Genomic DNA, 72,089 nt, shown 5'->3' with positions numbered 1-72,089 from the left:
TTTTGTTGATTTTTCTTTATTGATTTTATGTTTTTGATTTTGTTGGGTTATATTTTTACATTTGGCATTTCGTCTTTTCTGCTTACATTGTTGTTTTCTATCTTAATTTCTCAGGATGAAAGTTAGCATGTGAACTTTCTTTTTTTTTCTGTTTTCTTTTTTTTTTTTTTTGTACTTTATGCTTGTGTTCTTTTGGTGAGTATTGCATTGTGGACATGTACCATGTTTTCATTAAGCATTTATTTGCATGCATGTTGGTTAATCCTGTCTCCGAGTCATTGTGAACATCGGAGCAATGATCAAGGATGAGCAAGTATCTCTGTAGTAGGACATGGAATCCTTTGAATGTGCAGACAGGAGTAGTACAGATGGGTTATATGGTAAATCTATTTCTAGCTTTTTGAAGAACTTCCACACTGATTTCCATAGTGACTGTGACAGTTTAAAAGATTGCAGTTTAAAAAATATTTTGACAACATTTCAAATAAATGGGATCTTACCATATAAAAAACATAACTCTAGTTTTGGTGGGTTAGGATATTTAAAACTGGGTTTATATAGGAATACCTAGGAACATTACTTCAGACGGCTGGTCTGAAACAGTCTTATCTTTCTGGAAATTTCTCCAAAATGATAAAATTCATTGTCACATGTCATTTTTTTCTCTAATAGACAAATAATAATCCCTTTCATTATAAAAATGTTATTTAATTCAATGCTACATGTATTAATTATGTTTCTAGTCAATAAAGAAAATATGTACCACTAACAACTTAAAAGAGGAAGGATTTATTCTGACTCATGGCTTCGGGTCTAGGGTTCATCGTGGCAGGAAGGCATGGCAGTGGGAGCGACCAGCAGCTATTCGAGAAGAAACTTGCCACTCAACTTGCTTACACATCTACAAAATAGGAAGCAGGGTGATCCTTTCTGGAACTGGAGGAAGTTATTTTGCTCAAGGCTTGCATCCTAGTTTCCAATTTCTCCCATAAAGGGTCTATAATTTCCCCAAGCAGAGCCAGTAGCTGGGGACCTGGTGTGCAAACATATGATCCCGTGGGGTCAGTTTCATATTCAAACTGTACCGTTAATAAGAGTTTAGTATGTGCTAATTGATTTAGCCATCAAACCTGTAATGAGCAAACTAGGAACCACATAGCTTGGCCTAGTAGGAAATGTGTACCCTTTCTCTATATGATAACATGGGTATATAATTGGTTAACTGCAGCCATAGCTGATCTCACGTTTTCTTTGTGACTGTAACGTTCTTTTTTTTTTTTTAATATTTTTATTAGGTATTTTCCTCATTTACATTTCCAGTGCTATCCCAAAAGTCCCCCATACCCTCCCTCCCCCCACTCCCCTACCCACCCATTCCCACTTTTTGGCCCTGGCGTTCCCCTGTACTGGGGCATATAAAGTTTGCAAGTCCAATGGGCCTCTCTTTCCAGTGATGGCCGACTAGGCCATCTTTTGATACATATGCAGTTAGAGTCAAGAGCTCCAGGGTACTGGTTAGTTCATAATGTTGTTCCACCTATAGGGTTGCAGATCCCTTTAGCTCCTTGGGTACTTTCTCTAGCTCCTCCATTGGGGGCCCTGTGATCCATCCAATAGCTGACTGTGAGCATCCACTTCTGTGTTTGCTAGGCCCCAGCATAGTCTCACAAGAGACAGCTATATCAGGGTCCTTTCAGCAAAATCTTGCTAGTGTATGCAATGGTGTCAGCGTTTGGAGGCTGATTATGGGATGGATCCCTGGATATGGCAGTCTCTAGATAGTCCATCCTTTTATCTCAGCTCCAAACTTTGTCTCTGTAACTCCTTCCATGGGTGTTTTGTTCCCGATTCTAAGAAGGGGCAAAGTGTCCACACTTTGGTCTTTGTTCTTCTTGAGTTTCATGTATTTTGCAAATTGTAACTTATATCTTGGGTATTCTAAGTTTCTGGGCTAATATCCACTTATCAGTGAGTACATATTGTGTGAGTTCTTTTGTGACTGGGTTACCTCACTCAGGATGATGCCCTCCAGGTCCAACCATTTGCCTAGGAATTTCATAAATTCATTCTTTTTAATAGCTGAGTAGTACTCCATTGTGTAAATGTACCACATTTTTTGTATCTATTCCTCTGTTGAGGGGCATCTGGGTTCTTTCCAGCTTCTGGCTATTATAAATAAGGCTGCTATGAACATAGCGGAGCATGTTTCTTTCTTACTAGTTGGAACACCTTCTGGATATAAGCCCAGGAGAGGACTCCAGAAAATCAAATAACCCCATTAAAAATGGGCCTCAGAGCTAAACAAAGAATTCTCACCTGAGGAAAACCGAATGGTTGAGAAACACCTGAAAAAATGTTCAGCATCCTGAACCATCAAGGAAATGCAAATCAAAACAACCCTGAGATTCCATCTCACACCAGTCAGAATGGCTAAGATCCAAAATTCAGGCGAGGATGTGGAGAAAGAGGAACACTCCTCCATTGTTGGTGGGATTGCAAGCTTGTACAACCACTCTGGAAATCAGTCTGGTGGTTCATCAGAAAATTGGACATGGTACTACCGACTGTAATGTTCTTATCCACAAAATTAGGGGCAATAACAGCCTAGTGTGTCTTATTACTGCTGTGGAGCTGAAATGGAACAATGAAAACCACCAAATCCCTGGGCCACTCACAGGGGGATCCCCTTTCAGAGATGAAGAATCATGGATGCATTCTGCAAAGGAACGGACTTCATGTTCAGTCCTGACACACCATTAAAGTTATAAGTTGGGTCTGGATAAGCTTAACCTTTACATTTTAAAAATTATCTACAAGCATCCACTTTCCTATTTTAGTAGTTCTCCTCAGCCAATTCTATTAGGTACTTGAGGAGAATCTGCCTTGACTGAAAAGATAGCCTTGGAAGACAAATCATTCAGAAAGAACTTAAGGTTTTAATCCTCAATTATTTAAAGATTAAGCAAAGGCTTTGACATCAGAAAAGCAAAGAACAAGTATATAGACTTTTAAAGTATAATCGGGAGACAGCATTATAGTCTCTCTCTCTCTCTCTCTCTCTCTCTCTCTCTCTCTCTCTCCCTCTCTCTCTCTCTCTCTCTCCTGATCAATATAAGGGCCAAGTAGCTGCTGTTTTTTTTTTAATCGCTGATAAATTAAGCTTCCAAAATTGCATCTCTCCTCATAATTCAATAACATGAGCTTGTGTTCTTTTTATTTTTCTCCCAAGAATATGATTGGTCCTTTCAGCGAAGGGGTGGGAAGAAGAGCAACGTCTAGAAAATGAGTCCCTTTTATTCAATAATGTTTAACATCAGCGGAGGTGCAAAGCAACTGGAGCGTCGCTTTGGAAAGAACCAATAAAAAGAAGAAGTGACAGATCTGAGCAGACCCGGCTAGAAGCTCAGGAAGCAAACTTCTGGTTTTGGCAGGTCCTTCAACTCACGGTGAGTTTAACAAAGGGTTGAAATAATTTAGAAAGGACACATTCTTAATCTCTACAGCCTCAAATCGGACTTGGAGTTCAATGGTCCATGAGGGGCTTCTGAGGACACCTAGGCATGATTCACAGGCAGAGACCATGACCTGGATCCGATGGGGTGTGTGTGGGAGTCCTTCCTCTTTTTCTTTGAGGTTGTAAGGGCAAGGACGGAGGTACTAACTGATTAGAGCCCTTATTCTGAATACTAATGTGTAATTGAAGAAGTTATTTTTTTTCCTGTTGAGTTTCAGCGTGTATCTATCAAGTAATGTTTACAAATGGTATCTGAAAATAACATTTCAGTTTTTTTTTCTGAAGTCCTCAGCTGTTTCATTGACAAAGTAAATATCTTTAGCCTGTATGTCCTCTCTGTATTGTTTTAAACCTTGCATGATACTCATTTTTTGAGAAGGCATGAACAAATTCTATTGTTGAAAATTTCACACGTGTTTCACACTGGCCATTATTATCAACTCCGATGCTGTTTTATGTTGACTGTTACTATTAGCAACCATTATTTGGAGTTCTTCCCTGGCTGTAAATCATATCTCATGCGCTACACAGATCTGTGAGTTCCGGGCTGAAGTATTTGAATTTGCGGAGTAAGTTAGGGGATTCTTGCCTCCATTTTCAAAGTTTTTAATCTCCCTTCACATTTCTTTTCCAATGATTTGAGGGCTGAGGAGAAAATGAGAGGACTGCCATGTAGCTGCAGTCAAAGATGCTTCGTAGGTGAGGGCTCTCAGGTCCTATGTTTATTGATGATGCTGGTGGGGATTCAGAGGTTCCAGCTCCACATCTGGGCTTCCTGTGTGCTCTGGATGTAGTCTTAGGCCAAGAGCTGTCATGATTGACTGCAGAGGGTTGGGATATTTACCTGCTTTCTCAGGAAGGGCTCTTGAATGTATGCAAAGTTCTCCAGGGGAGAGATGGGCAATGTGTACTGTGCTGGAGATGGTTCACACCATCTGGCCGTGTAGAAGGATGTCTTTCCCATCCTGCAAATAGAAGCTACTGAAGACAATTACAGTAATAATTGTTACATAAGATGTGTACCTAGTGGGATTTGTCTAGGAGAAGTGGGCTGGAGAAATAACATGGGTTTACATCAATCTGAAACTTGCTGCTTAGAATTTCAGAGGGAAGGTGGATGAGATGAACACTGGATGCTCAAGAGATGCGGTTTAAGACAATAGTGACTCTCAAAGTATTCAAGTGGATCCTTCTATCCCTTATGACTTTCTTTCTGCTCGGAGCTGAAATTGTTGAAAATAAATTGGCATAAAGGCTGTTATTCTCCACAGACGATGCTGCTCTATTTTTTCACATGGCTTAGAAAATATTGAATTTATTGATTATTCTGTTGCTTGCTTGGTTATGTAAACATGTTTTTCTGTCTTCTCTTCTTCCCTTGTTACCTTTCTCATTTATGTGCCAAATGCCCTCCCATATTTTCACTTAAGTGGGTTGAAAACAAATGCTACTCTTTTATTTTATTGCCTAATATCATATTGGACTATACTGATAGAAGTTAGAGTGTGTGTGTGTGACAATCTGTGTGACCAGCACCTCAGGCAATTTCTAGTTTTTTTTGTTTTTTGTTTTCATGGCTGTGAACATTTTGCTTGTAGAGAAGGCAAAGATCTCATTAACACTCTGTGACAGATAAAGAATATGCTGGCTTTGGGGATTTGTGCTCCCAAACTGTTTTTTTTTCTCCCCCTCTTGATTTCTACTTAATATGTGCCTGTGATTTCTGGTTGTTCTCATTGTATAGGAGGATCATACTACACTTTTATGGTTGTCAGAATAATCCCAACTTTTTAAGGGAATCAGATTTGACCCACAGTAAATTAGAACAGTATTGACATTATCAATGCTGAAGGTACTTCAGAAGCATCAGTAGTTGCTCACACAGAAGTAAAGAGGCATTACTGAAGCTTGCTGAGTTTATAGGATACCCAGTGAGCAAGAAAACACACTATTTATTACTAGGGAGGAAATCCTTTCAATGTCACATGGGATCTGAATTTCTGACTGATATCCATCCAGGGCAGTATTGGCTTCAGAGAAAACAGAGAAAGAGAACAGCTGCCTGGTGGTGAAATTCCATGGCTCTCAGAAGGTTCCATGTAGAAAAGCCAAACAGAACCACCACCAACCAAAACATCAAATTCTGCAAAGCACCATATTAATGTACCACAAAGCCCCAAGGAAAGTAATTCACAGACTCAGTAGGGGCCTGTGCAAAATATTTATGAATATTTATATGAATGAACAAATTGATGGTTTGAATATTTTACTAATATAACCACTAACAAATCTTTTAAAAATATTTAGATGACTAATATTTCAAAAGTGACATACCATGAGCAGTTAGCTGAGAATTTTGGGTCTCATTAATAAGAACCTCCCTCAGCAGATGAAGTGCAAAGAACTACCATTAAGCTCCATATAATGACTTCGTTATATACTCATGTATATATGTTTATATGTGTACAAAATATATGCGTACATATACAAAACAAGAATCAATTTTACCCCTCGAAGCATGTATTTATATTTTCTGTTTCCCTGCTGAGGTCTAGCCTCAGCACGGGGCAGGTCCTGAGAAAGGTGGGAATGGGAACAGCACTGATTCAATAATGACTTGGAGTCAGTAGGAGATACTAGCTGCTAGTTCAGGTACACTCTCTGTTCCCTGATGATTTTCAGTATTCCTTATTCGTCAGTTTAATGACGAGAGAGAGCCTGAACCCAGTCTTTTATTTACTAGAGCTATACCATCAAGGCTTTGATCACTGCTAATAATCATCAAAAATTTTTAATTTACATAGATTCTATGACTCCCGGATCAACAGTCCTAAAACCCGTTTCCTTAGGGAAGAAACTAAACACAAAGCAAAAGCACATTTCTTAATAGTTTTACACATGGGTAGCTGGGCACAGCTCTTGCACTTTCCTGGAACAGCAGACAGCAGTCTTTAGTAACTATTTTCATGTAAGAACAGAAAAGTGACAGACTAAGAAAGTTGAAATGATTGCTTACAAAGTATCAAATTTTATGTAAATAAAGCAGTTATCTCTCTCTAATATCTTTCCAGGTGTTATCATCTCCAATTCTTCAAATAGGAGAACAAAACTCTAACCGTTTAAATGCATCCACACCATCTTTTAATTATCTAGTCTTCATTTCCTCACCCTGGCAATTCCATCGCCGTAAATACTCTCCTTCTAATACAATTTATTTCCAAGCCATACATAAATTCCCATTTTTCTATCCATATCTATTTTTCTTTAGACCACTTTAACTCTTTGTCTTTGATGTCCCCCAAGTTCATCCTGGCTAATTAATGCAGCAGTTATGGGACTGGAGGGTATAGCTTAATGACGAGAGAGAGCCTGAACCCAGTCTTTTACTTACTAGAGCTATACCATCAAGGCTTTGATCACTGCTAATAATCATCAAAAATTTTTAATTTACATAGTTTCTATGACTCCCGGATCAACAGTCCTAAAACCCGTTTCCTTAGGGAAGAAACTAAACACAAAGCAAAAGCACATTTCTTAATAGTTTTACACATGGGTAGCTGGGCACAGCTCTTGTATCTCCTCATGATTCCAGACTCAAGGCCAAGTCTGGCAATGAACTATGTTTACAATGGACCATGTAGGCTTTTATGACCCTTATGGTTATGTTGTCTAGATCCTTTCCCATGGCCTTAAAGGCCATCCAGAGGACCCGTTCCCCATCCTCCATAGCCTCATTGCCACCTCCATTCCCTATTCCTGAAAACTGCATCTGTCATTGATTATGGCAAGGTTAGCTCCGAGTAATGGGGGGAAGTCTATTCCCCAGAAAGAAAGATTGAAAGTAGAGCAGTAAAGAGAGCAGATTGGCTTCTGGGCAACAGCAGTCATCAGCAGACACGAGGATCATGGGGATCAATGAGCTGCCGATGCTCCAGGGGCAGGAACTGTGTCACACCTCCCCTTAGGAAGCCATGCTGGACCCGGCATTTCCCTATGGTTTTCTTCTACTTAAAATATTTATTGGTACTTAGTCTTCTCTGCCCCTAAGTAGCAGTAATAGTGTTACCATACCATCACAACAAATTTCCTCAGCTCAGTTTTTTATAGGGAAGGTATAGATACCACCGGGCTGGTGCAGTGGGAGAAAACATAGCTTGAAGCTGGAGTGGAGAGGAGACAGATTAGAGTAAAGGGGTCAGGGCTGACCTGCACATCTCTCTCTGGTCTTTAATAAGCTGATTCCTGTGCAATTATGACCCACTGATTGATTCTCTTGGGTTGGGGGAAGGGAAAGGCATTTGTTTCTTGACCTGCTAGGCTGGGCTCGAATCTTTGGAGTTTATGTAATGATGAACTTCATTTTTTTTTTAAAGTGCTCCTTTAAGATAATAAAAAAGGTAGGCCTCATTTGGTAAAGACTTGTGCAAACCAGCAATGTGACTCCTGAATTCTACCCCACACTTGACGTTTTCAGGTTTTGCTGTTTGTCTTTCTTTGTCATACTCTCTCTCATTCCCAGGCTTCTTTATTTAGATGTCCATCTTCTTTCATAGCATTACTTACAGTTCCCTTACCCATGCATGCAGTGACGGATGTAAGCTCTGCCTTGGCTATTTTCCCATTGGGAGATTTCTGTCATTAGTTACACAGAGTCCTTACACGAATTTTCTAAGGTACTGATGTATTGAATCTCATGTTCTCAGGTCTCTCTCTCTCGCTCACACACACACACACACACACACACACACACACACACACACATTCTCTATCTGTTTCTCTCTTTCACACTCACTCATTCTTTCTGTCATACACATTCTTTCTCTCTCCATCATTTCTCTCTCACACATTCATTCTTTCTCTCTCTGTCACACACATACATTCTCTTTCTCTCTCTCACATACACACACAGCCAAAAGTTCATGGGGGTGAGAGCAGACAAGGCCAAAGGCATCTGGGCAGGAAGTTTGCTGCCCACACTACCTAGATTTTTGTTATTTCCTATTTTAAACTACAAGAAATTTAGGGAGCCAGAAGAAAAAAATCTTGTGTAATATTTTTATATTTTTGAAGATAATTTGTGTATTAGTAAAACCGGCAAATTAGACTCTTCCCCTATGTACTAACTTGTGCGTGTATGTTTTCTCTTGGGAGTGTGACCTTATAAAATACACTTGCCCATATCTGCCACCAAACCATTTTATAAGACCCCTGTGTTTAGACATGAGAGAACTTGTCTAGTTATGCCTCAAGTTATCCCTTGATTTCAAATAAAGATCCATAGAGGCTAGAAGATATATTTATATTGCCATATTATTTGTAGGAATCTAAGAGTTATTTAAAACTTCTAGGCATCATTAGGGATAGGAGATGATTTTGGCTTTTTTAAAATAGTGAAGTGTTATGAAAAAGCCGTAGGTTGTTTTATTTATTGTCAAAGAATCAGTAACTAAATGGTGGGAGCAATGGGGTATATTTCATTGCTTAAAGGCATATGCTAATATGAAAAATCAAAGGAATTGCAAGTTTTAGAAAATAAGTATTCCTGTGTGTAAAAATTAGACAGGGCTTCTTGCCTCAATGTCTACAATTTGCAAATTTACTGTGTTGAGGATGAGATGTCTCAAAACTTAAGTAACTACTACTACTACTACTACTACTACTACTACTACTACTACTATTTATAAAAGAAAGCATTTAATTGGGTTTACAGTTTCAGAGGGTTACAGTCCAGGAGGGTGAGTCAAGGGCATGGCATCAGAAGCAGATGAGATTTCACATTACTGATCTGTCCAAAGTCTGGGGGAGGAAATGGTCTTTTCCCTCAATTGTATTTGCCCAAGCTGAAGAACTACTGCATGTAAATTACAAAGACCAAGCAGCACATACGAATGTGTAGGGGGTCTAGGTCCAGCCCCTCCATGCTCTTTCGTTGCTGGTTCAGTCTCTGTGAGCCCCCATGGGTCCAGGTTAGTCGACTCTGTAGGTCTTCTTGTGGTGTCAGTGACCTCTCTGGTTCACTCAATTCTATCCCCAATTCTTCCACAAGATGCCCCCAGCACCACATAAATTACCGTGCAAGTGTGAGGAGACAGGAACACCAGTGGGAGCTGGCTGTCAAGACTTGTGATCTATGAAAGCTTGGGTATTGATCAGAAGTCATTACCTGGAGAAAAACACTGAGGACGATCACCAACATCAACCTCTGGCCTCCATATGTACACCCCACACATGTGTCCCCATGCTGCAAACATGCCAGTCACACATACGGTAAAACCGAAAAAAAGGAAAAGAAATTCACTATCTCGTTGCTAATGAACACGGGGGACCTGTAAGATGTGACTTTTCAGAAATTGCCGTAGATCAGAATTTTTAAGATCTGATGCGGGAGTGCCAAACCTGCCTCAGCTTCATCTCATGTTTCTGCATCTAAGAGGCCAGACAGCCAGAGTGCTTGGGGACCTTGTGATGACAGACTTGACCAGAATAAGGGGGAATCAGGAGCTTGACCGTTAAAAGAAATCCTCTGGATGGGCAGGGCTTGAGATGGAGTGGGCTTGGCAGCCAGGTTCCTATACAGCTAGCTTTCTGTAACTAATTGGGAAGAATGGGAATGGATATTCATTGCAGAGTGTCCTCAAACTGTAAGTAACTTCTGCCAAATGCCATTTCTCACTGAAAAGCCTTGCGCGGGCTGTAAACTGTCTGCCAGAAAGGGGTTAAATCTGTCCTTTTATAGAAACTGAAAGCACCTCTGTGACACCTACTGATTGCCTGTCTCCTTGTGTGAGGCTAACACAACTCTGGAGAGTTGATTCCTTTTACTTCCAATGTCTCAGAGGGCTGAACAGTGCCATCTACTGGTTCAGTTTGAAATGAGCTGGTTCAAAGTATTTCTCCTTTAATACCAAGAAGTAGCTACTGCCTCACTGGATGTCATGTTCTCAGCAATGTGTGTCACTTCCCAGAAGCACAGGCTCCTCCCTTACTAGGGAGAGGCAGCACGGGACTTGGGTTTCTGCAGAGTGTCACTTAAAGGTTTTGTTGTTGTTGTGGTTCGTTTTGTAAACCTTTCAAAATCAAAACTCAAAAGAAATAGCACAGAATTCTGCGTGCTTTAAGAGTTTCTCATTGCTTAGGATTTTATCCTGGCGTTGAAGGAATGTGGCTGAAATAAGCTGTTCTCTGCTTTAAGAAACTCTAAACCTTCCCATGGCTAGCCTTGTATACTTTAATCAAGGCCCAATTATTTTCTAAATAGCCCATTTTTTTCCCTAAGATTTATTTTACTTTTAAGTGTATGAGTATGTGTATTGAGTGTGTGTGAGCATGTGTGTATGTAAGTATGTATGTATGTATGTATGTGTCTTTCTGTGTATGTATGAGTGTGTCTCTGTGTGTATCTGTGTATATCTATGTGTGAGTATGTCTCTGTGAGTGTGTGAGTATATGTATTCGTACATGGGTGTACCTATGTATGTGTGTATATCCTGTGTGTACATGTGTGACTGTGTCTCTGTATGCATGTGTGTCTGCATATTTATCTGTGCATGCATGTGTGTGAGTGTCTCTCTGTGGTGTGTGTGTATGTGTGTGTGTGTGTGGTAAGTGCCAATGCCTAAAGTCAGAGGTGCCAGACCCTCCTGGAGCTGTAGATACAGGTGGCTGTGAGCCACCCAGTCTGGGTTCTGGGGCAAACTCAGCTCCTCTGTAAGCATGTTGTGTTCTCTTAGTCACTGATACAGCTCTCCAGTCCTTAATTATTTTTTAAAAAAGATTTGTTTATTTATTTTATGCACGCGAGTACGCTGTTGTTCTCTTCAAACACACCAGACAAAGGCATTGGATCCCACGACGGATTGATTGGTTATGTAGTTGTTGGGAATTGAACTCAGGACCTATGGAAGAGCAGCCAGTGTTCTTATCCACTGAGCCATCTTCCCAGCCCCCAGCCCTTAGTTATATACATACATACACACAGACACAGACACAAACACACACACACACACAAACATTTATTCTTTGAGAATTTTTTCATTTTTTTTAAACACACTAAGTCTAATTTGTGTTGCCCATTGTGTTGAGTTTAAGTTGCAGGACCACTTACTGGACCATAATTAACCTACCAGAGGCCACATCCCCAAAGAAAACTGACTCTCCTTCCTATCGAAGCAGATAACTGCTCCTTAGCTATGGATGGAAGCTGGTGTGCCCCTCCCCTTCCCCACTCATCAACAGCCTTAAATCTTAGGTTAACCCTGTCAATCTCTGACCTCTTAGCTTCATTTCATGAAGTGTCCATGTCCGTGTGCCCTGAACACTCTTTCTTTCCTTAGCTCACCATGCCTGTTAAGAATGGAGAAAGCTTGGGCTATCTTGGGATGCTGTGTTCTGGCAAGTCAGTGTGCAGTGTCCACATTTCTCACTGTGGGTTTTCTTACGTCAGAGCTCTACAAAGTTTGCTAGGGAGCAATAGGACAAACTAGTTTTCAACCTTTTATTCACTGGGGGAGGTGTGAAAAGCCGCAGAGGCAGCCTGAGGAGAAGATGCAGGCTTGTCTAGACTGCAAATTGAACAACTGCGTGTTGGTGTATTTACGTCATTTAAGAAAAAAACAAAACAAAACAAAACAACGGTGAACATCTCTCCACTAGGTACCAATCACCTGTGGGACCCTGGAGTTTGCCTTTTGTTTTATGGAAAGAGATGCATTTGTGAGCGGATTCACGGACTTGTTATTCCGTCTGTTGAGATCTCTGCTGATTTGCTTCACAGACTCCTGGGGGGTGTGAGACCAGCATGGCCTTGAACCACACTGCCCTACCTCAGGATGAGCGCCTGCCCCACTATCTTCGAGACGAGGACCCTTTTGCTTCCAAACTTTCCTGGGAAGCGGATTTAGTGGCTGGCTTTTACCTAACAATAATCGGTAAGCTTCCTTAATGCTTCTGTGTCAGAGGCTGCATTGAGAGAATTCATAGGCTGTATTGATTTTGCACAAATGATTCTGATAAGTACGTGGGTATTAGCAGAGGTGGAGAAGGTGAATTGGCATTGTGACAGTCAATCAATGTTTCATAAAAAAATGACTGTTGCTCTCATTAGGGATAAATATTCTATTAATAATCCAAAGAACATTCATAGTGAATTCTTTATCTCAAAGCTACTTCATTTGGTCACTTGATTACTAGGTTTGATTTCTGGCTATCAAAAGAGTGATAATTGATAATTTTTCTGTTTTAAAAAGAATGGCTCTTAGACACCATCTACTTTAGCTTCATTTTCTCATAAATGAGGGAACTCTGGCCCAATATAACAGTGACAGTGAACACTGCTTTATAAGTTGCACCTCAGTCCTATGAAGATAAAAATTATTCTGGTGATCAATGAAATTCCACACTTTGGTGAAAAGAGTTTTTGTGTATAACTCACACAGGGTTGAATCTGCCTTATGTTAGACTGTATTGTTCAAACTGGCAGCCACCCATGGCTCCTGAGTGGACAAACTGTTACCTTTCAAATGAGCAGATTGTAGTGAAAATGCACGCCTCCTATTGAAGGCTTAGTACTTGGAAAATAATGTACAAACATCTTACTGATATTTTGAAATATGAAATGTCCATTGAACTCATAATTTCTGGATTATGAGTTTATGGATTAGATTTATACATAATTTATGGATTAGTAGATTAAGTATTAAATTATTAAAACTAATTTTCTTTTGTGCTTTTATGCTGCTTAATGTGGCTACCAGAAAAAAAACCCAGCAACATATGTATAGCTCACATTTCTGGTTTATATTTCTACTGAATTGCACAATGCAATTTTGCACCAATGACATTTTGTCTGGGCGTGGTGGCATGTTTTTTAACCCTAGCATTTGAGAGTCAGAGGCAGGCAGATCTCTATGAACTCCAGGCCAAACTGGTCTACATAAAATTCCGGGCCAGCCAGGGCTAAATTGTAGCACTGTCTTTAAATATTTACCACATTTCTTTAATTTAAAGTTGCTATATTAAATTTGGGTGAGCTGCGTGCAGGTGGGTTCTATCTTTAGGTTTATGTGTCTTTAATATTTCAGATGTTGGTTCCAGCCTGCTTTCTCAACCTTTCTTTCTCTCCCTCCTTTCTTTGTTTCTTCCACTCTCCCTCCCTCCCTTTTTCTCTTCCCCTCCCTCTCTCATCTGTTTATGACTGGTGAAGAATTTCATGTAATTCCTGAAATTGGAAAAAAAAACACACTAGAATGTTCCATAGATCCCTCTATGGTCAGTGCTTGAGGCAGAAAGAACTTATGAGATTAAATCATATGCTCTGTTGCAAAATAATTTCAAGGATCCTCGTATTTACTGTGAGCATTTGACTACTTTTCATTTTAATTGAAATTTGGCCTTTTGAACACAAATATATGAAGTATCCACTCTTTGCTACGCTTAAAGCGAGAGTGCCTCAGAATAAACTCCACACCATGTCTTCCTAAACTCAGTGATCAGGAAAGGCAGACAAAGAATCATTTCACAAATTAGAATTATTTGTTCCAGTCAGTTGCAAGGGATGCTTTGAAAATAGTGTCTTTAACCAGATCAATGGCTCTAGGCGATCTAACCGTGGGAGAACGATTAGCCCATTCCCTTCCTACTTTGAAGGATTTTTAGCAAGAGAGTGCAGCAGTGTTGGTGGGAAATGAGAAAAGTTCTCATTTCATGCATGTTGAGTGCAAGGGAGTCAAGATCAGACTTAAGTGCTGGAGTGGAGCTTAAAACTTAGGTGTTGGAAAGGAAGTCCCCAAGCTAAGGGAGTACTAGGTGAATTGAAGTCACAGAAAAATCATTTGGGGTGAGTGAGGAAGGGTGGGTTTGGATGAGAATGGAGGGGCTTATACTCTTTCTAGACCCATGTCTGCTTGTCACTTGTTTAGATCCTTTTTAAGGAGCCCGAGTGGACAAAGCAACATTCTTGGTCATCTTTGTTAAATACTAGGAATCTTCGGGGAAACTGAAGAATGAGAATAGAAACCCCAGATTGATATGCAGGAGAAATAAATGTGAGGCCCGTTTGCCACTCTCTTCTCTCCATGTTAAAACCTGTTTTACTAACTGCCTAAGAGGAAGGCTTTTCAGCCCGTCTATACACAAAAGGTACAGGATTTTGATGATCCAAAAAAAAAAAAAAAAAAAAAAAAAAAAAAGACCACCCCCTAGTCTCTATCTTCATAATTTTGTTTTCCTTAGTCTTAAAAATAAATCTGATGTCTCATTATGCTCATCTGCAGACAAGGTTGCTCACGGAAACAACTGAGCATAGCATTAATAGAGTTCACTATTTTTAAAATCATGACGGGCACTGGGTGAAACCCTATGAAATAGGGTTAGTAAAAAGTTTAAGAAAATGAGAGTAAGAAATAATCTCAAGAGATGCTGGCAGGCAAAGGGTGTTAGAGGAACTTTCTGGATTGACTGCATGCGAATACTTAACTGTTCCCCCCCCCCTTTTTTTTTGGCTATGACAAAGATGGAATTTGTTTTACTATTTTTGAGCTGCGTTTTTTGCACTTTTCTTTCCCAGTGTGCCTTGCTAGATGGCTTCTTATTAGGAGTTGCCTTTTATCCCCTCTGCTCTAGGACTGCACAATCCCTTCAGTCTCCCCTCCCCCATTTGCTTTAAGAAAGCTAAAGAGGCTTTCATGGACCATTAAGCATCTTTGGCTCCAGAGAGTCAGCATTCCCTAAAAAGCACCATGCAGTCAGATCCGGTGGTTTTATGCCATCAGCAGAGACACACATTTTTTTTTTCCCCTTGCCCCCTCAAATGAATTGTGGTGGAGGAAGTAAAGTAGAAATTTAAACAGAAAACGCTGGGTCTCTCCTGTTAATACTTTCCTTATTCCTTACCACTGAAGGCAGCTGTACCAGATTCTCATTTATACACAGCTACACTATGAAGCAAGAATTCCTGAGGAAATCTACTCTACATGTTAAGCTATGGAAGTAGGTGTATTCTTTTCTTAAATACAGTCAGTAGATAATGGGTCTAATTTTTGGATTTTTAAAAACTGGGCTTGTAAGAACTTGTGAACAGTTTCATTGTAATATCCAAAACCAACTTGCCATTAATAAAAGAACATTCAAACTTGGGAACACATGTATGTCGTTGTTGTCAGGTCTGGTGGGTTGAGGGTCACTTTCTCTCTCCTTGGTGGGAGGGGAATGTTGTCAGTGGTTACACACTTACCCTTGACAGCTAGTCCAGGGGTAGCTGAAGGCATCCATGGTCCAGATAGTGAGGGTCCATTCCACCGCAGGAATCTAAGTCCTGGGGCCTGTGTTGAGGACATGACCCCTTCCTTGCAAGGAAGCCACCTCTGACCACACCTCTCCCACATGCCAGTGCTCCTATGTGAGCCCACAGGGGCACTGAAGTCACCTCTCTTGGTTGACTTTATCTTCAAGATTTTTATAAAAAGCTAAGGGGTTGATTCCACTTATTCAAGGGAGGGAGTCATATAAAGCCAATACTTTATAAAAATGGCGAGGAAAACACTCTGCCCTGGGGGCCGGTACAAGAACTGACCATTGGGATTCCCACATCATCCTGAGCCTAACCGAGAAGCTAGTGGTTCCCTTGTCTGGGTAAGTTCAGTCCTGTAATTCCCCATTCCTACCCCTTCTGAGGCGACCCATCCCTTGCCTGTCACTCACAATCCATGCTTTTATTTCATCTTCTCAACTTAGATTTTTATCTAGTGTCCTGTCATTACCCTCTAAATCCGTGGAGTTCATTGTTTTTTTGTTTTTTAATGTGAAGTGTTTCATCTGCAAATGAATGCTCATGCTCACTTTAATGATGGGACATTTTATTCTTCTTTGTAGGGATTCTCTCTACATTTGGAAATGGGTATGTCCTTTATATGTCTTCTAGACGCAAGAAGAAGCTGAGACCTGCGGAAATAATGACTATCAATTTAGCAGTCTGTGATCTGGGGATATCAGGTAATTCAGCCACGCTGCTCCTTCTTTGTGGGTTTAAGGTATTAGCCATTCTAAATCCCTCACTGGCTCAGAGCTCACTTTCTTACCTCCTGCTTCTTCCCAAAGCATCTTTGCAGTGTTTGTAGCCAGTCAATAAAACATCTGCTAAAGAGATCAGCTAACATTCTTTTTTACTTATTAATATATTTAATTTTATTTAATAACATATTTATTAAGAGGTTGTTTATCATTTTTGGTTAGGCATGGGGCTTCTCCCTAGAAAACTGGGACAGCCCCCCCCTCCCCAAAGCTATTTCAAATTGATACCTGGAGGGGAAAAGAAAAGACTAAGTTTTCTCCAGTGGAGTGCCACACTCCAGGGTGGGCAGGCCCTGTGATCAAGAATAGTTAGTTAGCCAAAGCCAAACAAACTCCATGTTTTTTGGTAAGCTTATTTATTTATTTATTTATTTATTTATTTATTTATTTAGTCTTATCGGTTTTCTGTTTGTTTGGTTTTCATTTCATTTCATTCTTCTTTCGTGTGTCTTCTTCTTCTTCTTCTTCTTCTTCTTCTTCTTCTTCTTCTTCTTCTTCTTCTTCTTCTTCTTCTTCTTCTTCTTTTTTTTTTTTTTTGAGACAGGGTTTCTCCGTGTAGCCCTGGCTGTCCTGGAACTCACTCAGCCAGGCAGGCCTCGAACTAAGAAATCTGCCTGCCTCTGCCTCCCGAGTGCTGGGATTAAAGGCATGTGCCACCATGCCCGGCTTGTGTTTGCTTCTTTTTAGAGAGAGAAAAAGCTGGTGGGTAGGGAGGTAGAGAGTATTTGGGAGGAGTTGGAAAAACAATGATCAAAATATATTGTATGAGAGAAGTTTTCTATTTTTTATTTTCCTTTCCTTCTTTCTCTGTTTCTTTCCTTCTTTCTGTTTCCTTGTTTCTTTCTTGTCCCCCTTTTTCTTTTTCTTTTTGGCCTTTTGAGACACGCTCTCCTATAGCCCAGGCTGTTCCCTGATTTCCTATGTAGGTGAGGCTGACTTTGAACTGTTCACCCCCTTGCCTCCCCGGAGTGGTAGGATTACAGGCATGTGGCTCTATGGTTAGATCATTTTTGTCAAATATTTTATTTCTTACTTATTTTTTCCTTGAATATATACATGTCTGTATATGTACGTGTGTATGCACATTTACGTATATGGGCAATTTCATGTGGTTACATATTCATGTGTATATTTGTGTGCATGAATATTCATGTTTATGTGGGCACACATACATGTGTGTGTGTGTACTCATGTATGTGTGTGTGTGCGTATGCATGTGAGTATGTGTGTGCAGGTAAACTAGAAGCTAACATTGCTGTTTTTAATTCTTGACTTCTATGTGTACTGAGACAGGGTTTCTCACTTGAATTCAGAGCTCGTCAATTTGTTTCTCTAGCTAACCAGCTTGCCTTAGGAAATCCACTATCTCTGCTTCCCATGGGCTGGGCACCCAGGGTTTACATAGGTGCTGCAGATCCGAACTCTGGTCCTCACACTTATCTGACAAACACTTTACCCTTGGAGCGATTGTCCAAGCCCACTGTTAAGCCCTATCCCAGGAATGCTAAGTGTTAAGGGCAGAGTTTTGGACAATACATGATACTGTCCATATAATACGTGATACTGCCATATTTCAGAGTGCACTGGGCTATGGGTTCAGGATCTAACAGCCCACTGATTTGCACTCTGTGACTACTTTCTCACCAGCATGGAGACCTGGTGAAAAAAAAATGTAACATGATAGAATCTTGAAGGGGAAATGCTAGCCAAAGACCATGACAAGTCACTCTGAGAGAAGACAAGAGTTGCTGGGGCAACGGTGATTTTTATTGTAGTGTAAGAACTCACTACAAGCTTCTACCACGGTCCTTAAAGTTGGCTGCACAAAGACATTATAGGAGGCACTTAAAAGTACTGATATCAGGGAGTTTAATTCACGTGCCCGAGAAGTTCAGTGGATAAAGTCCTTGCTGTGAGCATGAAGACCTGATTTGGATAGGTAGCATCCATGGCTGTGACAATACATCCTTGTAATCCCAGCCTTGGGAAGTGGAGACAGGAACACTGTGAGGCGTGGAGTACAACAGCGTCACTGAAAGACCCTAGTGCCCCCAATAAGGTGGCAAGCGATTGAGAAAGACACCTAACATTAATATTCAGTCTACACATTTGCATATGCACACACGTGCACATGCACCACACCACACACACAGACACTCATAAATTCAGACATTCCACATCCACAGAAACACACAGAGATGCAGACGGACAGACATACCACATACAGAGAAATACACAGAGATGCAGATAGGCAGAAATAACACATGTGCGTGCACACACACACACACCCTACACACAGAGACACTCAATAGATACAGACAGACAGACATACCTCATTCACAGAAACACACAGAGCTACAGACAGACACACAGATACACACACACACACACACACACACACACTCAAGAGATACAGACAGACAGACATACCTCGCCCACAGACACACACAGAAATACAGAGATACAGACAGACAGACAGACACATGGAGATACACACACACACACACACACACCCCACCCAGAGACACACTCAATAGATACAGACAGACAGACATACCTCACTCAAAGAAACACACAGAGCTACAGGCAGACACACAGATACACACACACACACACACATGCATACACATCCAGACATGCACACACCACACACACACACCACACACACCACACACACACACACACACACACACACACTCACTCACACAGACACTCAAGAGATACAGACAGACACACAGACACAGACACACACACACACACACACACACACACACACACACACACACACACACACCAGTGTGCATTCATGCATTTCCAGATAAGCTACTCTGTGGGTCAAATTGAAAACTTCTGGATTTTCTCTTGTTTCTTAGACATTTCAGATAACCGAGCAAAGGAGCTATAATATTCTTTCTTTAACTGTACTTTATTTAAGAAAGAGTAATTTTGGGTGTGTGTCATCTTGCTCCATGATTGACTGACTATACCCTAACCTTTATTTGGATTCAAAATCTGTTATCTAGCTGTCTGTAGTCTCAGGCTGTTAGGGAGGAAGGACGAGCCGTTAAAGTGTTTGCTTTTGCATTGGAGACTTTTTTTTAAAAGCAGCTTCTCGCTTTCCCTTTTAAAATAGTGTGCCTTTTCCTAAATCGAATTTTCTACTGCTGCTAGTTTACAAAAACCAAGTTTAATAATAATTCTCGACCTATTGAGTCGATGCAATATTAAATAGCAGATATGTTGCCCTCTTCTTGAGAGTTTGCTTGCTTCAGGTTGCTTGAGAAGGCGGTACTGGGTACAGATAGACTCCAGTATCATAAACGCTTAAATGTGTTTGTATGTTAGAAGCGGAAAGAGGCTCTGCAAGCCTGTGTGAACCCCACGCGGTTTGTGCAAGGCTGCAAAGTGCCTGCCATTTCTACTCTTGCCACGAGATGGCGGGAGAGCAGCGGGCATGGTTCGGTTTTTCTCCATCTGCTAGCCTAAGGCTCCCTTCCTGGTTCTGCATGTAAAATGCCTGTCCCTATGAACCCTGCCATTTCAGCTACATCCTTCACCAGTGAGTAATAGCTGACTTTTGCTTAAGGCGGACACAGACAAGACGGAATTTAAAAAAATACTCTTAATTGGCCTGAGACATTGAAACTGCTTTCAGCCTTACCAGTCTGCTCAAGAGATCTCAGAAATCACACTCTTCCTTCCCCAGCCAGTGCGCTTAGAGGAATTCACCAGAAGGTGTTTTCTTCCACCTGGGCTTTCATTGGTAAATCTGGGTCACGTTTACTGTCTATAACACACTTTCTTCCAATACATCCCTAAAAATTTTGTCTTCTTCCCTTACTCAGATGCATTCTTTATTTTTTATTATTTTATTTTATTTTTATCGTTTATTTTTTACTTATTCACTTCTCAATCTCTCACTGACTCCCTCCCAGTCACCCCCTCCCACAAGCCTTCCCCCATTCCTTTCCCCCTTCTCCTCTGTGTGGGTGGGGGCCCCTGGGTATCCTCCTACCCTGGTATCAAGTCTTCCAGGCTAGGTACATCCTCTCCCACTGAGGACAGACAAGGCATCACAGCTAGAACAACATATCCTACATCTAGGCAACAGCTTTTGTGACAGGCCCCGTTCCAGTTGTTCAGGATCCACCATGAAAACCAAGCTGTACATCTGTTACATATGTGTGGGGAAGCCTAGGTCCAGCCCCTGTATGCACTTTGATTGGTGGTTTCAGTCTCTGAGAGCCCAAAGGGTTAAGGTTAGTTGACTCTGTTGGTCTTCCTGTGGAGTTCTCATCCCCTTCTGGGTCTTCAATCCTTCTTTCTATTCTTTCATAAGAGTTCTAAGCTCCACAGGGTCCCCAATGAAGGAGCTAGACAAAGTACCCAAGAAGCTGAAAGGGTTTGCAGTCCCCTAGGAGGAACAACAATATGAACTAACCAGTACCCCCAGAGCTCCCTGGGACTAAACCATCAATCAAAGAAAACACATGGAAGGACTAGCTCTAGCTGCATATGTAGCACAGGATGGCCTAGTTGGTCATCAATGGGAGGACAGGCCCTTGGTTCTGTGAAGGTTCTATGCCCCAGTATAGGGGAATGCCAGGGCCAGGAAGCATGAGTGGGTAGGTTGGGGAGCAGGGGGAGGGGGGAGAGGATAGGGGATTTTCCAAGGGGAAACTAGGAAAGGGGATAACATTTGAAATGTAAACAAAGAAAATATCTAATAAAAAAAAGGGGGGGGGGGAAGAGTTCTAAGCTCCATCCACTGTTTAGCTGTGAATGTCTGCATCCGTCTGAGTCAGCTGCTGGGTGGAACCTCTTGGAAGACAGCCATGCTAGGCTCCTGTCTGCAAGCATAACAGAGTATCATTAATAGTGTCAACGATTGGTGCTTGCTCATGGGATGGGTCTCAAGTTGGGCCGGTGGTTATTGGTTGGCCATTCCCTCAGTCTCTGCTCCATCTCCCATCCCTGGATTTCTTGTAGACAGGATAGATTTTCAGTCAAAAGTTTGTGACCCAGCTGCATTCTATTCTAAACATGGAAGAAGCACATTTTAGAATCAGGCATGCCACAGATATGCAGCTAATGTAGGTTGTCTTAACACAGAGAGAGGCTCTTATTCAGGACCATGTAGTAGATAGAGTAAGATAGAGAGTTAGAGAATTGTGTTAGCAGGTCCAGGGGTTTGAAGTCCTGGACACTGATAGCTAAAGCAAAGCAAAACACAGCGAAGCTGCACTGCAGTGGCTCTATCAGGCTGAGGAGCATTCTACTACGTGAAAGAGAGGAGGGGGAGAGGGAGGCAGACTGAGGGACAGAGACAGACACAGATATTGATATTTGTGGTAGATGACCTTGTCAAAGGCTCTACTCCAGGCTGGACATAGTACCAGAGCTCAAAATCACAACATTTGGGAGGTGAAGGCAAGATGTGCAGTAGCCTAGGGTTACCCTCTTCAGCTACAGAATACATTTGAGGCCAGTTTGGGCTACGTGAGGCCCTGTTTCAAACAAACCAACATACATGTGCATGAGTGCACTCTCTCTCTCCCCCCCCTCTCTCTCTCTCTCACACACACACACACACACACACACACACACACACACACACACACACACACACACGATGTTCACTACCCCAACAAAACAAGACAAGACAAGACAAGACAAGACAAGACAAGACAAGACAAGACAAGACAAGACAAAACAAAATAAACAAAACCTCCATTTTGGATGGAGACCTAGCATGGATATTAGTTTTTGTCTCTAGGTCACATTAATCTCTTCTGCTGCCTTGGCCTTCACGCAAGGGGATTTTCTGCAAGCTTTGGGGTTTGCTGTCTTTTCTGCTCTGAAGGCTTTTCAGGCTACTGATCCTCATGCTACCTAAATGTCACTCCCTTATGTAAAGTAATGACTCTTGTCTATCTCTGTATCCTGTGTTTCTTTACCCCACTAATTCCTATTTATCATTCTGTCATGCTCTCCCCATTTCTCTCTCAGACTGGTTGCAAGTATATTGAACCTTGCCTTTACTAATAGCTGTCTTGTGTTTGAATCTTACGTTTATTAAAATGGGTATCTCGTATCTGAGTAAGACATAACTCAACAGAACATGTGTGACAAAGAATGAATAGAGAGGAAAAAATTGCAAGAGAACATGGGAATGTGGTTTTAATTTAAACATGGAAGAGCTTAAAAAGTGATTGGCAAATAGTTTTGGTCAGTTTTGTTACTAATAGTACAAAAGTGTACAAAGTACCGAGTGTTCTTGCAGGACTGGCTTCCATACTTTTCATTCATTCTCTCTTCCTTCCCCCCTCTCTCCTTTCCCCTCACTCATCCCCACTCCTGATATTTTCCATCTGCCTTGACTGGTCCTTCTCTGTTCATAAGTAATAAAAATACAAAAACCAAAACCATCAAATGATGTAATAAAATAGCCATAAATAAGATATGATATTTCTCCTGATGGAAAGAGGGTTAGGCTCTCCATGACAGTCTCGCTTCACACACACAGTTGTGCACAGACAGTGCACCCTTCCACACACTCACATATGTACTTGTCTACATGCAAACATATACATATCAAGCCATTGCTATACAGACACACACATACATTTATATATGAGCCATGTATATACACAAACCCACCCCTCCCACAACACACACACACACACACACACACACACACACACACACACACACACACACACACACAAATATTTGTGCTTTCAGAAGAGCTTTATAGACTCCCCAAGAAGGGAGCATTTGAAAATCATTGTATTAGAAAAGTTCCTTCCAATTCCAAGATTTCATTCCTCTCATTCTCTTGTCCTTGAATGCTGTTGTTATCCTGAAAACAGTATATGTATATGTAGTATATGTATATGATGTATATGTATATAATGTGTGTGCATTTAAGTTCAAATTGAGAGAATGTGAGTGAGACTCACACCTCTGTGGCCTTTCACTCTCCCTGTTCTGAATTCAAGGCATGGTTTCTCTTTCTGCATAGATGACCTACCCGCTTTCTTCTCCCAAGTCCCACTACTCAGGGCTTAACTCTGAGTATGTGATGTTTTACCTGGGGTTAGAAACCATATCACCCTCTCACAGCAGGAGTGACTGTATTAACAGATTCAGTGAGGACAGAAAACTCATGAACAGTGTATAAGAATTCATGAAAGGTGCAATGGAATCCTTTTAATAAAGCTTAATATGTGTTTTGGGATAAAAAATTCTTAACAAGCTAGAATGATGAAGGAGTATCTTTGATTAAAAGTAGCAAAATTATCACATTCAATAATAAAAGATTTAAAGGTCTCTCTCTCTCTCTCTCTCTCTCTTTCTCTCTCTCACACACACACACACACACACATGATGTTCACTACCCCCAACAAAACAAAACAAGACAAGACAAGACAAGACAAGACAAGACAAGACAAGACAAGACAAGACAAGACAAGACAAAACAAAATAAACAAAACCTCCATTTTGGATGGAGACCTAGCATGGATATTAGTTTTTGTCTCTAGGCCACATTAATCTCTTCTGCTGCCTTGACACATTCTGTGTCGTAGTCTCATGTAGCCCAGGATGACAACCAACTCTCTAATAAGTAAAGGTTGATTTGAACCTCTGATATTCCAGACTCTACTTCCCAAACCCTACAGCTGCAGCCTAGTGCTGCCATGTCTGACTTGTGTATCGTGAAATTGAACCAGGACCTTGGGTACCCCAGGCAAACACTCTACAAACTTAGTTGGAACATCAGCTGAAGCCAATAGAAACATTTCTTTTAGAATTGGCCGATACATGGATGCCTTCTATGATCCATCTACTTGACATTACTCTATAAAGCTTAGATAGTGTAATAACACAACAAATGAGTATAAAACTATAATTACTTGTTAATCCTGAGACTACATGGGGGAGTACCAGCAGACTTGGGGAGCTACTGCATGACATGCATAAAGGTTATAATTCCCAGCATTGAAGTATTTTTTTGGTGTAAGACCTATTATCCTTAAACTGAAAATAGATTTGTCTCTGATATACATTCTGGAAACAATTTCCCCTCTGTCCATTCCTCCTGGCTCTCTCCCATCTCCCTTCTCCCCCTGTCTACTCCCTTTCCATCTCCCTTCAGAAAGAAGCAGGTCTCCAAGAGACAACAGCCCAACATGACAAAGCAAAATGCACCAAGACAAGGCAAAAAAACCATCACACTGAAGTTGGACAAGGCAACCCAACAGGAGACAAAGGGTCTCAAGAGCACACAAGGAGTCTTAATTTTATTTTTCATAATCTGTGGAGTAATTGGTAATGGGTAATGGCAACCCAACAGGAGACAAAGGGTCCCAAGAGCACACAAGGAGTCTTAATTTTATTTTTCATAATCTGTGGAGTAATTGGTAATGGCAGCAGCAGCAGCCTATAGTTAATACACCTGGGCACAAGATACTTTCTGAATAGGAAATACGTAAATGTTTTGCATATTCACCATCAACGACCATAGTTGTACCCTTTGTTGGGTTTTGTTTGACTAGCCAAGTATGTTCGCTTTGGAGGCCAAGACACAAGTCCTCCAATAAGCTTGGTGTGGCTGAATAGATGTGTCAAGGTCACTGTAGACAACCTTGTTCCCAGGAATGCTTATTCAACATTCCAACTTGAATATCTAATTTTGAACAGGAGGAGAACAACAGAGTCCCAGACAGTCAAGGAGGAAAAATCAGTTTAGGAACATTGTGCTTCAGAAGAAAATCTCTCTCGGATGTTTTATTGTAAATGTAGTGTCTGTCTTGCTCATCTTTAAAATGAACCACTTTAGGTTAACAAGGATCACATTGCTGTTATCGCCCTCTGGGGTAACATCTATTGTACTCCTTGAAGCCAAATCTCTTTGAGGCAGTTATAATAGTAAGGAAAGTCATACTTAACTTTCAAAAAGTTCTTTGACTATTGGGATGAATGAAAACTTTTCAGGGTAATTTCAATTTTAGTTCCTGAAAAACATCAGTGCCATTTTAAAAATAGTTGAAAGGTATTTTTGAATCATTTTATTAGCATATATATTAGCATAATATGACACTTTCATACTTGTATATAACATATTAAAATCAATTCACTCCCTCATTCCCCCCTTACTCCCCCATCCTTCTCACTAATTCCTCACTATTTTCCTAACAGTCCTTTTATCAACCTTCATATCTTTTGCATGTGTGTCTCAATGAATTATATTAGAATTGCTTACAGGACCTCGTCCCACCTTACCAGTGCATATCTCTCCCTTCCTTAGCAGCCATTAAGTACTTATAAATCTTCAGAGAGAAATGGGTACCTATGAGCCCCTTCCCTCCCATAACAGGATGTTGACAAGCTTAGCCCACCTTGTACAGGTAATCACATATGCCATGAGCTCAGGAATGTGACAGTCATGCTATGCCATGTCATGACATGACATGTCTAATCATGAGGTCAGCATCCTGTATAGCTCCCTGTCCTTACCTGCAGCTCTTACATTCTTTCTGCTTCTTCTTTTGAGTTGCTTTCTGAGAAGGTGTGTGTTAAAAATGTCCCGTTTACAGCCTGACATTCAATAGTCATTTATTTTCAGTAGTTTGGCCAATTTGTGAGTCTTGCAGTCACTACTGTTAACTGCAAAATGACATTTGTCTGACCAAAGCTAACAGCAACATTAATCTATGGGCAAAAACATAGTTATGCAGAAGGCAGCTTATGCCTCTTTAGTAGATCAACAGTAGTAGCTTCTTCACAGAGCCCAGGACTTTCCAAGCCATCAGCTTTTGATTAGGTTTACAGTTCCACATACATTCTCCTACTTCTGGAGCAAGCCTCAAAACCAATTAGAAAATCGCTGGTTACTCCTACGACAGTTGTGGCATTATTCCTTAGTGTACAAGTAGACTCATGGGTTATTATCAAACACATGATCAACAGATGAATGGGCTCCCAGCAGTTTGCAAAGCCCCTTCAAGCCCTATGAAGCCGTAAGGAGGAAACGGTTTCCTCGACATCCCAGACCTGCTGATCCCTTTATGTCTACCACCAAGACCTGTTGTGTCTTCATTTTGTTGTCGTGGGTCACCTATGAGCTGTCAGAATTTTACTAATCTATCCATTCTGAGTAAGGAATGTGTGTGTGTGTGTGTGTGTGTGTGTGTGTACTCACACTTTGAAATGTGTCTGTGGGGATGAAGGGCCAGCTGAGTTGAGTGAATATGTGAAGATTTTAACCTTCAAGTAGCTTCATTTGATGCCTGCTTGATGCTCTAGTTGTAGGCAAGCCGTTCACCATCATCTCTTGCTTCTGCCACCGCTGGGTGTTTGGCTGGTTTGGCTGCCGCTGGTATGGCTGGGCTGGATTTTTCTTTGGCTGTGGAAGCCTGATTACCATGACTGCTGTCAGCCTGGACCGCTATCTGAAGATCTGTTATCTGTCTTATGGTAAGTTGGAAGGTCCCTTGTTCCCTGATAGGAAAGTTAGATGATCGGAGTGTCAGAGCTGTGCATATTTTCTACAGTAAATAAAGGTTATTAATGACTTCAGTGACCAAGAACCCTTCTATTCATAGCCTATCTTGTTCTACTGTTTATTTAGATTTGACCTGTGTTGACATATGTTTCCTTTAGTTCGACTTTTACAATATGCCTACAGCTTTCAGATGTCTCACTTTCTTGTATAAAATACCGCAGTGTCTACACAATTTACTCATGTGGAAAACAAAAAGAATAAATGAAAAGATCAGGTCTGAGAGATTTAGCTGATGACTTCAGGTTTTTTTTTTTTTTTTGTGATTATAAGAACTGTTATCTATGATTTTTCTTTAGGATTCAGGTTCCCTAAGTTTTCAGAGATGGGGAATTCCAGGATGTTCTCCAGGTTTAGAGAGCCATACAGATGTTGCTATCTAAAAGGATGCATGCACTGAAAAAAGGCTCTGTGGGTCCCTTGTGGTTTTGGTAGGTAGACGAGCAGCTAAGAGGGCCAGCAAGGCAGCTTTAATGGATTTTCCAGACCTCCATATTTTAAAGATTCGACGATTTTACTAATTAAAGTTTTAGTATGTGTGGTTCTTTGGATCCTGGGAATTTATTGATCCAGAAGGAGAGAGATTTGGGGCACTTAATTTTAATAGTAAGAATCAGACCTAATCAGGGAGTGGTTGTGACTTCCTTTGGGTAAAACAGCTTGGACTAACAAACTGTTAGATAGTGTGGCTGAGGCTGCAGGACAGAGGATGGCCAGTGTAAAGACATGACAAAGAATGTTTCCTTTTGTCCTTAAAAAGTTGTTAGTGCTCTGAAAGAGGACTCCGAGAGACTCTGAAGGAGGCCAATATGGGGCAGTGGGAGGGGAGTTGCGAGTGTCCTCAGGATTCAACGTTCATTAAAAAACTGCACCTCTTTTCGTAAATGTCTGAAACTTCCCATTGAAACAGCCTGAGTCAAAAGTTGCAATAAGATAAAATCATACAATTATGCAGTTTGTATGATGTTAGAGCTCAGTTCTTATCATAATCTTGTTTTCTCGCACAGCAAATGGATATTAAATAAAACCATAGATTTTATAGACAAGAAGACAAAAAGTTTCAACTTCCTGGGAGTATTTGGGGGGAAGAATAATCCTTGATCTCTGTTTTAAAATGTCATCTAGAGTTTAAAGTTTGTATCAACTAAAGAGAGGATGCTATCCATTTCCAGAATCATGGCAGGGCATAAATGCTGTAGGAGAAATGTATATACCACAAGCTTCTTCTAAGCTTGACTTTCAGTGAGGTTTCACCCTTTAACCTGCTTCACTATTGGACCTTCACACAGTGTTCTCTAGCATATCGGAATTTAAAAGGTCACTCAGGGACATGCAGACATATGTGGTGGGAAGCAACCACGTAACGTTGTAAGTGGTCATTCCTGAGAGATGACCCTTTGGACTCTTGAATAATTCCAGTGACCAGTGACGGGGAGCTTACTACTGCTCAAGGCAGCCCATTCTCTGATTGGTCTGCTCTCATTGTTACAATGTTATTCCTTATATTGAGACAAAACTGCCTCCCAGTAACCTCCACCCATTGGTCCTAGTTCTGACTTCTGGAGCACCACAGAACCCATCTCCTAATCTACTCCCTCCTGTACTTGACAGCCTTTCAGCATACTGGAATGTAAGTATGAAAGCATCTCACTCAGTAACCCTCACTATCAATGCTTATCCGTATGCCTATGCACGTCCTTATGAAGCTATGTCACAATCTCTGCCAGTGTCTGACGCGTTAGGATGGATAATCAAGAGCTGATGAACCTTTGTGGCTACCCGATCGCTACCCTTCTCTCGTTGGGCTTGAGGAAGTTTCTATTTCATGATGTGCAATGCCATGTATTTGAGTAAATGGAGACGACGGAGCATAGACACAATTTCTTCTGTTTCTTCTTAGTGATCACACACACACATACACACACACACACACACACACACACACACACACACACACACACACACAGAGGAGTAAATGTTCATATTAAGGTCTAAGTTAAGAGTTTGCAAAGTTGACACTATTTCATTTACTTTAAACATCATCAAAACCTTTAAGCAAAGACTGGGGTGATAGCTCAGTTGGTAGAGTGCCTGCCTACCATGCACAATGCCCTGTGTTCTGGCCCCAGCACCACATAAAGTAGGCACAGTGGGAGTGTGCACCTGTCATTCCAGTTCTTGGGATATGGAGGCAGGAGGATCAGAAGTTTAAGCTCACCCTCAGCTCCACAGCCATTCTGAGGCTAGCTTGGGTCAGAGTCCATTCCTCAAAGCAAACAAACAAGAAAGCAACGAAGCTAACAACAAACCATAAGCAATGGGTCACCACAACTTCCCTTTAATGTTAAGAATACTGAGCACCCAGAAAGGCCACATGGAAGAAGTCACACTGCGCTCTGAAGAACTGCAGTCTTAGTGACTTAAATCTCACTTGCTCAGAACAGAAGCAGCCCCCGAGCGCATGTGGAAAGAGTTAGGGTTACTCTGTGTTTCTTTTTTGATAGTTCTACCCTGCTACTGTGCAGCCGAAGCAGCAAGGGACCATTCTCATTCCTCTGCTGCAATATGCTATGGGAGGTGCAGAGATTCCCATGACTGCTGCAGAAGAGCTAGATGACCTGGCTTTGGTGACTGTTGAACTTCGGGAAATGATCACTAGTGTTTTACAACTTAATTAAAAAAATAAATGATTGTAGCATTTCTTTCTCTTGGAATTCCCTTAAAGAGCTCTTTGTCTCCCACTCCTTTGTCACCCCCGGTCTTCTTGAAGACATTTTTCCCCCCAGAATTACTTACACAGTATGTGTGACAACCTAATCAGATTGCTGCTCTCCCACCATGCCGGTGTACTCTCCGACTGTCCCATGAATAACATCCAAGGATTCAAAAATGTGCATGGATTTCCAAGCACAGTCATTCATTTTAACACCACACCACAGGTTCAGGTTCAAGACCCGCCAACCCCACTCAACAAATTCCTAGGCAAGGAAGGGATATAGACACAAAAGAGGATTGAGAAATAAGAATGGTTTCAAGACAAGACGAATTCTTTGTGATTTTGCACCTCCTGGGAAGGACTGTCCTTTCAATTCTTAGACAACTCACTAACATACTCTTGAGATATCTTCCCAAGCTCCCCCATCGTCTTCCGTGTCCTCTCCTCTTTGTGCTGTCCGCTCTCCCACCCTGAGCCACTTCTCCCTCCCAAAGCTCCTAGGTGCCTAGAGAAAACTTTCCCCGTGAATTCTCTTCAAATTGCATCCTCCTGGACAAAGCCTCCAGCTCTGGAACTTTCCCTGCCTTGACTTCACTCTCCCCCAGGCTTCAGTTAATCTGTCCACGTCTCCCAGAATTCAGTGGAATAAATCTTTGCAGATGGAATTTGACATGTCCAGGGGAGGTATCCGGGCTCAGGGTAGGTTACATGTGGGTAATGCTCTTTTTTTCTACCTCCAGGGGTCTGGCTGAAGAGAAAGCATGCCTACATCTGCCTGGCAGTCATCTGGGCTTATGCTTCCTTCTGGACCACCATGCCCTTGGTGGGCCTGGGGGACTATGCACCTGAGCCCTTCGGAACCTCATGCACCCTGGACTGGTGGCTGGCCCAGGCTTCAGGTGGGGGTCAGGTGTTCATCCTGAGCATCCTCTTCTTCTGCCTCCTGCTGCCAACGGCTGTGATTGTTTTCTCATATGCTAAGATCATCGCCAAGGTGAAGTCTTCTTCTAAAGAGGTAGCCCATTTCGACAGTCGAATCCATAGCAGCCATGTACTTGAGGTGAAGCTGACCAAGGTAATGGTAACTGTAGTCCCTTTAATAGGTGTGGCTTTTTAGAACACTCAAAATGTCAAAAGGTGGAAGGGTTGGGGACTGTTGGGACCTGAAAAAACCCAGAATCTCTATTGGTTGTTTATCCATGCTTGAACTCTGTTAGAGCTTATATAAATCACTGTAGTCTCACCCTTCTGCTCCCTAAACTCTCCACACAAATACACACATTTAAAGTATCTACCAAATTAGTGTAGTGGATTTGATGGGCCTATTTTCTTTATTGAAATACATGTTGGTCACACACACACACACACACACACACACACACACACACACACACACACACACACACACACAGACACACACACACACACACACACATGTAATACCTCACAGTTTGCACCATTTTGCTTGGACTCTGGTAGGCATTTTCAGGTCATCCTGCCATCCACATTGTTTACTGGTTTATCACAGAGCATTCCTGAATGGTTGGATCCTTTGGTAAGTGTGGAGGAACACAGTTGGCAGTCTTTTAGATATTATGGTAAGTGGAGAAAGGACCATGGAATTTGACAACAGATTAAGGTTTGGATTCCACCATAAACATTGAGCTGTCTGTAACCCAGCACTAGACATCTAACTTTTTAAAGTTAGTTGATTGATTTATTACATGGTAAATAAAATATAATTACATTACTGCCTTCCTTCCCTTTCCTCCTTCCAGCCCCTCCCATGTTTCCTCTCATTCTCACTTATAGTCTCTCTCTCTCTGTCTTTGATTATTATTGTTTTACACACACACACTCCTATGCCCACTCCCCAACATGTACACACATTGACCTACACATTGACAAATATGTAAGTACAACTTGCAGAGCCCATCTTTTTCTGTGACACCCAACTTCTTTCTTTTTGTAATATATGAAATATATTTAAAAAGTGTTTATTAAGTTCTTGTCCAGTTTGAATTTTAATACATTTATTTTTTTCATATGATATAAGGAGTCTGTAGATATGTACACGTGTAGAAGCTAGAGGTCAATATCAGGTGCCTCTCCCTCTTGCTCTTCACCTTATTTTTTTTAATATTTTTTATTAGGTATTTTCCTCATTTACATTTCCAATGCTATCCCAAAAGTCCCCCATACCGTCCCCCCCACTCCCCTACCCACCCACTCCCCCTTCTTGGCCCTGGCGTTCCCCTCTACTGGGGCATATAAAGTTTGCAAGTCCAATGGGCCTCTCTTTCCAGTGATGGCCGACTAGGCCATCTTTTGATACATATGCAGCTAGAGTCAAGAGCTCCGGGGTACTGTTTAGTTCATAATGTTGTTCCACCTATAGGATTGCAGATCCCTTTAGCTCCTTGGTTACTTTCTCTAGCTCCTCCATTGGGAGCCCTGTGATCCATCCATTAGCTGACTGTGAGCATCCACTTCTGTGTTTGCTAGTCCCCAGCATAGTCTCACAAGAGACAGCTATATCAGGGTCCTTTCAGCAAAATCTTGTTAGTGTATGCAATGGACATCCAGCTTCTTAGAGTCTGTTTCCTCACTGTGTAACAAGCATAGTAAATTTGGGTCTGGAGACACAACTCAGCACATCTTGCAGGGGAACTAGGTTTGCCTTCCAGCATCCGCGTGGTGGCTCGCAGCTCATCAGGCAAGAGAGCAAATGAGATTCAGGCAAGTGTTTGGTTCTGTCCTCTTCTGCATTCCACAGCCCAGCACTTGCTAGATGGTAACTGTGATAACTCCATTGCATACCTGATTAAAGGTGGCCTTGATAACTGTGAACTGGTCCTTTGACTTCTGGCTCAGGTACCTCTTTCTTTGGCCTGGTAAGCCACCAGAAATGCTCAAGCTGTATACACATGAAGGCAAACCACATCCCCCCCTCCGCCCCCAACACAAAACAAAGGTAAATGTAGGGGGGAAACCCAGTGTAACTTCCAGTTAGGACATCTACCTTGCAGTCCCACTGTTTTCAATTGATTTCTACTGAAGCAAGAAGACACAATCTCACAGGGACCCATTCTTTGTCTGGAGAAAAGCCTTTCCTCCACTCAGCCTGGGCTCAGGACTGCTCTGCTTCTCACCCACTCAGAGCTTCTGTTCTCTACAATGCCACTGGTCTAAAGTGTGTAACTCCAAGGCTATAGTCCAAGATCTCAGCGGCAAAGTAAGTCCATTGTCTGCATCCTCTTAAGTATTTCTAGCTGGGTTATCACCTTGACTTGCCTTCTTTGGGTCTGAGCTCATCTAGCAGAATATGAAGTGGTATCTGTCTACAACCCCTTTTAAACCTGCCATCCCCTCTAGTTATTCTTTTTCAGATGGTTTCTCTGACTTTCGTAGTACACATACTACAGACAGAAGTATAGTGTGTATTTGCATATACATATGTGCATCCTTCACACAAGAGCACAATATTTTTGTGCTCTCTGGTTCTATGGCTCAACATCATCTCACTTTTCTGTCTTCAATTGACCCCATGAAACAAGTTTAATTATGGCCAATAAAGGCAAATTCAGTAGCATCAGAGACTGCCCTTGGTCTTCAAAGTGTCATGGTGCCAATTGGTTAGGGATCCTGGTTGGGATTTTGTTCTTTACTGACCTGTTTTTTTTTTTTTAATGAGTTATCCAATTCCTTTTGGTCATGTCATATAGCACTGTGCATGTTCTTTATCCTACCCACAAGGCCTCTGTAGGCAGTGTTTCTACTCTCTGCTATTACTCGTGCAGTAGATTCTGTGAACTTGGCTAAGAGCCCATGAGGAAGGCATGCATTTTCAGTTTGTACATCCTCATTGGTGCACGAGGTTCTGTTGCTTTGTTCATACAGCCCTGCTCTCTGGTGCTTGGCTCAGAAAGGCCAGTTCAGGATATGTTTTCAACTCCCCTGACATCCTCTCTTGTCTCTGCACTATAGACATTTCACCTATTCGAGTGGAAAATTTACTTGGATTTTCTTGCTCACTCTTTACATCCCTTAGGCCTCTGGCTGGGGACAGTCAATTGTTTTTCACACACCCCCAAACACAACCTAAAACCCCCAAAGCTTTTTATTTCAACTATTTTACCCTTCTGTAAGTTTCATGTTCCCTCCCTCCCTCCCTCCCTCCCTCCCTCCCTCCCTCCCTCCCTCCCTCCCTCCTTCCCTTCTTCCCTCCCTCCTTTTCTTCCTTTCTTCAGATCTTGTGTATCCCAAAGTGGCCTCAAAAAATCACTGTTTGAGTCTTGTCTTGGACTCCTGGTCCTTCTGCCTCCACCTCCCAGGTTTTAGAATTACAGGCATGCTTTACCATGCCCAGCTAAGCTTAAATTTCTATTTTGAAACTGAGAAGCCCCAAAATGAATATCTAGTTATTCCATTGGGCATTTCCACTGGGAAAAGTATTCACACACTGAAGCGAGCCTCTTGCAGCTCATCTAAGAAGGGGGATAGTGCTGTGGCTTGAAGGTAAGGTCAGAGAGGCTACCTCTGTTTTTGAAACATTATTATTCAAATACCTTGGCATTCACTATTTGTTTATTAGTATACACTAATCACCTATCACGTCCAGATCTGTAGTTAATATGACGATCCTGGATTTCTCTTAATGTCCCTTTCACTACCATAAACCAGCTCTAACTGTCTCTGGATAGTGTAAGTCTCCCTAACACAGGTCACCGGAGCATTGGGCATGCTGCCTTTAGAGGCACCTGTCCCATTGAGTCAAATATTTCTCTCTCTCTCTCTCTCTCTCTCTCTCTCTCTCTCTCTCTTTTTTGCAAGAGAGTGAATGAGATTCAGGCAAGTGTTTGGTTCTGTCCTCTTCTGCATTCCACAGCCCAGCATTTGCTAGATGGTAACTGTGATGGCTCCACTGCATACCTGAGTAAAGGTGGCCTTGATAACTGTGAACTGGTCCTTTGACTTCTGGCTTAGCCATCTCTTTCTTTGGGACATTTGGTTTGTTTTACTCTTTTTTTTTCTTTGATTGTGAAGTCTTAAAAAACAAAAAACCCCAAGGTATGAATTCTGTTTCTCTCAAGTGACTTGTTTCATTGGTTGGCCTATTGATTGAAAACCTGCCAGTGAGGTGTGAGATTCAAGGCACTCCCTATGTGGAGGCTACGGGGAGAGGAATGGTTGCTCTTTTTAGAAAACGAATTATTATTATTTTTTACTCTTATTTTTTTATTGGATATTTTCTTTATTTACATTTCAAATGTTATCCCGGTTTCCTTCCCTCCTGGAAATGACCAATCACATCCTCCCTCCTCCTCCTTCTATGAGGGTGCTCCTCCACCCACCCACTCCCACCTCACTGCCCTTGATTCCCCTACCCTGGGGCTTCTATTGAGCCTTCATAGGACCAAGGACCTCTCCTCCCATTGGTGCCTGACAAGGCCATCCTCTGCAGCTGGAGCCATGTGTATTCCTTTGTTAATGGCTTAGTACCTGGGAGTTCTGGGGGTTCTTGTTGGTTGATATCGTTGTTCTTCCTATGGGGTTGCAATCCCCTTCATCTCCTTCAGTCCTTTCTCTAACTCCTCTATTGGGGACCCCACACTCAGTTCAATGGTTGGCTATGAACATCCGCCTCTGTATTTGTAAGGCTCTGGCAGGGCCTCTCAGGAGACAGCTATATCAGGCTCCTTTCAGCATGCACTTGTTGGCCCCCACAATGAAAACTAATTATTTATTTCTCTTTGTTCTCCTTAGCGTTTCCAAGCTTAAAGGTCAATCCTCAGAGAGACATTTTAAAAATGGAGTTCTGGATTTCCGCTTAAAGATGTTTCACAGAAACATCATTACTTCTTGAGAATTGCCAAATTTCTAATTAATTTGCAATTGTATGCTCATTCTTGAGATTTCTTGTTCAATGTCTTTTACGACTGGTCAATAGGGGCTGTAGGGACACTTTGACTTTCTGTCACTTCATGTCCCCAGAACCCAACACATCACCTCTAACATACTAAGTACTTAATATATATTTGTTGAAGGGAAGGAAAAAAAACCTAAGACGCAGAGACATAACAAAAAACAAAATGAATTTCAAAGTAGTAGTCATTCCCAATTATGCCCCTAGCCACGAGAGGACATACACTGCTTACATTATTAATGATTTTGGTGGTCAGTGCTTGAACCCTATGTTGAGAAATCTCCAACTTTTAAAATTGTCTTAGAGGAGTATGGGTGAGAGGAATATGACTCAAATTATAAATGCAGAAAAAAAGCCAAGAGCTTACTTTCCAGCCTCTCTGCCTCTGAGCTAGGACACACATGAAGACCCCGATCACCAGGCATCCTGTCATGTGTCTCAGGGTCTAGTGAGGGCAGACCCAGGCCCAGAATCCTCACACAGGCTGGTGTTTTCTACACCAGAACCAATCAATCACTGGGACTTGAGTATCATCTATTTCTGAGTCTCAACTCTAAGCTAGTGCATCTTTCGATAAGTTCTGCTCTATTCAGCATAAATCAGGGCTATTACTCATAAGCCAGACTCCAGACTTACCCTCCTTGGGCAAAGCCATTCAGTGCTCAAGGCCTTAGGTTTTCTTATCTGTGGAAGGATGTGAGGTAGAGAGTGGGGGAGGGGGCAGTTAAAATCAAATGACATCATCATTGACTTGAAAACTCCAAGATTCTGCCAACATGTTGGGTCATTTAAAGGCCTGTTGTGGTAGGTTGACAAAAGTAATTTTAGTTGGGTCCTGTAGCTCTTTGCTCTATTCTAAGCAAGATTGTCCCACCTAAGGACTTTGGCTCACATATAATGAACATCTCTCCTTCAGGTCCCATATTTTGTTGAATAGGCACTTGGAGATTATCCCCATTCATTAGATCAAGCCATTGCTTAGTCTGGGGATATCATGTTCAGTTTTAGATTTAAATTCCCGAACACAGATGGGCAAGCTGATATGACCCAATTTGTCTCCTCTCTTTTCAATCACAGCTTTTGCTTGTTTTTAGAGTAGTGGTATTTTAAGGTTTGAGAAAATTGCAACTGGAAAGTGTGGAATTTTTTTTTTTAAAGCATGAGCTCATATTCTCTGCTTGGATTGTAGCCAGGGCTAACAGATGGCAGGCACCCCAAAGACTCCAGAAAAGTTTCTTTGCAAGTTTGTGGAAGAGGGTGTGAGACAGTTGACCTCCCTTGTCATTCTGTGGGTAACACAGAAAAACTCAAAGTGGGAATGTTTAGGCTGTTGAATGAATTAGGCTCTTAGAAGGTAGCCTGAGAGCCCAGACATTGTTACTTGTGTATTTGTGTGTGTGTGAGGGAACTGAGGAACAGAGAAGCTACAGCCACAGTTCTATTCCCTTCTCTTCTTCTTTTTGCTTTCTTTTTGTCAAGACTATACTATCCCATAATCAGCCTCCAAACGCTGACACCATTGCATATACTAGCAAGATTTTGCTGAAAGGACCCAGATAGAGCTGTCTCTTGTGAGACTATGCCGGGGCCTAGCAAACACAGAAGTGGATGCTCACAGTCAGCTATTGGATGGATCACAGGGCCCCCAATGGAGGAGCTAGAGAAATTACCCAAGGAGCTGGGGGGATCTGCAACCCTATAGGTGGAACAACATTATTAACTAACCAGTACCCCCCAGAGCTCGTGTCTCTAGCTGCATATGTGTCAGAAGATGGCCTAGTTGGCCATCAGTGGAAAGAGGGGCCCATTGGTCATGCAAACTTTATATGCCTCAGTACAGGGGAACGACAGGGCCAAGAAGTGGGAGTGGGTGGATGGGGGAGTGGGTGGAGGAGTGTTTGGGGACTTTTGGGATAACATTGGAAATGTAAATGAAATAAATACCTAATTAAAAAAAGACTCTACATTACAAGCTGGCCTGGGACTCACACTGAAATCAATATTTGCCTTGAACTCATGGCTATTCCCCTCTGCTTCTGCCTCCTGAGTGCTGGGATTACAGGTGTGCATCCATGCTGGCTTCTGGCTTTTCTGCATTTTAATAGTATCACTCAGAGACAAGCATACTCACACCTGTAAGGCAGATGCCCTGGAAATGAAATTACTATCTTTAAATCCAACTTTCACTAGTTGTGGGTAAATCTATGTGCTTGCTGAGCAGGTCTATTATAATATATCTTAGTCTTTTCATCCCATGCTTGGACCAATCATACACCTTTGAGCAGTGAGCTGGAGTCTCTACCACCACGTTCTCTCTGTGCACTGATCTCCCCCCAGGCACTGAATTAGGATGGCTATTGCTTGTTTGGTGATGTAATTCAAATTTGCTATCGGTGGAGGAGTCATCTTATCTCTTTGGCCCCTCTTCTGGGTTTTACCTTTCACATAAATTCTATGGCTTTCTCCCATGTATTTCATTATTCTGTATATCGTACAGCTGATGCCTCACTCAAATCCCAGCAAAGGAGCTCAGAGGGAGGAACTGGACTCCTCTTCGGAAATACCTGTGAATACAGCAGCAGTTTTTTGTTCTTCTTATAGTCAGTGGGGCTAACCTAAGCTGGAGACTATGGAGAGGCACAATACCTCATAGCCAAAGACTTCTGTACAGTCCTTCTACCGAGTCCCTCACACTGAGAGGGACACTCTTTGCTTAAAACCCTTACCTGCTCTGATGAGTCAGGGTCATGTATAACTTCAAATATTTAAGCTTAGCCCATTATCTTAGGACCCTGTTAACAAGTTAGTTCACTGGAATGGAGCTCATCCAGGTGGCATGACTTGGCATTACTTACTGCCAACTTGAGCTACAGCTGGGGAATACTGATATCCTTGTGTCTTCTGTGGCAAATTATTTCAAGCGATGCAAATTGCAGATGTGTGATTCTTTTGTACAAGCTAAACATGAATTTTGTGAGAATTTCCTCCCACAAAACTGTCTAATTTGGGAACTGGGGGTTTTAGTGCTTTGTCAGTGAACCAAAAAGAGTGATGGGAGCAAAGTCACTAAAAAAAATAAACAACCTGGGAAGGATGGTGGGTGCTGGGGCCTCTGGTAGCACTGGCTCAAAGATGGCTGGGAGGTAAATGTTGGAAAATTGGAATGAGATTGAAGTGGGAAAATCGAGAAATGCATTGATGAAAACTTTAAGCTCAAGTCTAAGCTCTGGAAAAATGTCACAAAGGTTTTAGAGAGTGTGTGGCAAATATATTAAAATAGCTTAAACATTAATGAGTTATCTAGTTAATTAATTAACTTAGGCATGTGTGTGTGTGTGTGTGTGCGTGCATGCCCATGATTGTTCCATTTCATGCATGGATGTCAAAAGACAGCTTGCAGGAATTGTTTTTTTTTCCCCAGTGTGAGTCCCTGGGATCAAACTCAAGTTGTCAGGTTTAGTGACAAGCACCTTTGCTCTGTGAGTTATCTCACTCAGCCAGACTTAGTATTTAAACGATTAATATTGCAGTATAATTTTAAATGAATGATGTGTGATATAATTCAAACTGAGGTCAAAAGGAATGAATGTGCCTCACTTTGATGCTGTGTCCATACACAAGCACCATCGTTTAGCACATTTCACAACACATTCCACTCTTATCCCTTCTGCGCTAGACTCAATTTCTACTTACTGTGATTTACTTGCTAGCCAGAAGCTCCGCCCATGGCACTTAATTTGCTGTTTTGAAATCTACATTACATCTAGTTCTTTATCTTATAAAAAGGTGTAACGGTACGAATGTTATAAACCTTTTTTTGTTCCTATTGCACATTCCCATAGAAGGAGAAAATATTATGGGCTTTTTGCTAATCTATTTTCTGTCAATGGCTTTGGCGACAGTGCAGAAAATGGATTTTGAGATGACATAAAACCATCCTATTACTCACCCTAGAATCAAAGATGGGGCTATGTTAAGTCTCTATGCAGTTGCTAACACACGCTTTATTTATGTCGCTAGCATTTATTTGGGAATTTAAGAAAAAAGGGGTCTCACTTCGGGGCATCTACTCTTTCCAAGCAAAAATCACACTAAACCAAACAGAAAGGACTCCTGAGTATGCTTCTGCAGGATGACAGAAGAGCAGCTTCAGAGGGAGAAAGTGGCGAGTGTTTAGTTGCAATGGATTAGAAGTGTTGATTGCAGAAGAGAATTTTTAGTTGAAGATGCAGAAGTATTGTTGCCGGACCCAGCTGAAGTCCTGGGCTCATTTGATTCATCTCTCGGGGCATCCATGTTTGCTGAAAAGTGGAACTAAGTGCTCACTACTGAGGTGTTTCTTGCCTACCATTAGTTTTGAAGATGAGCTTTGAAATTCTTTCTTTCTTTCTTTTAAAAAGATTTATTAATTTCTAGTGTGTGTGTGTGTGTGTCTGTGTTGGTGTGTGTGTGTGTCTGTGTGTATGTCTGTGTGTGTGTCTCTGTGTGTGTCTGTGTTGGTGTGTGTGTGTCTGTGTGTGTGTCTGTGTGTGTTTCTGTGTTGGTGTGTGTGTGTCTGAGTGTGGAAATGTGAAAGTAAGTACAGGAACCCACAGGGGCCAGAAAAGTTATTCCATTTTCTGGAGCTGGAGTTATAACTGGTTGTGAATACTGGGCACTGAATGTGGGTCCTCTGGAAGACAGGCTACGCTCTTCAGCCTCTTGAGCCTTGAGATTCTTGAGTGAACGTTTATAACTGCAGACATTAGAGCATATTTTCCAAGCTGTGTGTATGTGTATTTTGGGAGATAGAGCACATGCTAAGCAAGCATTCCATCAATAAATTCAGCCTTTTACTTCATTCTTACGTATCTCACAAAGGTAGGTTTCCATGGCAACACATCCCCCATCCATGCTGCTCTTCAGGTCACAGACAAGCTTTGGATCATTCCCTGGCTATAACAATTATGCTTCTGCATACTCATATGGAAATGCACATGCATATGTATGAACACACACACACACACACACACACACACACACACACACACACACAAGCTTTATTGTCAGAAAACTAAACATCCAGCTGTGCCATTAAAACAAAGGAGCTTCTATAAATATTTTACCATGTATATACAGCAGGGGTTGGGTCTCACTTCTTGTCATCAATCCTCTTCATAGCTCATCATGACCAGGATATCAAGGATGGCTGCTGCCTTTTTAAGTTAGGTGATGGGAAGATGAATTGAACAGATCTTTGTTAGCATTCTTACATCTTCCCAAGATCTGAGGAGACTCAGAGATAAAAGTGAGCTTCACTACATATCAAAGATGAATTTGATTAAGTCCTTATCCCTGCTCCTGTAGTCAGGGGAGTTTAGACCTCTGATTGGTCTGATCTGAGTCATGTGCTACCTGCTATGTCAACTTCATAAAACCAGGAGGGTGAGGAGATGCTGGGAACTCTTAAAGTTGAAGATACACCAAGAAGATTAAAATAAGTACAAGCAAACAAAAAGGGAAGTATCTTCAGGAAGTTGACTTAAATATAATTTCATTGTTTATCTCACTGGAAAAAACATCAGTGTAAGGACACTTAGAACTTAGTAACACTTGCTTTCAAGTTGAGCCTGAAATAGCTCACTTAAAATAAAATCCAGAGCCTGGACTTAATTTTCTAGCATTAGTACTCTCGTTGAAACACTCTTATTTATTGTTTCAACATTTGTCTAAATGAATGTGCTAAGAGTAGAAATTCTAAGTGGGCAGGGATGTGTCTGCTTTTCCTTTCTATGTCTTCCACACAAAGCACAGATTCTCAATATGACTTGTCTGAATGAATAAGGAACGGTCAGTCTCTCTAGCTGCTGTTGTCTCTCAGCAGTTTCTTCCTATAGGTTCACCTTCGATGTTTCTGCTCATGAACCTCTGAGAGCTGCAGAGCACGTGGAGCACAAGGAAAGCTCAGTAATATGTTTCACACGAGTATTGTCTCTCCTCCAGGTCTCACCAACTCGCACGACTTTCCTAAATCTAGATGATACCCTCACTTGTTTCTGTACAAACCCACTCATGCATGGGATGTTTTCTTGGCATTTTCCTCACTACTACTATTTCAACTTGCCCAAGTGCAGGATCTAGGCAACATTCACCATGAAGCTCTTACTCCTTCCAATAAGAAACAAATGTTCTCTTCTGAGCTGGACCCCAAACCATATTCAGCTGTGATCTGCTACTGTTTGTACTCTAGAAGGAGACAGCTCAGGAACAGGAGCATTCTGGGATGTCCCATAGTGCCCAGTTTAATGTCTTGCCAAAAGCATTTGCTAAAACTGTTTGTTTACCTGAACTGAGATAATTTGTCAAGATCAGCAGCTATAGGGCAGTAGTTAGGGTTACATCATTAAAGGGACTGGGTTTGGGATGGTGAAAACCAGTGAGGGTATTTTAAATTGTATTGCCAATCAATCTGTGTTCTGACAGTTACGATGCTAATTTTGTGAGAGAAAAATCACTTCCATATTGCTTTGTCAGAAGCCCTGTAACTCCTTTTTCTTTATATTTGGGAAATTCCTATAACATGAACCTCAAATTGTGAAAATCTTGAGGAGAAGAAATAACATTTCATAGAAATCTTTGAAGAAAATGCACGTTAGAATTTAAAACCAGGGCAACACTTCTCAGTTTCCTGAGGCAAAAGATTTCATCAAGATGAACTTATTTTCTGTCAGGTCTTTAAGTGGTTGTGGGTTGAGAACTCTGGCAAGCTCAAGAGAACTGGCATCCTTTTATTATGATCTCGTGCTTCAAATGTAGGCAAAATCTGACAGCTATTACAGGGTTACAGTTTGAGGTTTTGGGTGCATTCAAATTCTAAAGTGGTGAATGGATAGGCCATGTAAATGGGATAAAGAATTGTGCCAAGTTCTCAGAAGTTCACTGGAAGCAATTCTTGTGGTCAAAAATGAATGTTTTCAGAGTGAATTGCTCCTTTTCCACACTGGTAACTTACTCTGGATTGCTTATGAATTCTCTTGATCCTGCTGTCTGTTCCTTTCCCTGTGCCAGGTGGCAATGCTGATTTGTGCTGGTTTCCTGATTGCCTGGATTCCTTATGCGGTCGTCTCTGTGTGGTCAGCTTTTGGAAGGCCAGACTCCATCCCCATACAGCTCTCCGTGGTGCCCACACTCCTTGCAAAATCAGCAGCGATGTACAATCCAATCATCTACCAGGTCATTGATTACAGATTTGCCTGTTGCCAGGCTGGTGGTTTGAGAGGAACGAAGAAGAAATCTTTGGAAGACTTTAGGTAAAATTCTGAAGCTAGAACGTAATTATGTTTCTTTGTCTTAAAATGCTGTGGTGATTTAAGTAAACACTTGGCTTAGAACTAAATTCCTAAGTAGCTGGGTTAGGAGGTTTCTGTTTTACATTCATAAAAATACCGGAAGCCAAGTCATCAGATATGTATGGGTTGGATGATGGCCAGATATTGAGAACAGCATTCTGGTTTTGATCCTAGAGCAGCCAGGATGCCATTTTGTGCATATTTACTGGTTGTGGACTTCCTTCTTGGATATTAAATCCATATCAGTCCAAGAATGCTGTTCTATGTGGCACTGATTCAACAATAAATTCATGTGAAGGAATTATTTGCCACTGTTGTTTGGGTCATCAGAACTCTTGGCTAGAAAATGCAAGGACTCAAGCAGAAGTGAGAGTGAAGGGCAATGAAGCCATTCCTCTCTCTTTATCACCTCTGCCTGGTTCTTTTAGTTATATTCTGAAAGATAGAAGCTGTTCTTTCTCTGTATTAGATGAAGAAACAGGTTTAAGTAAGGGTAAGATTGGAGAAGCCGCTCTTATTTATATAGCCCAAAGACAGTAGGGTAGGAATTGTTACTTAAATACTAGCTTTTCAAAAAGTCTATACTGTTTTTGATGCACAGTGTACAAGAGTTTGAGACTTCAGAACTTTTTTTCCCCCTAAAGGTCCAATACTCAGAGCGAGGAAAGAGCTGGGCCAGTAGTGGTGGGGAGGTCTTCTGTGTCCATGAGTTGCCTATCTTTGGGTAAAAAGTAGAAAATGCATCTCAAATCATTGTCTTGGCTAAGGAGGTAGAGGTTTCAGGGTCTCCATTACTCTTTAATTATTACTTGGTGACAAGGTATTATTCAACACTGGTTTTCTTTAGTAAGAGGTATTAGAGAAAGATCAGGAAGACCTGGAATTTTATCTCTCACATTGGCCAAGTGACAACTCTTTTGAACTTTGAATTTACTACCCTATGAATATATGATCAAATAAAAATCATAAAATTTATAAATAAATATCGATATTGTCATTGTTGCTGTGACAAAGGGACAAGATCGACAACTTGAGATGCAAGACTATGATTACCTGGATTCCTTATGCGGTAGTCTCTGTGTGGTCAGCTTTTGGTAGTCTCTGTGTGGTCAGCTTTTGGTAGTCTCTGTGTGGTCATCCTTTGGTAGTCTCTGTGTGGTCAGCCTTTGGTAGTCTCTGTGTGGTCAGCCTTTGGTAGTCTCTGTGTGGTCAGCCTTTGGTAGTCTCTGTGTGGTCAGCCTTTGGTAGTCTCTGTGTGGTCAGCCTTTGGTAGTCTCTGTGTGGTCAGCCTTTGGTAGTCTCTGTGTGGTCATCCTTTGGTAGTCTCTGTGTGGTCATCCTTTGGTAGTCTCTGTGTGGTCAGCCTTTGGTAGTCTCTGTGTGGTCAGCCTTTGGTAGTCTCTGTGTGGTCAGCCTTTGGTAGTCTCTGTGTGGTCAGCCTTTGGTAGTCTCTGTGTGGTCAGCCTTTGGTAGTCTCTGTGTGGTCAGCCTTTGGTAGTCTCTGTGTGGTCAGCCTTTGGTAGTCTCTGTGTGGTCAGCCTTTGGTAGTCTCTGTGTGGTCAGCCTTTGGTAGTCTCTGTGTGGTCAGCCTTTGGTAGTCTCTGTGTGGTCAGCCTTTGGTAGTCTCTGTGTGGTCAGCCTTTGGTAGTCTCTGTGTGGTCAGCCTTTGGTAGTCTCTGTGTGGTCAGCCTTTGGTAGTCTCTGTGTGGTCAGCCTTTGGTAGTCTCTGTGTGGTCAGCCTTTGGTAGTCTCTGTGTGGTCATCCTTTGGTAGTCTCTGTGTGGTCATCCTTTGGTAGTCTCTGTGTGGTCAGCCTTTGGTAGTCTCTGTGTGGTCAGCCTTTGGTAGTCTCTGTGTGGTCAGCCTTTGGTAGTCTCTGTGTGGTCAGCCTTTGGTAGTCTCTGTGTGGTCAGCCTTTGGTAGTCTCTGTGTGGTCAGCCTTTGGTAGTCTCTGTGTGGTCAGCCTTTGGTAGTCTCTGTGTGGTCAGCCTTTGGTAGTCTCTGTGTGGTCAGCCTTTGGTAGTCTCTGTGTGGTCAGCCTTTGGTAGTCTCTGTGTGGTCAGCCTTTGGTAGTCTCTGTGTGGTCAGCCTTTGGTAGTCTCTGTGTGGTCAGCCTTTGGTAGTCTCTGTGTGCACAGCAGTTTCCCATAGTCTGACTACTGAAAGGCAAATTAGTTGCTTAAATCCTAAGGATGAGATGAGTTGATAATAGGAAGTTGTAATAACTGAAGGAAAGGATGTGTGGGGAAGGCCGATGTGACCACTATGGATGGGCGGCCTTTCACACTGTTAGTAGTTCATGTCTTCTCTTTGGAAATGAACAGCTAAATCCAAATACAAACAAGTGTCTCTTCAGGAAGCAATAAAGCTTTGCCCTTATTAGCCCTTGAGTTTTTATTGTGAATGCAGGTAGGGAGAATAGAGAGAATCATGTTCACAGAGAATTTTGGGAGACAGTAACGGGGCACTTCTTTATTTAAAAATGAGAACATGACAGGGACCGCTAGAAGCACATTTCACCTAACTCAGAATTTTGCGACAGACTAGTTCTGTGATTTGCACGTTTATTCACAAGTGTGAACAGCACATAAATATTTAGCATCCAGCAAGGGAAAGAGGGACAGAAAGTGACTTTGGGCCACAAGGCTTTAGGAAACTCAGTCAAGCAAGAGACAGCTCAGTTTGCTTGTTCTCATTAAATATTTATATGAAATACAGTGACTGTTTTTCTGAATAGGACTAAGGCTGGTTCATTCCCCCCCAGTTTCTGCTTCCTTTGGGGAAGCTGGCATTGGGGCTGAGGCAGTGAAGAGACTCTGGATTCTACAGGCTGAAGCGGCTCTCAGGAAACCATTTTGAAGAGGTGTTGAGCTGTAGGCTTTAAAAGGGTCTGTTCCAGAGTAGAGCAGATGGGTGGAAGGTGGCTATCAGAGTTTATCTTATAAATAAAGAGAATAAAATGAATTCTTGTTTATCTTTGTTCTTAAGAGGCTACGTGCTCCTAGGGTGACAGGAAGTGAGGTGACGCCAGTTCAGGGCAAGTCACTGGCCTGAAATGAGGTTAACTGAGGATATCTTTGCTCCTTCTGTTTCTGGGATCTGAACTGGATTTGCTTTGAAGAAGAAAACCATTGAATTCAAATAGAAAAGCTACTGGATCGAATGCGAGGTTGTGAAAATAAATTTTGAGTTAATTTGAACAGTCCCAGCAAAGTAAAACGGAACTTTCCCTTTCCACAGCCAAGCTCCCCGAAGTTTTGGCAGAAGGTAATGAGTCAGTCAAAAAACAAAACAGACCCTAAAATCCCTAACATAGAGAAGACTCCTACTTGAAACGACACAGCACTCTTCACTCGGGTGTCTACATGTAGCCTCTTGTGGCTGAGTAGTGGAGTTATCCCAGGAACTCTGAAAACCTCACCAGCAGAGACTGGCTTTTCACTGGTCCAGGCTGTACTGGTGTTTCAGCCTTTTGACTGACCGACTCTCTCTCCCAGGTGGTTCTCATTACAGCCGTGTTTGGAAGATGATAAAAAGAGGCTGAGGAGGGAGCGCTGGCAATGGAGGGCAGAGTTACAGTTCTTTGCTCGCAGAGACCTATGAGGTCATCTGTGGCTGCTGACAGGAGAAATAGACTTCATATGCTTGCACAGAAAACAATATCCAAAGACTCAGTGGGCTGTGCTATATGGGATGGAGGCCTTTCATGTTTCGAATACTTCAGATGGTTGAGGCCCAAGGGAAAACAACACCCTAAATCCTGGGATGCCTGTTAACCATTAAGTCTCCTTGACTGCCCTAATTTGCAGGCTGCATTTCCAGATGAATGAGTGCAATGAATTACAGCTTTTATATCACAGGGAATGAGCTGCAAAGTGGAGGCCTGTATGTGTAAAGCTTTGCCCAAGAGATACTTTTCTTTTCATTTTGAATATTCTGAATTATTAGTTTTCTTCTCCTTTAAGCTGAACTCTTATGTTGATAGTCTTTTTCCCCCAACAAGTTTTTTTTTATACTACTTTATATGAAATAGGTTTTTAAAAAACTTTTATACATGTATACAATACATTTAGGTCACACCTGCTCCCCCAGGCTCCTCCGAATAAGTGGTAACAGTAGTTAAGGTGACATGATAATATGTGCTCATGCACATACATACATGTACATGTGTCTGTCTATATGCATTTTCATGTCTCTCCTTTTCTTTCCAGGCTGCATACTGTAACCGCAGTCAGGAAGTCTTCTGCTGTGCTGGAGATCCATCCAGAGGTATGAAGATGGACACAGCATCACTCATGGACACACTTTTTCACATCCTTGCCTCTCCACTCTTCCTAACATTCAATTGTGGCCTCACTCTTGCCTTTATATTATATTTTTATATTTTGTATATTTCCCCTCTTTTTCTCGAATCCAGGGTTTGTTAGGAAATTGCAAATGGAAACTAGGCTAGGACTTTCTGAATATTAGGAAGGACATCTTTGATATTCTCTTTTCCTTATGATAAACCTATCCTTATGCCAAACAGGATTTGCCTGAGATATTAAGAAAATGTTTACAAGTTTTATTTATTAGGTATTATTTTTACTTTTACCATCCTGACATCTTTTTTTATCATTAACACATTGCCATCATATCATTACCTCCTCCTTCTCCCGCTCCTCTTCTTCTTCCTCCTTCATTTCTTAGTGTAGGGTCAGGGATGCTGTGTCTGCGGTTTACTTAGGCAGCTGATCACTGGGATAGTGTGGGGCCATTTGGTAGGACTAGGTCTCAGGACTCTTCTATTCTATGGTGGCTGAGTGCTGAGTTCTATGCTGGTAGTGATGGGAAGTAGTCCTCAATGGAAATCAGCTTTGTCTGAAACCCTTAAATGTTTTTCTTGCATCCCTGAATCTGAATAAAAAATGATTCCCATTGATGGCTGCTTCATTCATTTGGGTTTTTATTAGGTTCTGACTACTTGTATATAGTGGACGGGCTAGGGCATTACCAGTCCTCATTACCCAGGGAAGGAATTTACATAAGTACTGCTTGTAAGTGCTGTTAATTTTCTTTGCTTGTTCTTTGTGGCCTTGGTTCTTCTTCTTTTTGTTCATTTCATTTCAACAAGTACCTCTTGAAGCCTGAAGTTAAAGTGTGAAGTACAAGTGTGAATGAGAAGGCAGGATTTCAAAGACAGATTTGTGTCCTATAAAAGCTAAGGAGAAGAATAAGGCATGCAGATACTAGGTCTAGATAAGCATTTGCTTCATCAGTGTTCCTTTGATTTTTCTCTCCTGTTGACTGAGGAACAGGCCCAAGCAGGTATTCTCCCTGCTTCTGCATCCCATCTCCCTCTGAGTCTCCCATGAACACAGCCTTGCCCAGCAACCTTGTTTCTAGTCTTCTGAGAACAGCTAGCAAGAAGAGGGAGAAGTGAGTGGCCTCTCCACTGTACTGGTGATCTATTTACTCATTGCAGTTGAAAGTTTATAGAGAATCAGCCAGTTTCTCAAGGCTCAGCCTGTTGTGTCTGACACCTTCAGTTCCTCCGGATTTATTTACCTTGAGGGTTGCAATAGGGATGAAGAAGGGGTTCATGTACACTGTTGGCTTGAGATAATTGTTAAGTAGATGCAATAAAACAAGCTGTGTGATTAAAGCAAAAAAAAAAAAAAGTTCACAGCTCTGCCTGGGTCTTAGAGTTACTAATTTAGGACCGAGGAAGGACATAATTGTCAGGAGAAAGGAGAGGAAAGCTACTTCTGGACAGATGTGTAATTATAGAAATGAGGGAGGAACCTAGATGGGGGGAGCACAGGTTTAGAGCACAGGCTCACACTGCCTGGGTTTGCAACCCTAATTCAGTGCTTTTGGCAGGCTTGCAAAAAGGGAAGAGGAAACAATACCATCAAAAGGTAGTTTGAGGTGTAGTGAATAAGAAAGGTACCATTCAGGACCCTACCTGTCAGGGAGGATGCAGTACCAACATGTTAACTATTGCTCTTATGATTAAAGTAGGGGTGATGCTTAGCAGAAAAGTGGGCAGCAGTTGTTCTGCATAAACTGACCAGGAAGTTATGGTGTTTGTAATTTCTAGAACTACTAACCAATAGTCTGGTGGCATGGTGGAAGGTGGATTACTTGGTTGGGAGGGAGGGAGATGGTTGTACATTCTCACACTTATTGGGCTTTGGAAAGAAATGATAACTTATGAGACCTTGGATGAAGGAGTGGCCAGGGCCATGGGGATGAAAACAAAGCTTGAAAATGTCTTAAGAAAAAGGAGCCCTTGGCAATTGGTTGCACTGTGATAGAAGAGTTAAGAAGGGCTTTGGGAAATCTGCCTGGGACATAGTGCAGATAAAGAAGAAGAGCTGATTTCAAAAGACCCGAAAGGATTAAGGCACAGAAGGTGTCTTGAGGAGATGATCTTAGAGGAGGGTGAAGGGCGAGATGGGAGGGATGAGTCCACTCATGCCAGTGTAATCTACCAGGGGATGTTAACAGTGACCTTTGCAGGAGTCCTTAAACGTAGAGTCCTTAAACGTAATTTATTAACTAAACCGTGGACTTTAACACAGCTTTAAAAAGCATGTATGAAAAAGGATTAACATGGTGACAAAGGAAAATAGAGTTAAAACATTAGGGAATTTTGGGGAAAATATCGTGGCATTGGTTTTTCCTACCAATTCAAAACACACAATTTAAATCCCGTGTGCTCGGCTTCCATAAGTTTTTGTGATACCGTCGGAGCTAGAAGGATCTAGAATTATCATAATGATTGATAAAGGAAAGAGAGTCGATCCTTGGGGTAGAATGCAGTAAGAAACAGGAGTTATTGAGGCTTGGCTCCATAAGCCCAGACTCTCAGTGGCTTCCCCCTGAGCTGGTGTTGCTTGCCCCAAGGCATCCAATGATTCAGGGAAACAAACAGTGTCTTACCAAAAACTTCCCCAGTTCTCAATCCCAGATGCTATTTGTGCTGGTAGTGTGCATGCCTGTGTGTTAATAACATCTGAATCTTTGAACAGACTGCATATTCTGTTTGGGCTCTTGGTAACTGACTCAGTGCTTGTCACTTGAAGGACACTTGAAAGGTAAATGACTAGAATCAAGTGGGTAGCTATCAGGTTTTGGAGAGTCCAGGAAAAAAAGAGGTAGACTCTTAAATAGAAAATGTAAAATCCTAGAAAACTGGTTTATTCATAATAATAATAATAGTAATAATAACAACAACAATAATAATAATAATTATTATTATTATTTCTAAGTATCCAAAGCTGTTTCTGATTCACCTCATACCTGTCTTATGTTAAAACTACAGGCATGTGTTACCATATCCAGACAGTTCTTAATTTAAACTGCCTTCTTTCAATGGGCAACCATTTAAATGTAGCTTTATTCCAGTAAAATAAAATGAACAGATGAGCTTATGAAAAGAGATTAAGAACAGAAATGTTCCATGAACTTGAAAATTTGATTTTCAAGAACCATGGTAAAATCCAAAAAACAACAACAAAAAATAGATTATTTTTGGAGTAAGGCAGCAGGAATGTATTTTGGCGTAAAACTCTATTTGATCATTCACATGCAATTTTATTAAGAGTCGAGTATTAAACTTATTGTAACTCAGTTGGTAACTAAATATTTTATTTTATTTAATTTTTCCTTGAAGAAAAACAACCATGCTCTTGCCTTTTATCATCTGTAGTGCCTTGACCAGACTCTGAAGAGGCCTACTTCCTTTAAGTCAGGGCAAACAGAAGAAAAGACAAAGCGGAGGAACATGGCAGGAAACATGTCAGCAGGCTAGAAGTGGCCGTCTCTAGGTGATAGGTCCTCTAGAGGAAAAGGCTAGTGAGGGAGTGTCCATCAGCTTTGGATTCACAGCTCATTGTGGTGTGATGGAACCAGGCTTCATTGTCCAGAGGAGCAAAGTGATGACCCTATTCATTTGCCTGTACTTTTGATAGTGTTCTTCGTTGTACATATTAATCGGGCTCAATCTTGCCTCTCTTTAGCCATTCCTTCTCCTTTCCCCATTGCTGGTTATCACTGTTTTACATTCAGGTTTACTTTGATTTTAACTGTCACACATGGGAGATTATTTAACTTATTTAAGTCATTGTCATATACCCCAAGTATAGCTAGTTTGTTGCATGTGACAGGATATTGATTTTCTTTTTTCTTTTCTCTTTTTTTTTTGTTTTTTAAAAAAATTTATTAGGTGTTTTCTTCATTTACATTTCCAATGCTATCCCAAAAGTCCCTCATACCCTCCCCCTGACTCCCCTACCCACCCACTCCCACTTCTTGGCCCTGGTGTTCCCGTGTACTGAGGCATATAAAGTTTGCAAGACCGATGGGCCTCTCTTTCATATGCAGCTAGAGACACGAGCTCCGGGGGGTACTGGTTAGTTCATATTGTTGTTCTACCTACAGGGTTGCAGACCCCTTTAGCTCCTTGGGTACTTTCTCTAGCTCCTCCATTGGGGGCCCTGTGATCCATCCAATAGTTGACTGTGAGCATCCACTTCTGTGTTTGCTAGGCCCCAGCATTGATTTTCTTTATGGAAAATAATATTTCAGGTGTACCACAGGCACCTCTCACTACATTGTCCTTATCCATGTACCTGCCTACAGGTACCTTGCTCCATTGCTTCTGTACTGTGCTACTATAAACAATTTGCATGCTTCTTGTGAAAAGGTAGCAAAAGGCAAGTGTTTCAGAAGCCAATGGGAATTCAGTAAGACAACATCAGTTAGCATCAATAGCCTAACATCTCAAGCTACTAGTGTATTCTACCAAGAAAACTCTATATTACCACTGTGGTTACTATGCACTTGAACATTTTGCTTTTTAAAGATTGTATAACTTTCAACATGCATATTCACAGGTCATAATAAGGTGTGGGATATATTCTGAAAATCATTCTACTGCACAGATTGGAATTAAAACAACACATGTGTGTATCTAAATGACCTTTCTCAGTTACTTTAAATATCTGTTCCTTATCTCCAATCTCCAGTCATCATATCTCAAGTGCATTATGAGATTTGGAGTAGACAGATGTATATCACATAAAATATAACTGAGAGAAAAATCACTCTATGTTGTACAAGGACTTCATTGATTCTAGTTGATTTTGGTTTCAATGTTGGTGAACTCTACCTAGATAAATAGCACATGTACTCATTTATCCCAGCTAGGAGGTGTTTGCAATACATAGTGACCTGAAAATATAAAAGAAGGGGGCTGTGTTTTCAATCTTTTAGGAGTTGAATGTGAGCATCAGAAAATACTGCCAACTCTCTGTACATCTATATATATCATCTATATCTCTATGGCTGTATTACCTACATCTATGTCATGTAACAGACGATTACAACTACAGTAGTTTTTTTTTTTAAGTGGGCTCCTCTGGATTCCATTAGAGTTTACTTGAGAAACTGAAAGATAATGGGACACTTCTCTGCTCAACAGAAGGGGAGAGAGCTGTGGAATGATTGTGAGGGCATCTGAAGCTCAACCCCTATGGTGCCATCAACAATGATGAATATGATCTGGAAACTATGTATGTGGGTGTTCACATTTGAACTTTATGACTTAGTATTCTTCTCCAGGACACAACAAAAATGAGACTCACCAGGTAATCAGGGACCTTGTAATTTACACATTTTTCCTTGAAAACAGAGATAAAGTATAGGAACTAGAGCATAGGAGTTCAGAGCACAGCTTTGGACTTAGCCTTACCTGATACCAAATATATCAGATGGGTGGGTAGGTGGCCTTAATTCTCCATCTCTTCAGTTGTCATAGCTAGTGAACAGGGACAGCCTTCTAGCATCATGGCTCGTTTTAAATTCTTGCACAGCCTATAAGAATCTTAGTGGGATTCTTGAGAGGATAGAATGAACAGAATGTCCAAGTGTTGTCCTTATGAGAAGAACTACTTCATTTGCACAATATCTATATAGATATCTACATGGATAACATAAGTTACAGGATGTCTGGAACGTATAGGTCTGGATGGTGCTCACTCTGTTTGATGAGATGAAAAGCAACAGGACCCTGGAAATAGACATCTGTAATTCTTCCACAGGGCATCACTAGTGTTAGGTCTTAGACCAGAAAAGGTGATTCCTGTATAAGCTGCATTTGGAGGTGCAGGAAATCAATCAGAGGAGTCCATTCCAGTTAGAGTTTCCAGCAAGGATAAAGGGGTTCGACAGTCATGCCTGATAGATGAACCACAGTGTGCTTTGGTAACACTTTGCTGAGTTATCACAATTCCATACCATACATGCACATGAGAGCCACAATCACAAATGTTATTTGGCATTAAAGATAGTTCATAAATTCTCACTTATCTCTGCTTCCTATCTGGAGAGTATAGTTAAATCAGAGAAGAAACTGACCCTGTGTTATATGCATGTCATCTTAGAACTCAGGAGGACATGATAGGGGGATTGTGAATTTTATGCTAGGCCAGGCCTCATAGTGAACATAACGAACATATATACGCAACAACAAAATAAAACAGCAAAGATTGCTTTTGAAGGTCTATCCAGGAATCTTAATCTACTAGTATCTTTGATAATGTGATTTAAAATTTCCTCACCCAAAATATCATCAGCACACGGTTTGGATATTTCCCAAGAGCTGATTAAAAATGTAGAAATAAGATGGCATGATTGACTTATTCAGAATCTATAACTTCATAAAGCGACATGGGTAGCCAATGACGTTGGTTAAGTCAATGATTCTCTTATGAACCACATGGTTTCCCCACTGTGTGTGGAGACAACCAAAGCTTACCTAAGCATCTCAATGAAAAGACAGGTGTGTGGGACAGAGAGCTGCTGTGGTGAAAGTGTTGATGGATCCAGGGAAGAATGTTCTATGAACAGAACACTTTCTTTAGTGTGTTTCACTAGGACAAAGGGACAGTACAGCAGCAGGTGTCTCAGGACGACCTTTGTGGAGGGAAATCTTTGTGGGAAAATCTAGTTATATCCTCATGGAGGCAGGGAAGCAGAGAGTGAATTGCATAGGTGAGCATTTTTCATATACAGTTGTTTATGGGGATTATCTACTGCTCTGAGCTTGATGGTTCAGAAGGGATTTTTCCCCCTATTTATCCAAGTTCTATTTCCCTATGTGTTTTCCACTTTGAAGGTGCCATTTGCTTCTAATGCCCTCCTGACCCACATACACACAGTTCCAAAATGAATAAAATCTAACCTATCAAAGGAAGAGTAAAGCACATATCCATTTGGAAAAAAAATGAGCCAGATTTTCCACCAGATTGATTAGAATTTGCTTCAGAGCTATGCATTTTGACATTCTATGCATGTAGAAACCTGGTTATAATTTTTAGAGAAAGGTGCCCACTAGTCCATTCTGGGAATATAGATTGTAACTCATTGCCTTAATGGCATTATTCTCTACTGCCAACCCTCTAAGATATTTCATCAACATGTGCATGGTAAAAGTATCTGTCTAATGTCCCATGACAGGGCATTATACGTTTCCTGAAAAGTTGCTTTGGTGCTGTGTCTGGGGGATCAGAAATACTTAAATAATTCTGAAGGTTAAGGCATTTCTTCTTTGCTGTCACAGGCAGGTGATAGGAGAGAGAAAGGTGGAACAACGGAGTCCACATTCAGCAGTTTAGTGCCTTCGTTTCATTTAGCATTGAAGGGATTTCATTTAACACGGCACTTAGCTAACAGTTTATCAATCAATACAAGTAATTTTCAAGTAGTAGAAAGCCATTCTTATCAGTGAGGCTGTTGCTGTGTCTGGTGGTTCAGTGTCTCACAGAGAATTTCAGCTGAACTTCTGTGCAGCAAAGTGCTTAACATTATTGGAGAAGCTATATATTCCCAGGCCCACTCCACTGCTTTTACTTCTGATGGCAGTCATGGATAAGAATTATGGGAAATAAGGGCTAGTGAGCTCCAGGTGACAGCCGATGATATTGATTTCAGTGGGTACACATGGTCACTGTGCAGTCTCATTACTGACAGAACACAATTAAAGGTTTTGTAAGAGGCTGAAACTCAGGATGCTCACCAAGTAGAAAATTTCTTCAAGGAAAATAATAACATCTACAAGCTCAGCACCTGCTGTGTTTTCATTTGTTCCAGAAGTCTGCAAACCACAGCCCTCGGGCCAAACCTAACTCACTGCCTATTTTCAGAAATTTCAAAATTGTATCGGCGCACATCCATTCATCTCGATATTGTCCATCAATGCTTGCTCTTTTGAACAGTTGAGAGACTCTATGTTGCAAAAAGTTTTGAACTCCATAACCTTTATCTTAGGCTTTATAAAATACATACTTTTATAATTTGTAAAAATCTTTGCCCAAATCATCTTCATTGTCTTAAAAAATTGAGGAGACATTGTTTGCTCTTGATCAGAAAGCAAAGACAGAGAACTGATATAGTCTGCCCGCTGAAGAACTGGGCTTCCCCTCTCGCAGTCAGTCTGTGACATCCATATTCTGCTCTATGATTGACAGATTTATTCTGTATTGATATTTTCTTCTTTTCCCTTTGCTTGCTTTAAAATACACATCACTTTCCCTTACGACACTTTTCTCTCCACACTTGAGTTCCAAATGCAATGGCAAATAAGAGCTGACTACCATTCCCTTTAAAATCCTGTACACCAAGCTTTTGGGATAAGGAATCGGTTGTATGGTGCTGCAGCCACAGCTAAGAATGGATTTGGGTAGATAACATTTATTGAGTGCTTTTCTAGAGGAGGTGAGTACAAAGCCAAGTGTGCTTATTGTATAAAAAGGAGTCATGGTGTGGCAGAACAAACATGAAGAAGTAGATGGCTACCTTACATCAGAGGAGATGCTATGATTGACATTACCAAGATGCCTTTAAGAATATAAAGGCACTGGTTGTTCTGAACCAATGGTGTGGGGAGGGGATGGGACCCAGGGATGATCTTGGAATAGGAAGTCTCAGGTAAGAGTTGTTCCTTAATACTCTTTGGGAGAGTAGTACAATACTTTGTGAGGATGTGCATGCTAATTCTTCTAGAACAGAGTTTTCCCAGGTACTGCCTAGTTTGGTAGGATCAGAGGCAAGGTTGATGAAGGTCTTCGAACACCATGCCACTGAGGCCAAATGCTTCCCTTGTTTCTAGCTCACGTGGGAAAGCATGAGTTTTTAGTGTATGTAAGTTATTTTTACATTTCCATTTTAGATGACAGATATACTGGGTCTTTGTTCTGTCCCAAATAAAACCCAATATCAGAATTTCCCATAATACTTATTCAACACGTGACTTGCCTGAACTCATTACACACTCTGTGGACTGGTGTCTTTGTGTCTATATTCAAGAGAATGTCCCAGCTAATTTTCCTCCATTCTATGATTTAAAAACATTGATGCCAGGTAAGGACTGACAAAGCCCCCAAGCATTGTGCCTGGCATGTAGAGGGAGGGTCATTGAAAATTAGAACTGTTTTGGAAATAAAGAGGAACAAGAGCTGTTATTTAACTGGGTTGAAGCCTAGGCATCAAAATGAATATCATGTGTTATTTAAAAACTCCAGGCTTCAGTTATTAACGCAAAGCAGCATTTCTTCCCTTCTCAATCAGAAAGTTGTCTATTTCAATTCATGGATTTGTCTAGGAGCTTCCCTTCTGTTCACCGTGAAATGAAACATGCCAGTCAGTTTGGAAACAAATGCCCAGTTCATTTCCCCAGGATTCAAAGCTATGCCCAGAACAGTAGGCTGCAATGTGTATTTATACATACTTATTGTCAAGAGTCTGATACACAAGATGGCCTGCTTCCAAAATCAATGTAGCAAATGTGACATGGAATCTGGCACAGGACAATTTAGTTTAATTAAGAAATCTGTTCTTTGGGCAGATTGTATATTAGAGAGCCACTAGGAAGACCTGTTTAGGAATCACCATCATAAAGATGATTGCTCCCCCAAATCCCAGAAAGTGTTATTTGGCTTTTTTTTTCCTTCCAAAAAATCACTTCATATGTTTGTTGATCAAATGAAATTCTTAGATTTCACAGTGTCACAACTTCACTGTCATTTAAAGTGGGACAAGAGGCCCCCCCCCATATGTGCTTAAAGGACAAGCATAAGGGCATAGCTTTCTTTGACTGTTCCGTACTCACCAGAGAATAACATAGAGCTTGTTCTAACTCCATCTGTGTCTTAAGCAACAGGCATATTGGAACAAACGTTGCTAAAGAATTTATCAAACATAGGTTCCACTCCAGGTTAGTTTAATCACCTCGGTCCATCACCAACTGGCTTGTATCATTGAGTAAGAAGATGTTTGTCAAATCCTCAAGGTTCCTATTCTCTAACAAGAAAGGCTAAGTTGGGGAATGGAGAAAGTTGGCTCTCAAGGAGGAAGTGTGGCTTCTTCAGAATATTAAAGAATAAATTAAACTTCTACCATAGGCAGAGGGACAGAAACTTGTCTCAGAGGGGCCTGACCAGTATCTGGAGAACTCATTGTGCTTAATAGATTCATGAGAATGTAGAACATCAGATGGTTCAGGTGACCACAGAGGAGGTATAGGACAAATTTGTAGTCTACTCTACAAAGGATGGATTTCATTCCTTTCAAAAGAAAAGGAGCCTGAAGTCTAACTGAGGTCACTAGAAGGGTCAGAAAGGGAGTTGGGTGAAGGCATGCAAGACTAACTAGGCAAAGGGAGAGTTATGAGAGATGCTGTCTTTGAGAAGTCGACCCCCACACAGTCTGTATCCATTTGGCATCTATATGGAGCATTTACGGTTGCATTTACCTTTTGCTTTTCTCTGAAGTCAAAATTTTGCTTCCACAAAATGGGAAATGCCATTGAAAATGGCACAACTTAAAATATTTACATAGTGTCTATTATATGCTGAGAAAGTTGCTTACAAAAGTTAGTTTTCTGATCTCTAACCTGTATCCTTTTTCTCCTGGTTGAAGAAAGAAAGTAATGAGCAATATAAAACAGTGGCATTGCCTAGCAGCATTAAAACCCATTATTTTATTTTAAAACAGCAGCAGTGTGACCGAGTGCTAGATGCCCACCTTTCTAGGGCTAGCAATGAACACCCACGCCTAGTGAATAAGGACCCACATTTTTGCCAACCTAGTTTTGCAAAAGCTCAGTTGGAAAGCCCGACTAAGGGTATCAGGCTGTGTGTCCATCTGCGGTAGCTTCAGGTCATATCTGGAATATGACTTGTTTTAATCATGTAGACATGGGTGTAAATCGGTGAAAATGTATTTTTGTGACTGGAAGTGCAGTGTGGATTCATGCAGGTAGAAGTGTTACTTCTGAAAGCTGAATTACTTGTTTTTAAGACCCCCCCAAAGGATGCACCCACATAAGTCTTTGGAGAAATTGCAGTTAGAGCATGTCAACCTGAATTTGGGTTCATGTATTCTGGAATTGGAGAGCTATTATCTCAGTGACTTAATACAGCAGGTTTTTGTTTTGTTTTGTTTGTTTGTTTTTGTTGTTGTTGAGTAAACTAGAACAAAAGTGTCTTCCCTAACTTTAGAGGTAACTCTTGGTGAAGAAGAAAGTCATTATGCCTGGCTGGGGATGAGAGGGAACAGGGATTTTTAGAGTCAATGTGCCACGTAAATCTTGATTGGATTATAAGCACAGACTAGATGAATGGGAACGGCTCTCTGGGAGACTGTGAAATTGGCAAATTGGGAAATCACCAATGCAGGAACACAAACCTTGGTAGCAAGCAGGTCAGGGAATGCATTGAAGTGAGTTTAAACTGTATGATACATGATTCACGTATCCATGTATGTTAATTGCTCATATGATTTGGAACAAACGGGCAGTAAGGGAGAATTTGTTCAAAAGACCAAAAGTGATCTCTTCTTGCTGATTTCACTTTCAGTAGCAAAGATAATTCTGATAAAGAATTAACACCTTGGCAAGGGAAATGGATTCTGGTTCAGTTGAAAGTGCCTTAGGATTCCCTGGCAGCTAGGAACCTGGACCTCCCCAAAGATTGCTGCAGTTAGAACAAAGACTAGACACAGGCCTTCAGTTAAGTTTACTATCGCACAGGCACTAATGACAACGGTAGTACTGTCAGACTTTACTTGGCTTTGACTATAGTACTGTATTTGACAGGCAGGCAAGAGAGAAGACTTAAGTTGAAGATGCCACTTATAATATAAACCACTTTCACAGAAAGGTTCAAATCATGACTAGTGATGCTTCCCGCCCTCCACATACCCTCTATAGACTATGTTGTCAGCATGGATAACTTCTTTTGGTTTTAAACCAGGAGAAGGGTTCACCACCCCCCCTCCCAGTTTATTAAAGAAGCAAGTCATTTATCTTTACTTGACTAACCATTCCAGGAACGAACAGGAATGAGCAGGAATTCTAGGGCAGTAGCCATTTCTCTTAGATTTGTTGTATATATTAAAAGTCTGTGGCTGGTGGGATGGCTCAGAGGCTAATGCCTACAACCAAGCCTGCTCAGCTGAGTTTGATTCTCAGGATCCATCCTGTGGAAGGAGAGAACTGACTCAGGCACATTTTCCTCTGCCCTCTACTTGTATGCCGTGAGATATATGTGCCACCCCTACTCCATCTCAAGCATACAAACTAAATAAATAAAATGTAATACACTAAGGAAAGTTACAGTCTGTCTGTATGTACACACACTCTTTTCTGGTTTATTTAACGTGTTTTCTAAGATGTTCATGGAATTTTAAAAACCTGCATAAAAGAGGAGGAATAGTGTAAATAGTGTAATGAGCTATTTTGTGTTAATTATGCAGCTTGTAAGTGCACACAGCCTTTCTACTTTCATGAGTCTGCCTAGAGGACAAGTAAAAACAGGAATTTCCCAGGAAGGAAACAGATCAAAGCGTCTTGAAATTCAGTGAATTCAAAACAAAACTAGATGCACCCAGCCCTTTCTTCACTGTTTCATCTCTTCATAAGTTAAAAATGTTTCCAAATTAAATTTCTTTGTGTTTCAAGGTGGGGAGCACATTGCCACAGCATGCATGATAGCTCACAGGAGTTGGGAGTTGGTTCTCTACTTCTTTCACACAGGTCTCTGGGATTGAACTTAGGTTGTCAGACATTGTCAGATGCCTTCACCTGCTGAGTCCCTTTGCTGTCCCTCTTCTTCATATTTTTAGGAGCTTAACATCATAGTGTTCAAAAGATCTGATTGGTGAGAGCAATATTTCTCAAAGCATGACCTTGTGATCCAGTTCTGCAAAGCTTCTGCAGGAAGAAAGAGTTTTAATCTTTCAACATATCATGCAAAGAGTAGATAACATGCTTCCAGTTTGAAGAGTTGGCCTGTGTACTAATGGTTCTGAGCGCATTGATGATCTCCACATAGGACTTTATCAATTTCTAAACTTAATTGATTCTGGATATTCTTATTGCTTGGAGGATCATAGTGTAATGAGCTATTTTGTGTTAATTATGCAGCTTGTAAGTGCACACAGACTTTCTGAAGACATTAGAAGAGATAATATTTATAACTCTGAGCAGGCACCCACTATGTGCTGGATTCAATGCTAAAGCCCGTTTTACTACTGAGTTCCTACATTTAGTTCTTACTTATGGTAGTAAAATTCATTGGCATTTACTCATGAACGTATCACCCCATTTCAGAAGAGGAAATGGAAACTCAGAAAATGCTCCTGTAGCATGTGAACATGTGCAGGGCTTTTGGAGGGCTGTGTGGCACCTGCTGAACCTGAGTTCTCAACTATCACACTGCATGTGACAGGGAGTTAACAGCAGCTGATGACCCGAGGGACCTCTGGAGGTTCTGACATACTTCATGTTTCTTGTACTGACAAGGTACAACAAAAAACATTAGGCCAGAGCCACTAGGGTTTCATTTAACAGTAATGTTTCTCATTTCTATCATACTGTGTGCTCTTGTTAAAGCTCCTTGTTTTAAGTCAGCTTTCCAATGCCTTGTGAATAGGGGAGGAAGGACAGGGTTTCTTGTTCAGCAGCTAAAGCAGAGAATGGGTATGCCTTACCCAAGGTCACAAGTATAGAGTGGGACTGAAATTAGAACCTGTTATGTCTGGGAAAAGTTTCTTTTGGATGTATAGTGAGTACTCTGTTCATAAGTAGAATGGTCCCAGAAACCTATAAAGTTCTAGCTGATATGATGGGAAAGGCTGAGGGGTAGGGTGAAGTAAATGTTCTACTGGGAATACTTTTCTCAGAATCTCTTAGAAGCAGGAGTGTATACTTTTGTTAGCATTTAAGGAAATCTGTAGATAACCTGTCTATGCAGAATCTACCAGTGGCTAATTAATGGAATTATCCATGAAGTAATTTGGAAAGGACAGAATAAAATTATGAAAGAGACATGTGTCACCCTTATTATTCCCTCTTCAATGCCACTAGACAGCATGTTAGTTATATTATTTGATGAGTACAAACCTATGCAAAAACTTAGAAGTATACAAGTCTGCTCAATGCCTCATGGGAAGTAGGACAGTTGTAGACTAGCTACAAAGAACTAAGGAACAACAAAACAGAGCTTGTGCAACAAAACAAACTAAAACCCAAACCCAAAATATTCAAAACTCTCTAATTCACTGGGCTTTTATTATGGCTGAACTATACCCGCATGGAGATAGGGACCACTTGGCGGCAAGGTGGTTGCTAAGAATGAATCTTAGCAGTTCATTCAAGTAGGTCAAGGTGAGTAAGTGTGATTGTTCTCTCCCCACCTGCTTGCATTTCTAAAGGTAGTTCAGTAAGCTTTAGAGTTGTACTCATCTGGGCCATAAAATATATAATAAGTAATCATTTATTGCAGATGATTAAAAGGGAATGTCTCTAGGTAGGTTAGAAGAGGAAAAGTACAGACTGAAGCTTCTTGATCCAATTATATTATATCTACTCTCATAATTATGAGAGTCATGAACATATAGCTTTTTCGTTAAAAGATGCTACGAACAAAATATAGTAGATAGCACCAGTTCCCCTGAATGTTTTCCTGGAGTGAGGGCTTGCTTTTCATGTTTGTACAATGAATCCTTGAGAGACTTTCTCAGTCTCTTTGAGCCTTGGTGTGCTTATCTGAAAATTGGGATATAACCCTTAAATTACTTTTTGGTTATTAAATGACTTAACACGTGGAGATGCTAAGTTCTCCATGTAATTATAAATGGGGCCAATGAAGCCAGAACAGAGGAGTCGTCCCAGTTACCTTCTCCTCAGACTTAGTGAACAGCACAGTAAGGCTGCAATGGAACTGGAGATGACACCACGAGTCCAGGCTTTCTCTCTTCCAGAACTCTTGGGAATTAAATTGTGTGTTTTATAAACTGTTCCTCAAATGTCTATCATCACACAATATTATTATTTAGGAAAAATGGAACCTATATTCCACAATACTATTATTGAGAATAAAGGGGTATATGGGGGAACCGCCATTCACACAAATACTACACTAATACACACACTACTCTCACATATGGCTATTCCTCATACACAAATACATTTTAAAAAAGAGGAAGGGGGAATATATCCCCTTCTTCCCAAAACAAAGGGGAATGCATGAATGGAAGTCTGGGGACACATGAGGACAGGGTGTGTAAGGCTATAGCTTATAGTTTGTTGGAGAGATAGGCAGAATAAAAAATAAAAGATGAAGTGTTTGGCACTGTGAGGTCCAGAGGGGCAGGTGGGAGTTAGTCCTTGTTGTATTAAATATTTAATCTCAATCTCAATTTTGATCATTCAGTTTTCAGATAAAAGACATATAACCTTTATGTTTGTAATCCCAGATAAAAGATACTTAAATTTTATATTTATAATAAGCATTTAATGTACTAGAGCTGGGCAGATATCTACCCTCTAAGCTATCATGTCTCTTTCCCTGCCAATAACCCTGAATTATAACTTGCCATGTTCCACCTGGGCTGATCTTAACTCTAATTGGCCAGTCCTCATGGCCATGTTTCATAACTCACCTACACCATGGCGTTTTTTCCTTCCTTCTTCTCCTCCTCTCTCTCTTGGGGTCTCTTGCCTCAGACCCCAAGCCTGGGAACAAAAACTCAACCTATCTCTCTTCTATAGGCTATAGGTTGTAGGCATCTTTGTTCTCCAATCAGGGATAACTTAGGGAGCAAGGTTACATAGCCTCACTTGGCTCTATGTGAGAAGCTCCTTGCCCCTGGGGTCAACCAGGGCCAATATTTAGCATTACAATACATAGTAGCCGACCAAACCTCAATATTCCCAGATCTGAAAAGGAGCTCTGTAGTTCTTTGTCCCATAATTTCCAGGTGTTATCATCATACTATTCTGGATAGACTTGAGATTTGAGAATTACTAAATGTCCAAATACAGCAAGTTAGTAGTAAATAAGGCTGCTATGAACATAGTGGAGCATGTGTCCTTCTTACCGATTGGGGCATCTTCTGGATATATGCCCAGAAGAGGTATTGCTGGATCTTCCGGTAGTACTATGTCCAATTTTCTGAGGAACTGCCAGACTGATTTCCAGAGTGGTTGTACAAGCTTGCAATCCCACCAACAATGGAGGAGTGTTCCCCTTTCTCCACATCCTCGCCAGCATCTGCTGTCACCTGAATTTTTCATCTTAGCCATTCTGACTGGTGTGAGGTGGAATCTCAGGGTTGTTTTGATTTGCATTTCCCTGATGATTAAAGATGTTGAACATTTTTTCAGGTGCTTCTCTGCCATTCGGTATTCCTCGGGTGAGAAATCTTTGTTCAGTTCTGAGCCCCATTTTTTAATGGGGTTATTTGATTTTATGGAGTCTACCTTCTTGAGTTCTTTATATATATTGGATATTAGTCCCCTATCCGATTTGGGATAGGTAAAGATCCTTTCCCAATCTGTTGGTGGTATTTTTATCTTATTGACGGTGTCTTTTGCCTTGCAGAAGCTTTGCAATTTTATGAGGTCCCATTTATCGATTCTTGATCTTACAGCACAAGCCATTGCTGTTCTATTCAGGAATTTTTCCCCTGTACCCATATCTTCGAGGCTTTTCTCCACTTTCTCCTCTATAAGTTTCAGTGACTCTGGTTTTATGTGGAGATCCTTAATCCACTTAGATTTGACCTTAGTACAAGGAGATAGTACTGGATCAATTCGAAATCTTCTACATGATAACAGCCAGTTGTGCCAGCACCATTTGTTGAAAATGCTGTCTTTTTTCGACTTGAGGGTTTTAGCTCCCTTGTCAAAGATCAAGTGACCATAGGTGTGTGGGTTCATCTCTGGGTCTTCAATTCTGTTCCATTGGTCTACTTGTCTGTCATTATACCAGTACCATGCAGTTTTTATCACAATTGCTCTGTAGTACATCTTTAGGTCGGGCATGGTGATTCCACCAGAGGTTCTTTTATCCTTGAGAAGAGTTTTTGCTATCCTTGGTTTTTTGTTATTCCAGATGAATCTGCCGATTGCCCTTTCTAATTCGTTGAAGAATTGAGTTGGAATTTTGATGGGGATTGCATTGAATCTGTAGATTGCTTTTGGCAAGATAGCCATTTTTACTATATTGATCCTGCCTATCCATGAGCATGGGAGATAAGAAAAACACTTTAAAGAGGCAAAACATCAGATGAAACCAGGGAATCCCCAAAATGTTTCAGACTTTTCATCATTAGGAACAAGTAAAACTGGGTTGAATAGGGATAAAAGAGCCCAGATTGAAGACTTAGAGGTAGAATCTAGAGGAGGTCACCAGCAGGTATTGAGAAGAGCATATTTGTAAGATATTTCTAGAACAATCATATTTACAGGCTCCTGGATGCCAGATAATCAAATTTCTCTCCGTTTGCATTCTTCATTCCCCTTATCAAGCTCAACAGAGAGGGCGTGACAATTATTGATTATCACATAACATTAGCTCTTATCAACAGAGTATATTTATTAGGTGTCTTTGTTGGGGACAGTAAGGAAATCAAGGGAAAGAAGTGTGGTCTACTGTCAGAACATAGAAAGAGAGAGTCAAGGATGTGTGGTTAGATAAACAGCAACAGAAGACATGGAGTGAATTGAGAATATTGTATGCTTGCTGTGTATGGTCTTCTCTTGTGGAAGGATAAGGGAGGGGTGTCTGGAAAAGCTGGGTCTGAAGAGGTGATCTTGCCTCAGATATGTTTCTGCTTCTGCTTGGTGAGTGGAACACAGCGAAGGGCTAGGCTAGAATATCTAAGATTAAATCCACTGGAGGAAATGATTTGTTTTCAATCTTTTTAGGAGTGGCGTTTTCTTTACATGAAGTGCACTGTCTAAATTGTGAAAGGATAAGTAAATTCTATCATAAATGTACAATGTGTTTTTCTATTTCTTGGGAGAATTGAAGGAAAAATCTCTCTCTCTCTATCATCTCTATTCATCCATATACTTATCATCCATTCATCTATTTAAGTACATGCATATATATGTGTATATGTGCATATATATGTGTATATCTTTGCATATATATATGTACTTAATCCATCTCTCATCTAAAATACTTTTTAAAAATATATGGTAATAATTGCACTATATTTGAAGTTTTCTGAATAATTGACTATATTCTTGTGGTCACTGGTTTTATTTCAAAATCAGTCGAATGCCTTTACTCATTTTCTAGAGAGGCATTACACCATAGTTCATTCTAGTTTTAAGTTCAGCTGAGTTCAGACTCTATTCTTGAAGCTCCTTCTTTTGAACTGGGCTTCATCTGTAGTATCTTCCTGGAGTGTCCTAAGGTAAGCATTAAACATTTCTGCTCCAGTGATCATTGTTGAAATGCGGGCAAATCCATACAGATCCAAGTCTGGCTTCGGAGAGTGTGGGTCAGGGGTTGTAGACTATCTACAGCGTTCTGAGTCTGTGACTAGTAATGGGAAGCTGGTGAAGACAGCCTGACATTAGCAGACGTGCACCTCAAAAATGTTGTTGTTCTCTCAAACAGAGCAGTTCCAGATTTACTAGTGCCCATGTTATGGATGGAGAGAGTCACAGTAATGATGGTGACTGTGGCAAGAAATAAGCACCTGTGTTCTGAGGCCGAGAAACCCCGCACCTGTCCATCAGGGCTTCAGAAATAAGTGGCCAGCTTCAATATACTCTTTGAAATGCTGAAAAAAAAAAGCTGTAGTGTATTCTTTGCATTTGTTTTTAAGTTTGAGAAAACATATGGTCAGCGTTGACTGCAGTGTTGATATTGAAGTTTAATCATGAATACATAGCATGTGAAGTGTCCACTCTTTAGGCTTTATAAGACGATTAAAGTGTTCTAAGGAGAAAGCACATCCTAAGCTTGGGAAGTGCATCACCCCTTAAGCTTCCTATTCATCGTGATAGTAATGGAGCTTATCGATGCATTCATGACTGTGAACATGCCTTTGAAACTGTCAACCACTTCTTGTACACGGTTAGAATTTTGAACATTTATCTGGGAAGCTTCTAACAGCATACTCTGTCAAGTCAACTTGTACATAGTATTTGTAAGTACTCTCTATGAGAACATTCAGAAGATGTTTTAGTGTTTGACTCATTCACTTTGTCCCAGTTGTGTGTCGAACTGAAGAACAGTTTGTTGACTGTACTAGGAAAGAATGCATTAGTACTTTTCATCTCTGTCCATCTCTCTTTGCACACTGAAATAGTTTTCTTTTGAAGCCATAGCTGCTGTTCAAGTCCTTTTTTTTTTAAATAAAGAAAATATATTGCACCAACATTTTGAGCCATATTTCGTTTTATTGGAATTGCTTATTTTATGTCTCAAGAATCAACAACATTGTGAAGCTCTAACAGGACTAAAATGAAGGAACTTACATTAAGGGAATCAGCCAAATTGCACTGATTGTTTTTTTTCCATTTGTCCATAATGGTGATTGATATTAAAACCACCGGGCTTAGGAAAAAGAAATGCCCATTGATTGGAAATATTTCTTTCTTTTTTTTTTTTTTTCCTATTACGGAGTCTTGTACCCAATGTCAAGCGAACAAGGACTCTTCATTCTCTTTCCTTCCACTCCAGTTCTTTCACTTTTTTTTAAATTAGGTATTTTCCTCATTTACATTTCCAATGCTATTCCAAAAGTCCCCCATACCCCCCCAACTCCCCTACCCACCCACTCCCACTTTTTGGCCCTGGCATTCCTCTGTACTGGGGCATATAAAGTTTGCAAGTCCAATGGGCCTCTCTTTCCAGTGATGGCCAACTAGGCCATTTTTTGATACACATGCAGCTAGAGTCAAGAGCTCCGGGGTACTGGTTAGTTCATAACGTTGTTCCACCCATAGGGTTGCAGATCCCTTCAGCTCCTTGGGTATTTTCTCTAGCTCCTTGGAAATATTTCTTTTTTCTTTTTTAGCTTATTCTTTTTTCTCCTTTATTGAAAATAACTCTTTCCTCTTATAACATATACTAAGATAAAAATCAAAATAGGATGAGACAAACAGGAGGAAAAGAGCCGAAGAAACAGAGATGCAGAGACCCATTTGCTCACACAATTCCATAAGGAAACTAAACTGGAAGAACCTGGAGGGTTCAAAGAGAGAAAAAAATATAAATAAACATATAAATAAAATAAAAATAAGATAAAATTAAACAACAAAACAAAACAAAACAAAATTCAACCAACCAACCAAAACCCCTAAAACTATGAGATGGTTATGAGACAGGAACCTCGGATTATTCTGTTTGCTGTCTAGATGACCCGCACAAGGATCAAGCTTCTTTGATCCTTGTATGAACTATTGATGAAAAAGCACCCTGGTGACCCAATCTCCACTCAACAGCAGTAGCAGGGAATCAAACTGTCCTCAAAGGAACCTTTGTGAGGGACACTTCATATTCAAATTGTGACATAAGGTAATGAAGAGAAGGCCAGAGATAAGAAAGATCTCGACTATTTGTATGAAATCCACTACTGCATGAAGGAAAAAAAACTCAACTCAGACTGTTTTTAAAAATTAAAGATGTTCTGGTCTAATAATATAGTTCAGTGACGGGACATTTACTAAACACCTGAGGGATTCTAAATGCAATTGCCAGTGTTCAAAAATAATAAGTATTATTATTACTTTCTTTTTTTTTAGACTTTATTATTTTAAAGTGTGTGTGTGTGCGTGTGCATGTGTGTACAAATGTAAATTCTGTGTCTGTTGAGGTCAGATTCCCTGGTGTTGAAGGTGGTTGTGAACCACTTCTTTTTTTTTTTTCTTTTTTTTTCCATTTTTTATTAGGTATTTAGCTCATTTACATTTCCAATGCTATACCAAAAGTCCCCCATACCCACCCACCCCCACTCCCCTACCCACCCACTCCCCCTTTTTGGCCCTGGCGTTCCCCTGTACTGGGGCATATAAAGTTTGCAAGTCCAATGGGCCTCTCTTTCCAGTGATGGCCGACTAGGTCATCTTTTGATACATATGCAGCTAGAGTCAAGAGCTCCGGGGTACTGGTTAGTTCATAATGTTGTTCCACCTATAGGGTTGCAGATCCCTTTAGCTCCTTGGCTACTTTCTCTAGCTCCTCCATTGGGAGCTCTGTGATCCATCCATTAGCTGACTGTGAGCATCCACTTCTGTGTTTGCTAGGCCCCGGCATAGTCTCACAAGAGACAGCTTTCTTCTTATCGATAATAGATTATTTTTCACATAATGAATCCTGATTATAGTTTCCCATCTCCCTAGCCACTCTCAATTCCTCCCCACATCCCCTCTGACCCAGATCCACTTCTTTCCTGTTTCTCTTTAGAAAACAAACAGGGTCCTAAAGGATAATGATAAAGTGAAATAAAATAAAGGAAAATAAAAGGAAATAAAAAAATAAGATAAAATGAAAGTAACACTTGGAATTGGAGAAGACAAAGGAACAGAAGGGAAAAAAAAAACCAAGGTAAGGCACAGGAATCAGAAAACCATTCATTCACACACACAGAAATCCCATAAAAACAGTAAACTGGAAGGCATAATATCTACACACTCTGTGAGGATCTGTAGGGTAAAAAGAGAGAAGGAAAAAAGGATGAAAATAATAAGATAAGGTTAAAAATGGGGAAAAACCTGATATGACAATTGTGAGACAAAGAACCTTCAAAAAGGCCAATGAATTTGTTTTCTCTTGGTCATTTACTGCTGGGAATGGAACCTAACATTAAGAGTAGTTTGTTTCCTAAGTGAGACTCCCTTAGAGAACAACTAAATTTTCATTTGCAAGAGGCTATCAATTGGAGAAAGCTTCTGGGTTATGGAGGTGCATGTCCCATTTTCCTTTCAGCTCTAGGACCCCATCTGGAGCAGACCTGTGAAAGTGCTGTGAGTCAATCCTACTGATGCAGAAGACCATGTTTTCTTGATGTCTTCCATACCCCCTGGCTCTTACACTCTCTTTTTATTATTAATTAATTTATTTAATTATAGCTTCCCATCCATCCTCTCCTAATCTCTCCCCCTCACCTCACCTCCCCACCATCCTTCCCCCCAGCCAACCTTGGCATATCAAGTATCAGTAGGACTGGGAACATCTTTTTCTATTGAAGATAGACAAGGCAGCCCAGTTAGAGGAAATTGACCCAAAGGTGGCTAACAGAGTCAGATACTTAATAGCTCCTGCTATTAGGTTCCCCACACAAAGCCTGAGCTGAACAGCTGTTACCTATATGCTGAGGGTGTAGGCTTGTCCCATGTATGTTCTGTTTGGTAGTTCAGTCTCTGTGAGCCCCTGTAGGCCTAGGTTAGTTGATTCTGTAGATTTTCTTGTAGTGTTCCTGACTTCTATGGCTCCTTTAATCCTTAGTCCCCCTCTTCCACACGATTCCCCAAGCTTTGCCTAGTGTGTGGCTGTGGGTTTCTGTATCTGCTTCTATTAGCTGCTAGGTGAAGCCTCTCAGATGTCAGTTAGGCTAGGTGCTTTTCTAGAACTACAGCAGAATAACATTAATAGAGATAGGGGTAGGCTCTCCCTCATGGCGTAGGTCTCAAGGTTGGCCAGTCATTGGTTGGCCATTACTTCAGTTCTGTTCTATCTTTATCCCCACACATCTTGTTAGCCCAAGAAAGTGTGGGCTTTGGGTTTTGTGGTTGGAGTGGTGTTGCAGTTCTTCCACTAGAAATATTTTCTGATCGCCAGAGATGGCCATTTAAACTCCACATCCTCCATTGCTAATAGTGTTAGCTAGGGTTGCCCTCATAGATTCCCAGGAAATTTCCATTGTCCTAGATTTCAAGGTCATGCCAGATAAACTAGACACAAACAAGCCAAATAAGCCCAACTAATAATGGGATACAGATCTAAACAGAGAATTCTCAACAGAGGAATCTGTAATGGCCAAGAAGCACTTAAAGAAATGTTCGACATCCTTATTCACTAGGGAAATAGAAATCAGTGGACTATGATATTCCATTTTATACTTGTCAGAATGACCAAGATGAAAGACTCAAGTGGCAGCAGATGCTGGTGAGGATGTGGAGCAAAAGGGAACACTCCTCCATTGCTGGTGGGAGTGCAAACTTTTCAACCACATTGGAAATCAATTTGGTGGTTTCTCAGAAAATTGGGAATAGTTCAACCTCAAGACTCACTCATGGGTACATACCTAAAGGATGTTCTACAATACCACAAGGACACTTACACAACTATGTTCATAACAGCTTTATTTGTAGGAGCCAGAAACTGAAAACAACCCAGATGTCATTCAACTAAAGACTGAATAAAGAAGAAGATGTAGTATATTTATACAATGGAATACTACTCCACTATTAAAACAATAACATCATAAAATTTGCAAACAAATGGATGAAACTAGAAAAGACTATTGTGAGTGAGGTAACCCAGAAGGACAAATACCATATGTACTCACTTATAAGTTGATAGTAGCAATAAACTACAAAATAATCATGCTGCAGTTCACTGACCCAAAGCTGCTAAGTAACAAGGAGGGATCAAGGAGATGGGCACTCGAATCTCACTGGAAGGGGAAATAGAGTTGATGTCAGAGGTGGATAGAGGGAGGAACTGGGGGGAAGAGGGGCTGGGGAGGAGAGCAGAAGGAATCAAGTGTGTGTGTGTGTGTGTGTGTGTGTGTGTGTGTGTGTGTGTGTAGACTTAGGAAAAGAGTATGGGAGAACTGGAAGCTGTGGGTCTTACATCTTTCTGTCATCTCAGCCATCATCAGAGAAGCTTCCTCCTGTATCAGATTGCAACACATATAGAGACCCACAGGCAGACAATATGCAGAGAGTGAGAGACCTTGGAACACTTAGTCCTAAATAGGATTTCTCCATCAAACCTATTCCCTCAGGGCTCAGGGAACCCTGGGAAGAGGAGGCAGAAGGAATGTAAGAGCCAAAGTGGATGACAATACTAAAGATCAAGGCTTTCTAAATCAATATGATTCATCCATGAATAAACCCACAGAGAATGGGATGGCATGCATAGGACCTACATGGGTCTATACCTGGTCCAATTGCATATGCACTCTAGCTCTCAGTTTGGTGTTTTTATGAGATTGAGTGTGAATGAGTGGGTTTCTGATTCTGTTTTGCCTTCTCATTGGCTCCTTTCCTTCTGCTTGTTTGTCTTGTCCAACTCTGATGTTTTTATTTTATCTCATATTTTATTTTGTTATACCTTATTATTATCCCTCTGAAACCTGTTCTTTTCTAAAGGGAGTGGATTTCAATGGGAGGAGTAGAGGGAGAGGACACCATAATCAGGATATGTTAGGTGAGAAAATAATCTATTTTTAATAAAAGGGAAAATTTTAAGACAATCTTGAAAATTAAAATAGAGCAGCTATGAAGAGATTGTACTTGTGAGTGTTTATGCTTGGGGTGGGGTAATAGCCAGAAGAGCAGCAGAAGGAGGAAATGGGAATAAAGACACAGAAGGAGATCCAGAGGTATGAAGTGACAGCTACATTTTGAAACCTTTTAAAATTCTACTATTGAGAAGTCACACTCTTAAAGGTTATGC

General features: G+C 41.0%; 1 protein-coding gene across 3 annotated transcripts; it reads left to right on the top strand.

Moving 5' to 3' along the window:
- Positions 1–12,190: 12,190 nt before the first annotated feature.
- Opn5 (opsin 5) lies at positions 12,191–66,842 on the top strand. Of its 3 annotated transcripts, XM_006524453.1 has the most exons (8): positions 12,363–12,441; positions 15,412–15,499; positions 16,382–16,501; positions 26,888–27,058; positions 30,600–30,934; positions 42,833–43,074; positions 47,325–47,382; positions 66,075–66,842. In XM_006524453.1, exons 2-8 carry the CDS (start codon positions 15,484–15,486, stop codon positions 66,150–66,152), a joined length of 1,020 nt encoding a protein of 339 aa, XP_006524516.1. In that variant the 5' UTR covers positions 12,363–12,441; positions 15,412–15,483; the 3' UTR covers positions 66,153–66,842. The 3 variants fall into 3 exon arrangements, with proteins under 3 accessions (XP_017173007.1, NP_861418.2, XP_006524516.1); NM_181753.4 differs by lacking the exon at positions 15,412–15,499 and having other exon boundaries at positions 12,308–12,441; positions 66,075–66,838; XM_017317518.1 differs by lacking the exons at positions 15,412–15,499; positions 30,600–30,934; positions 42,833–43,074; positions 47,325–47,382; positions 66,075–66,842 and adding an exon at positions 28,694–29,009 and having other exon boundaries at positions 12,191–12,441.
- The last annotated feature ends 5,247 nt before the right edge of the window (positions 66,843–72,089 follow it).

The sequence above is a fragment of the Mus musculus genome, chromosome 17, assembly GCF_000001635.26.
Source record: "Mus musculus strain C57BL/6J chromosome 17, GRCm38.p6 C57BL/6J".
In the NCBI taxonomy this organism is placed as follows: domain Eukaryota; kingdom Metazoa; phylum Chordata; class Mammalia; order Rodentia; family Muridae; genus Mus; species Mus musculus.
Note: the sequence above shows the minus strand (reverse complement) of the source record. Positions and strands in the feature narration are given on the sequence as shown.

What these genes read in the sequence shown, in the direction of transcription:
- Opn5 (NM_181753.4), top strand. Translation starts at nt 12,312, where the DNA reads ATGGCCTTGAACCACACTGCCCTACCTCAGGATGAGCGCCTGCCCCAC. An exon ending in CTTTTACCTAACAATAATCG is followed by an intron (nt 12,442 to 16,381) that starts GTAAGCTTCCTT and finishes TCTTCTTTGTAG; the next exon opens with GGATTCTCTCTACATTTGGA. An exon ending in TTGAGGTGAAGCTGACCAAG is followed by an intron (nt 30,935 to 42,832) that starts GTAATGGTAACT and finishes TCCCTGTGCCAG; the next exon opens with GTGGCAATGCTGATTTGTGC.